This window comes from Rutilus rutilus (genome assembly GCF_951802725.1).
Source record: "Rutilus rutilus genome assembly, chromosome: 16".
NCBI classification, from domain to species: domain Eukaryota; kingdom Metazoa; phylum Chordata; class Actinopteri; order Cypriniformes; family Leuciscidae; genus Rutilus; species Rutilus rutilus.
This window is the reverse complement of record NC_140224.1, coordinates 18,292,240-18,364,328: the sequence shown is the minus strand read 5'-3', so window position 1 is coordinate 18,364,328 and position 72,089 is coordinate 18,292,240. Positions and strand designations below refer to the sequence as shown.

The 72,089-nt window shown below is 40.5% G+C and overlaps 1 long non-coding RNA gene across 1 annotated transcript; it reads right to left on the bottom strand.

Annotated features, from left to right (window-relative positions):
• Nucleotides 1-30,260: 30,260 nt before the first annotated feature.
• LOC311306549 lies at nt 30,261-32,453 on the bottom strand. Its single transcript, XR_014630179.1, has 3 exons — nt 32,321-32,453; nt 32,146-32,239; nt 30,261-31,849 (listed from the first exon to the last, which is right to left on the bottom strand). It is a non-coding gene; the product is annotated as an uncharacterized lncRNA (long non-coding RNA).
• Nucleotides 32,454-72,089: the final 39,636 nt, after the last annotated feature.

The following is a 72,089-nucleotide window of genomic DNA, read 5'->3' as shown; positions in this document are numbered from 1 at the left end:
ATACGGACGTCCAGTAGGAATGAACTAAAAAACATTCACTCTGTTCTGCTCGTTCCTTGCTGTAGACGCTTTATTGCCCGTGCAGCCGTGAGCATTTTAGTTTCATTAAAATAATAGTAACATTATTTATAACATAACCTAATACTAACATTACAAAATACATTTGATTGTCTTTTTTAATCAATGGAGAATGTGTGACTTAAAAATAAACATATTTGTGCTCGGTTTGAGGACAAGAAATGAAAACCAATGCAATATGATGAATGTCCAAAAGATGGCACCGACAGACTGTTTTTAAATGGGGTTGGATAAATATTTTTTTTTCTTTTAAACTGTGTGTGTGTGTGTGTGTGTGTGTGTGTGTGTGTGTGTGTGAGAGAGATTTTGGTTGGGTGGAAGTTGTAGGTTACAGTTTGACAAGAGTTTATAGTTTGACAAAGCACAATGTTGTTTTATTGCGAGTGTACTCAAATATAAGGAAACACTTTGCAGTTTGAATGATATCCTGTATGAACAAAATGACGGAGTATGTTTTTATGTCTCCATTGTTCGACTGAGCCACACACACACACACACACACACACACACACACACACACACACACACACACACACACACACACACACACACACACACACACACACAACAACAACAACATATTGTGCATTCCAGCATTGCAATCTTGACATCACAGCCTGTTCATTATAGCCTTAATAAAATATAATAATAAAATAGTCAACCTAACATATAAAAATGACACTTGCAATTTTTTTTAAGTGACAAGGCAGAGAATATTACTTGTCCGATGTATGTATATGTATATGTATATGTATATATATATATATATATATATATATATATATATATATATATATATATATATATATATATATATATATAAATAAATATAGCTGCGAGCAGCGATGGAGGGCCCAAGCCGGTGACACCGCCACCCCGGTGCCTTTAGTGTAACTAAAGAGACCAGGGTGGCGGTGCCACCGGCTTGGGCCCGTAATCGCTGCTCGCAGCTATATTTAGGGCCCGAGCACCGATGGTGTGAGGACCCTCTTGGAATTGCTCTGTTTATTATTATTAGGGCCCAAGCCCTGAAAGGGCGAAGGCCCTATTGTTTCCGGTAGGATTATTTATTATTATTATTATTATTATTATTAGGGCCCAAGCCCTGAAAGGGCGAAGGCCCTATTGTTTTCGTTAGGATTATTATTATTATTATTAGGGCCCAAGCCCTGAAAGGGCGCAGAGCCCTATTGTTTTCGTTAGGATTATTATTATTATTATTATTATTATTATTATTATTATTATTGTTGTTCAAGGGTTCGGGGGCTTTTGGGGCCTTTAACGTGCTCAAAAACTCATGAAACTTTGCACACAGGTCAGAACCTGCGGCCATTAGGGCCGGGCTGAAGCTGGTACCCGGGCGTGGCAGGGGGGCTCAACAGCGCCCCCTGGAACGGAATCCGAACACTTGTCCATAAATCAAACACACTTGCATATAATAATATGAAACTCGGAACAGATATAGATGTCATCGGGCCGAACAACTTTCGTGCTCTAAGTTTTACGCCAGCCCAACAGGAAGTCGGCTATTATGGGTTGTTTGGAAACGCATGCTGTGGAATTTAATGTACTCCTCCTAGGGAATTCATCCAATCGGCTCCAAACTCGGTCAGCATGAAGTCAAGACATTGAGGATGCTAAATTGCGGACGGATTTTTGATATCTCGAACGGTTTGGCCGTGGCGAGGAAACGAATTTATGGCGAATAATGGAAACAGGAAGTGTGTTATAACTTCTGCACACATTAACTGATCTTGATTAAACTTCAGCAGTGTGTTCGTTGTAAGAGGCCGATCACATGGATGTGACTATTGTGAGTCAAAGTTATAGCGCCACCAACTGGCAGCAGGAAGTGTGTCCTTTTCAAAATGCTTTGAAATCACCCTCTTATTTTTACCCGATTTGCTTCAAACTTTATGTGTATAATGTAAACACACGGCAGATGTAGACCTGTGAAAGGATTTTTGATATCTTTAATACTGTTGCCATGGCAACGCTTCAAACTTTAATATTCTTTTTTGATGCTTTTGAGACTCTTAACATACTTGAAATTGGATGAAACTCGACAGACACATCACATTTATTAGCCCGTAGACATGTGCAAAGTTTCAGAAACGGGCGTGGTGAGGGGCTCAGTAGCGCCACCTTTAGTCATAAGTGGGGGGGTTAGTTTTATCAACAGCAACAAAACTTGGTATGTGTATTGTTCTCATCAAGACGGACAACTTTCTAATTTACATGAACTTTCTCCAACCAACAGGAAGAGAGATATTTTGGTTTGAATGTGGATTTTCTGAAGAATTTTCTCTCCCTCTCTCTGTGTCTCTGTGTGTGTGAGGGGAGGGGGGGATTTGTTTATTGCTTTTATTGAGTTTTTCAAGGTTTCAGGGGCTTTTGGGGTCCTTAACGTGCTCAAAAACTCTTGAAACTTTGCACACAGGTCAGAACCTGCGGCCATCAGGGCCGGGCTGAAGCTGGTACCCGGGCGTGGCAGGGGGGGTCAACAGCGCCCCCTTGAATTGGGTCCGAAAACTTGGTCCATAGATCAAACACGCTTGCATGAATTAATATGAAACTCGGTACACATATAGATCTCATCGGGCCGAACAACCCTCCCCTGGTCAAGTTTTACGCCAGCCCAACAGGAAGTCGGCTATTATGGGTTGTTTGGAAAACGCTTGCTGTGGAATGCGAAGTACTCCTCCTAGAGAATTCATCCAATCCCCACCAAACTCGGTGTGCCTGAAGTCAAGACATTGAGGATTCTAAATTGCGGACGGATTTTTGATATCTCGAACGGTTTGGCCGTGGCGAGGAAACGAATTTATGGCGAGAAAAGAGAAACACGAAGTGGAATAACTTCTGCATACATTAACTGATCTTGATGAAACTTCATCAGTGTGTTCGTGGTAAGAGGCCGATCAGATGGATGTAACTATTGTGAGTCAAAGTTATAGCGCCACCAACTGGCAGCAGGAAGTGTGTCACTTTCAAAATGCTTTTGACAAAAGTGGGGGGGTTAGTTTTACCCACAGTTACAAAAATCAGTACGTACATTGGTCTCATCGAGCCGGACAACTTTCTAATATACAGTTATTAGCTTCGACCAATAGGAAGTCAGATATTTTGGTTTGAATGTGGATTTATTAGCAAATTCAGCCTCTGCTTTTTACCCACTCCTGCTAAGTGTTTTTTTTTTTATTCACACCAAACTTTTTTAACACGATGAAAATACATTAAAGATGCTAAATTGTGAACGGATATTAAATATTTCAAACGGTTTTGACATGGCGAGGGATTAAAATAATGTCAAAAAAGGAATCAGAAAACATCTCATATCTTCTTAAAATTTAATTATACACCATTTATTTTTATATAAAATTATACAAATATCAGAACTAAACCGAAACAGAACTAGTTTTGGGTTTATTCAGTTTTTTTCAATTCAAGAATTATGTACAAGTTTAAAATCAGCCAGAATGCGCTATTTAGTAAAAAAAAAAGTCATACATAGGGCTATACTGCCCTCTTGTGTTCAAAATCAGGTAGGCCCATTGTATATTGTATTTATATATAAATATAATAGCGATGTGACTGAGAATTTTTTCCCACTGGTTAATCGATGTGTGACACCGCGGCGGGGGCTTTTAAATCGCTAACTTAAAGGGATACTCCACTTTAAATTGAAAATTCTGTCATCAAATACTCACCCTCATGTTGTTTCAATCCTTTATTAATTTCTTTCTTCTGCTGAACAGAAAGGAAGATATTTAGAAGAATGTCAGTAACCAGACAGTTTCTGGTCTCATTGACTTCCATAGTATACATTTTTTTCCTACTATGGAAGTCAATGGGATCAGAAACTGTCTGGTTACTGACATTCTCCTAAATATCTTCCTTTCTGTTCAGCAGAAGAAAGAAATTCATAAAGGATTAAAACAACATGAGGGTGAGTATATGATGACAGAATTTTCATTTTAAAGTGGAGTATCCCTTTAAAAGCAAAAGTGAAATACGGACGTCCAGTAGGAATGAACTAAAAAACATTCACTCTGTTCTGCTCGTTCCTCGCTGTAGACGCGTTATTGCCCATGCAGCCGTGAGCATTTTAGTTTCATTAAAAAATAGCGCCATTTCGGGGGTGGGATTGCTTGAATGTTTTTTTTACAAAAGCACAATGTTGTGTTTTATTGCGAGTGTACATAAATATAAGTAAACACAGTGCAGTTTAAATGATGTCCTGTATGAACAAACCGACGGAGTAGCCTATGTTTTTATGTTTCCACTGTTCGATCGCGCCCATGCCTCACACACACACACACACTGTGCATTTCAGCATTGCAATCTTGACATCGCAGCCGGTTCATTACAGCCGTAATAAAATATAATAATAAATATAAATAGTCAACCTATTTGCAGCAAATGATAGTAGATTTTAGATCAATATATTTGTTTTCCTTACAATTTTAATTAACACTAACTTTATTCTCATCTGAGTTATAAATTATTTATTTCTGTATAAAATAATACTACCATTAAAAAATACATTTGATTGTCTTACATTTACATTTATTCATTTTAGCTGACGCTTTTATCCAAAGCGACTTACAATTGCTATATATGTCAGAGGTCGCACGCCTCTGGAGCAACTAGGGGTTAAGTGTCTTGCTCAGGGACACATTGGTGTCTCACAGTGGATTCGAACCCAGGTCTCTCACACCAAAGGCATGTGTCTTATCCATTGCGCCACACCACCCCTTTTTTAATCAATGGAGAATGTGTGACTTAAAAATAAACAGATTAGTGCTCGGTTTGAGGACAAGAAATGAAAACCAATGCAATATGATGAATGTCCAAAAACGTTCGCTCTTCTCTGCCCGTTCCTCGCCTCGCCATATATATATATATATATATATATATATATACATATACATATACATATATATATATATATATATATATATATATATACATATACATATATATATATACATATACATATATATATATATATATATATATATATAAATAAATATAGCTGCGAGCAGCGATGGAGGGCCCAAGGCGGTGACACCGCCACCCCGGTGGCTTTAGTGTAACTAAAGGCACCAGGGTGGCGGTGCCACCGGCTTGGGCCCGCAATCGCTGCTCGCAGCTATATTTATTATTATTATTATTATTGTTGTTCAAGGGTTCGGGGGCTTTTGGGGCCTTTAACGTGCTCAAAAACTCATGAAACTTTGCATACAGGTCAGAAGCTGCGGCCATTAGGGCCGGGCTGAAGATGGTACCTGGGCGTGGCAGGGGGGCTCGACAGCGCCCCCTTGAATGGGGTCCGAGTGCGGTCCGAAAACTTGGTCCATATACCAAACACTCTTGCATGAATTAATATGAAACTCGGTACACATATAGATCTTATTGGGCTGAACAACTTTCGTGCTCTAAGTTTTACGCCAGCCCAACAGGAAGTCGGCTATTATGGGTTGTTTGGAAAACGCATGCTGTGGAGTTTGATGTACTCCTCCTAGGAAATTCATCCATTCGCCTCAAAACTCGGTGTGCATGAAGTCAAGACATTGAGGATGATAAATTGCGGACGGATTTTTGATATCTCGAACGGTTTGGCCAAGGCGAGGAAACGAATTTATGGCGAATAATGGGACACAGGAAGTGTATTATAACTTCTGCATACATTGACTGATCTTGATAAAACTTCAGCAGTGTGTTCGTGGTCAGAGGCCGATCACATTGATGTGACTATTGTGAGTCAAAGTTATAGCGCCACCAACTGGCAGCAGGAAGTGTGTCACTTTCAAAATGCTTTGAAATCACCCTCTTATTTTTACCCGATTTGCTTCAAACTTTATGTGTATAATGTAAACACTGGGCAGATGTAGACCTGTGAAAGGATTTTTGATATCTTTAATACTGTTGCCATGGCAAAGCTTCAAACTTTAATATTCTTTTTTGATGCTTTTGAGACTCTTAACATACTTGAAATTGGATGAAACTCGACAGACACATCACATTTATTAGCCCGTAGACATGTGCAAAGTTTCAGAAACGGGCGTGGTGAGGGGCTCAGTAGCGCCACCTTTAGTCATAAATGGGGCGGTTAGTTTTATCAACAGCAACAAAACTTGGTATGTGTATTGTTCTCATCAAGACGGACAACTTTCTAATTGACATTAACCATCTCCGACCAACAGGAAGAGAGATATTTTGGTTTGAATGTGGATTTTCTGAAGAATTTTCTCTCCCTCTCTCTGTGTCTGTGTGTGTGTGAGGGGAGGGGGGATTTGACTATTGCTTTTATATTGTTAATCAAGGTTTCAGGGGCTTTTGGGGTCCTTAACGTGCTCAAAAACTCTTGAAACTTTGCACACAGGTCAGAACCCACGGCCATCAGGGCCGGGCTGAAGCTGGTACCCGGGCGTGGCTGGGGGGCTCAACAGCGCCCCCTTGAACGGGGTTCTAAAACTTGATCCATATATCAAACACGCTCGCATGAATTAATATGAAACTCGGTACACATATAGATCTCATCGGGCCGAACAACTTTACCCCGGTCAAGTTTTACGCCAGCCCAACAGGAAGTCGGCTATTATGGGTTGTTTGGAAAACGCTTGCTGTGGAATGTGAAATACTCCTCCTAGAACATTCACCGTGTCCCCTTCAAACTCGGTGTGCATGTAGTCAAGACTTTGAGGATGCTAAATTGCGGACGGATTTTTGATATCTCGAACGGTTTGGCTGTGGCGAGGAATCGAATTTATGGCGAGAAAAGAGAAACACGGAAGTGGAATAACTTCTGCATACATTAACTGATCTTGATGAAACTTCAGCAGTGTGTTCGTGGTAAGAGGCCGATCAGATGGATGTAGCTATTGTGAGTCAAAGTTATAGCGCCACCAACTGGCAGCAGGAAGTGTGTCACTTTCAACATGCTTTTGACAAAAGTGGGGGGGTTACTTTTAACTACAGTAAAGAAAAAATTGTTTCTATATTGTTCTCATCAAGCCGGACAACTTTCTAATTTACATTCAATAGCTCTGGCCATCAGGAAGTCAGATATTTTGGTCTGAATGTGAATTTTTTTGCAAAATCAGCCTCTGAATTTTTAGCCACTCCTCTTAAACTATTTATTTTATTCGTACCAAACTTTTTCAACATGATGAAACTACATTAAATATGCTAAATTGTGAATGGATAATAAATATCTCAAACGGTTTTGCTATGGCGAGGGATTAAAGTAAAAATCTTCTAAAAATGTAATTATATACCATTTATTTCTATATAAAAGTATACAAATATCACAACTAAACCCATTTTATTCTGTTTTTGCAATTCAAGAAGAATGAAAAAGTTAAAAACAGGCTATTTAGTGCTATTTGGTTCAACAAAAAAGCAAACATAGGGCTATACTGCCCTCTTGTGTCCAAAAGGACATCAAAATAGTATATAAAACTTTTTACCAGGTAGGCCAATATTGTATTTAAATATACATTTATTAAGTATGTGTCTGAGGATATTTTCCCACCGGTTAATCGATGTGTGACACGAGTGGGTGCTTTTAAATCGCTAATATAATAGTGAAAGAAAAATAATGATAATGTTGCACACACAAATCACACACATGTGGGAAAGAATGATGCTTTTAAACAACACTAAACCGCCATTAGGTGTCGCCAGGCATCCATCTTAATAAGCGAGTCATTGATTCATTCGTTCAAACGATTCGTTCGAATGAGTCGATCATGATTAAGACAGATGTTTATGGATTGATCATTCAATCTTTGAGTCAACCGATTCGTTAAAAATGCTGAATCGTTCAGTTATGAGAAAACACGTGATGCGTGATGGTTCTGCCGTGATCTTTGTTTAACTATTTTCGCTGCTGAAACAGAACAAAAACAGTCAACATTGCATCTAAAATGTAAGTGACTTAATTGTAACTGTTTATTAACCTGTTGTATGAAATCTAGGGGTGGGAGAAAAAATTGATTCTTAGATGCATCGCGATGCGGACGTGGACGATTCTGAATCGATTCACAAATGTCAAAAAATCGATTCTCTAAAAAAATATTTTTCTAATAACGTAATATTGACGGAAGGCAAAAGGCGGAACTCTAAGCGGACGTGCGTGCAGTCTGTGGCGCGCACATAACAGAGAAGTTTCTTCTGCTCACCAAGGCTGCATTTATTTGATTAAAAATACAAACAAAAACAGTAATATTGTAAAATAGTATTCCAATTTAAAACAGCTGCTTTCTATTTTAATATATTTTAAACTGTTATTTATTCCTGTGATCAAAGCTGAGTTTTCAGCATCATTACTCCAGTCGTCACTGTCACATGATCCTTCAGAAATTATTCTAATATGATGATTGATACTCAAGAAACATTCATTATTATTTTAAATGTCGAAAACAGTTGTGTACAGTCTTTGATGAATAGAAAGTTCAAAAGAACAGCATTTATCTGAAATCTAAATCTTTTGTAACGTTAAACACTACCGCTCAAAAGTTTGTGGTTAGTAATAATTAAAATTTTATTTTTGGGGGAAAGAAATAAAATAAATCAGTACTTTTATTTATGAAGGATGAGTTAAACTGATCAACAGTTACAGTAAAGACATTTATAATGTTAAAAATATATATATTTGAAATATATGCTGTTCTTTTGAACTTTACATTCATCAAAGCATTTTGAAAAAAAAAAATCTGTACACAACTGTTTTCAACATTGAAAATAATAATGAATATTTATTGAGCATCAATCATCATATTAGTATGATTTCTGAAGGATCATGTGACACTGAAGACTGGAGTAATGATGCTGAAAACTCAACTTTGATCACAGAAATGAATTACTATGTAAAAAAAAATTAAAATTGAAAACAGCTGTTTTAAATTGGAATAATATTTCACAATATTACTGTTTTTGTTTGTATTTTTAATCAATAAATGCAGCCTTGGTGAGCAGAAGAGACTTCTCCTAAAAACATTAAAAATCTTACTGACCCCAAACTTTTGAACAATAATATATATATATATATATATACATATATATGTATGTGTGTGTATGTATGTATGTATGTATATATATATATATATATATATATATAAATATAGCTGCGAGCAGCGATGGAGGGCCAAAGCCGGCGGTACCGCCACCCCGGTGCCTTTAGGTAACTAAAGGCACCGGGGTTGCGGTGCCACCGGCTTTGGCCCTCCATCGCTGCTCGCAGCTATATTTATTATTATTATTATTATTTTGTCAACCTTTCGGGCACTTTTGGGGCTCTTAACATGCTCGAAAACTCTTGAAATTTTGCACACACGTCAGAACCCGCGGCCATCAGGGCCGGACTGAAGCTGGTACCCGGGCGTGGCAGGGGGGCTCGACAGCGCCCCCTGGAACGGGATCCGAACACGTGTCCATAAATCAAACACGCTTGCATGTAATAATATGAAACTCGGTACACATATAGATCTCATCCGGCCGAACAACTTTCGTGCTCTAAGTTTTACGCCAGCCAAACAGGAAGTTGCCTATTTAGCGTTGTTTGGAAACGCATGCTGTGGAATTTAATGTACTCCTCCTAGGGAATTCATCGATTCGCCTCCAAACTCGGTGTGCATGAAGTCAAGACATTGAGGATGCTAAATTGCGGACGGATTTTTGATATCTCGAACGGTTTGGCCGTGGCGAGGAAACAAATTTATGGCGAAAAAATGAAACAGGAAGTGTGTTATAACTTCTGCATACATTAACTGATCTTGATGAAACTTCAGCAGTGTGTTCGTTGTAAGAGGCCGATCGCACAGATGTGACTATTGTGAGTCAAAGTTATAGCGCCACCAACAGGCAGCAGGAAGTACATCACTTTCAAAATGCTTTGAAGTCAGTGTCTTATTTTTACCCGATTTGCTTCAAACTTTATGTGTACAATGTAGACACACGGCAGATGTAAACCTGTGAAAGGATTATTGATATCTTAGATACTGTTGCCGTGGCAACGCATCAAACTTTAATATTCTTTTTTGATGCTTTTGAGACTCTTAACATACTTGAAATTGCATGAAACTCAACAGACACATCACATTTATTAGCCAGTAGACATGTGCAAAGTTTCAGAAACGGGGGTGGTGGAATGGCTCAGTAGCGCCACCTTTAGTCAAAAATGGGGGTTTAGTTTTTCCTAGAATCACAAAACTTGGTATGTGTATTGTTCTCATCAAGACGGACAACTTTCTAATTTACATGAACCATCTCCGACCAACAGGAAGAGAGATATTTTGGTTTGAATGTGGATTTTCTGAAGAATTTTCTCTCCCTCTCTCTGTGTCTGTGTGTGTGTGAGGGGAGGGGGGGATTTGACTATTGCTTTTATATTGTTAATCAAGGTTTCAGGGGCTTTTGGGGTCCTTAACGTGCTCAAAAACTCTTGAAACTTTGCACACAGGTCAGAACCCACGGCCATCAGGGCCGGGCTGAAGCTGGTACCCGGGCGTGGCTGGGGGGCTCAACAGCGCCCCCTTGAATGGGGTTCTAAAACTTGATCCATATATCAAACACGCTCGCATGAATTAATATGAAACTCGGTACACATATAGATCTCATCGGGCCGAACAACTTTACCCCGGTCAAGTTTTACGCCAGCCCAACAGGAAGTCGGCTATTATGGGTTGTTTGGAAAACGCTTGCGGTGGAATGTGAAATACTCCTCCTAGAAAATTCACCGTGTCCCCTTCAAACTCGGTGTGCATGTAGTCAAGACTTTGAGGATGCTAAATTGCGGACGGATTTTTGATATCTCGAACGGTTTGGCTGTGGCGAGGAATCGAATTTATGGCGAGAAATGAGAAACACGGAAGTGGAATAACTTCTGCATACATTAACTGATCTTGATGAAACTTCAGCAGTGTGTTCGTGGTAAGAGGCCGATCAGATGGATGTAGCTATTGTGAGTCAAAGTTATAGCGCCACCAACTGGCTGCAGGAAGTGTGTCACTTTCAACATGCTTTTGACAAAAGTGGGGGGGTTACTTTTAACTACAGTAAAGAAAAAATAGTTTCTATATTGATCTCATCAAGCCGGACAACTTTCTAATTTACATTCAATAGCTCTGGCCATCAGGAAGTCAGATATTTTGGTCTGAATGTGAATTTTTTTGCAAAATCAGCCTCTGAATTTTTAGCCACTCCTCTTAAACTATTTATTTTATTCGTACCAAACTTTTTCAACATGATGAAACTACATTAAATATGCTAAATTGTGAATGGATAATAAATATCTCAAACGGTTTTGCTATGGCGAGGGATTAAAGTAAAAATCTTCTAAAAATGTAATTATATACCATTTATTTCTATATAAAAGTATACAAATATCACAACTAAACCCATTTTATTCTGTTTTTGCAATTCAAGAAGAATGAAAAAGTTAAAAACAGGCTATTTAGTGCTATTTGGTTCAACAAAAAAGCAAACATAGGGCTATACTGCCCTCTTGTGTCCAAAAGGACATCAAAATAGTATATAAAACTTTTTACCAGGTAGGCCAATATTGTATTTAAATATACATTTATTAGGTATGTGTCTGAGGATATTTTCCCACCGGTTAATCGACGTGTGACACGAGTGGGTGCTTTTAAATCGCTAATATAATAGTGAAAGAAAAATAATGATAATGTTGCACACACAAATCACACACATGTGGGAAAGAATGATGCTTTTAAACAACACTAAACCGCCATTAGGTGTCGCCAGGCATCCATCTTAATAAGCGAGTCATTGATTTATTCGTTCAAATGATTCGTTCGAATGAGTCGATCATGATTAAGACAGATGTTTATGGATTGATCATTCAATCTTTGAGTCAACCGATTCGTTAAAAATGCTGAATCGTTCAGTTATGAGAAAACACGTGATGTGTGATGGTTCTGCCGTGATCTTTGTTTAACTATTTTCGCTGCTGAAACAGAACAAAAACAGTCAACATTGCATCTAAAATGTAAGTGACTTAATTGTAACTGTTTAGTAACCTGTTGTATGAAATCTAGGGGTGGGAGAAAAAATTTATTCTTAGATGCATCGCGATGCGGACGTGGACGATTCTGAATCGATTCACAAATGTCAAAAAATCGATTCTCTAAAAAAATATTTTTCTAATAACGTAATATTGACGGAAGGCAAAAGGCGGAACTCTAAGCGGACGTGCGTGCAGTCTGTGGCGCGCACATAACAGAGAAGTTTCTTCTGCTCACCAAGGCTGCATTTATTTGATTAAAAATACAAACAAAAACAGTAATATTGTAAAATAGTATTCCAATTTAAAACAGCTGCTTTCTATTTTAATATATTTTAAACTGTTATTTATTCCTGTGATCAAAGCTGAGTTTTCAGCATCATTACTCCAGTCGTCACTGTCACATGATCCTTTAGAAATTATTCTAATATGATGATTGATACTCAAGAAACATTCATTATTATTTTAAATGTCGAAAACAGTTGTGTACAGTCTTTGATGAATAGAAAGTTCAAAAGAACAGCATTTATCTGAAATCTAAAGCTTTTGTAACGTTAAACACTACCGCTCAAAAGTTTGTGGTTAGTAATAATTAAAATTTTATTTTTGGGGGAAAGAAATAAAATAAATCAGTACTTTTATTTATGAAGGATGAGTTAAACTGATCAACAGTTACAGTAAAGACATTTATAATGTTAAAAATATATATATTTGAAATATATGCTGTTCTTTTGAACTTTACATTCATCAAAGCATTTTGAAAAAAAAAAATCTGTACACAACTGTTTTCAACATTGAAAATAATAATGAATATTTATTGAGCATCAATCATCATATTAGTATGATTTCTGAAGGATCATGTGACACTGAAGACTGGAGTAATGATGCTGAAAACTCAACTTTGATCACAGAAATGAATTACTATGTAAAATATTTTAAAATTGATAACAGCTGTTTTAAATTGGAATAATAATTCACAATATTACTGTTTTTGTTTGTATTTTTAATCAATAAATGCAGCCTTGGTGAGCAGAAGAGACTTCTCCTAAAAACATTAAAAATCTTACTGACCCCAAACTTTTGAACATTAATATATATATATATATATATACATATATATGTATGTGTGTGTATGTATGTATGTATGTATGTATGTATGTATGTATATATATATATATATATATATATATATATATAAATATAGCTGCGAGCAGCGATGGAGGGCCAAAGCCGGCGGTACCGCCACCCCGGTGCCTTTAGGTAACTAAAGGCACCGGGGTTGCGGTGCCACCGGCTTGGGCCCGTAATCGCTGCTCGCAGCTATATTTATTATTATTATTATTATTCTCCGCATTGAATTGCATGTTTGAGGGCCTAAACATGCTCGAAAACTCACGAAACTTTGCACACGCGTCAGAACTGGCGAAAATTTACATCTGATATAGGTTTCAGAATTGGGCGGGGCAAAATGGCTCGATAGCACCACCTATAAAAGTTCAACGGAGTGCGCCTCCCGCAACGTTCCACGTACGTGCACGAAATTCGGTACATACATGTAATGACCTAATACCTACAAAAAAGTCTCTTGGAGCATAGCCCAGCCAGCCATTTTGAACTTCCTCTCAGATTTTTGTGCAGTTTTTGCCATTTTCAGGCCTCGTACTTTAACAAACTCCTCCTACAGTTTTAATTTGATCATCTTCAAATTTGGTGAGTGTAATCTTAAGGCCTTTGTGACGTTAAATTGCGAAGATCTTGAGTTTTCGTCAAAGGGCGGGTCCTCGGCGGCCTGACAAATTTCGATGTTTCGCCATGAAACAGGAAGTTGCTGTAACTCAGGCATGGAATGTCCAATCTGCCCCAAACTTCACACGTTTGATAAGAGTTCTGTCCTGAACACATGACCATGCTCATATTCAGTTACAGTCATAGCGCCACCTGCTGGCAACAGGAAGTGACGTTTAACACTGTTCTTGACTCCTAATAACATATGAAAAAATGCCAGTAGGTGCTAAACATCCTACCAACATACTAGAGACATGCTAAAACATGCTAGCAAACTATTAGCTAAGTGCTAAAGCATGCTATTATTGCAATTAAATAGGAATTTGCTGTAACCCAGGCATGGAATGTCCAATCTGCCCCAAACTTCACACTTTTGATAAGAGTCATGGCCTGAATACATCTACATGAGAATGTTCATTTATAGTAATAGCGCCACCTACTGGCAACAGGAAGTGACATGTTTAACACGTTGATGCCGTTTTAGCAACATGTTAAAAATCCCATTGAGTTCTAAACATGCTAGAAACATGTTAAAACATGCTAACAATGCTTAGCTAAGTGCTAAAGAATGCTAATTCAATGAAACAGGATGTTGTTGTTACTCAAGAAGGCAATGTCCAATCTGCGCCAAACTTCACACTTTTGATAAGCGTTCTGTCCTGAACACATGACCATGCTCATATTCAGTTACAGTCATAGTGCCACCTGCTGGCAACAGGAAGTGACATGTTAAAAACTGTTGTGGACATATAAAAACATATAAAAAAAAGTGCCAGCAAGTGCTAAACATGCTAACAACATACTAGAAACATGCTAAAACATGCTAGCAAACACTTAGCTAAGTGCTAAAGCATGCTATTGCTGCAATTAAATTGGAATTTGCTGTAACACAGGAATGGAATGTCCAATCTGCCCCAAACTTCACACGTTTGATAAGAGTCATGGCCTGAACACATCTACATGAGAATATTCAGTTATAGTAATAGCGCCACCTGCTGGCAACAGGAAGTGACATGTTTAACACGTTGATGCCTTTCTAGACGTTCAATGGTTAAAAATGCCATTGAGTTCTAAACATGCTAGAAACATGTTAAAACATGCTAACAATGCTTAGCTAAGTGCTAAAGAATGCTAATTCAATGAAACATGACTTTGTTGTTACTCAAGAAGGCAATTTCCAATTTGCACCAAACTTCACACGTTTGATAAGAGTTCTGTCCTGAACACACATCCATGCTCATATTCAGTTATAGTCATAACGCCACCTACTGGCAACAGAAACTGACATGGTTAACACAGTAATGAAGTACTAACCACATAATTATTGTGTACTAAGCATGCTAGAAACAGACTAAACATGCTAGCAACACTTAGCTGAGTCATGAAGCATGCTATTATCACCATTATACAAAACATTTTGTAACTGACTTTGACATACTCTTACTATATATACCTCCTTAAATGTACATTTCCCAACCATGCTCTGTCTTCCTAAAGCCACCGAGTGTTGATGGCACGGGTGCGAGGGCCCTTTCATCGCTGCTTGCAGCTTTAATTCTTCTTCTTCTTCTTCTCCAAAGTGAATCGCTTTTTAGAGGGTCTAAACATGCTCGAAAACTCATGAAACTTTGCACACGCTTTAGAAGTGGTGAAAATTTACGTGTGATATGGTTTTCAAAATTGGGTGGGGCAAATTCGGTAAATTATTGCCCCCACATTTTGCCCCGGCTCTACGTTTCACGTACAGGTATGAAATTTGGTACATACATGTAATGACCCAATACCTACAAAAAAGTATCTTGGAGCATAGCCCTAAACACAACAGGAAGTCAGCCATTTTGAACTTCCTCCTAGATTTTGTGCATTTTTCGTAATTTCCTGATGTTGTACTTTAACGAACTCCTCCTACAGTTTTGATCTGATCCTCTTCAAATTTGGTGAGTGTAATCTTAAGGCCTTTGCGACGTTAAATTGTGAAGATCTAGAGTTTTCGTCGAAGGGTGTGCCCTCGGCGGCCTGACAAATGTTCACCCAATTTCGGCCTTTTGGTGATATATGCATGATCAGATAATTTCAATATTAATGTTGCTTGCAGTTCCGATGTTGCTAGGCAACCACAGACAGCGTGCAGTAACTCAGGCATACAATTTCTAATCTGCCCCAAACTTCACATGTTTGATAAGAGTCCTGTCCTGTACACATGACCATGCTCATTATGGTTATAGCAATAGCGCCACCTGCTGGTAGCAGGAAGTGTGGCAAATTTTCATTTCATTTCTTATTTTTATTGCTCCATGGTAAAACACAAAACATTTCATTTTCTTCTTTAGATAATTAAATTCCCATGTGCAAAAGGGAACAGAAAGAAGATAAAATCTTATAATATCTGTCCCCTATTCCAACAAACAAAATAACCTTTCTTAAGCAGCTTACATCCAAAATTACATTGACAACAAACAATGTTGATTTAAATATCAGCATTCATGCAGTATAATAAATCAGGCAATGCCCAGACAACAAAACAACAGGTAATCCAATACATATAAAGGAAAACAAAACAAAACAACATGGACCTCACCATATTAATACTAACCGAATTTACTCTGTTTATATCTATACTTATACTGACCAATATTACTAAACCCAATATATATAAAAAATAAATAAAAAAACACAAAAAAAAACAAAACAAAACCAAACAAAACAAAACAACATAGACCTCACCATATTAATACTGACTGAATATACTCTGTTTATACTTATACTTAAACTGACCAATATTACTACAACTTTTAAGATTATCATGCAGTGAGTTCCACAATTTTACTCCCATAACTGAGGGGCACATTTGTTTTATTGTTGTACGTGCAAATTGATGTTTAAAATTATACCTTCTCCTACTGAACTCTTTTTCTAACTGATAAAGGAGTTGTATTTTCTCTGGTAAGATTTTATGTTTTGCTTTAAACAAAATTATTAGTGTTTGAAACTTAACCAAATCTTCTAACTTTAATATTCTGGATTTAGCAAATAATTTACTTGTATGTTCTCGATAGTTAACTTTATGAATAATTCTTATAGCTCTCTTCTGTAGAATAGATAAAGGTTTTATATTTGTCTGATATGTGTTCCCCCAGACTTCTATGCAATAAATAAAATATGGTACGATGAGTGAACTATAAAGTATTTTCATTGTTTCCCTATTTAATACCTCCTTCACTTTGTTTAAAACAAAAATATTTTGGGAGATTTTTCTTTTAATGTGTGCTATATGAGGTTTCCATGATAGCTTATCATCCATAATTACACCAAGAAAACGAAACTCAAACACTCTCTCAATAGCAACTCCATCGATGGATAAGGCAACAGATTCATTTATTTTCCTATTTCCAAAGACCATAAATGTTGTCTTTTTTAAATTCAATGACAACTTATTTACATCAAACCATTTCTTCAGTTTTGTCATTTCATATTCAATCGATTCTGCTAGTTTCTGTATATTATTTCCAGAGCTGAAGAAATTAGTATCATCTGCAAATAAAACAAACTGTAATAATTTGGAAACATCACAAATGTCATTAATATATAAAAGAAAAAGTTTAGGTCCCAAAATAGAACCCTGTGGTACCCCACATTTAATTTCCATAAGATCAGATTTGACATCAGTTAACTGTACATATTGTTTCCTGTTATGCAGATAACTTCTCAACCAATTAAGGGCCATTCCTCTCATTCCATACGAACTTAATTTAGAAAGTAAAATATCATGATTCAAAGTATCAAATGCCTTTTTCAAATCAATAAACACTCCTACTGTAAATTTCTTTTCATCTGTTGCAGTTGTTATTTCTTCAACAATATTCATTAAGGCAGTCGCTGTGGACCTTTTTTGCCTAAAGCCATACTGGCTTTCACTCAGCAGGTGATGCTTTTCTAAAAAACTGTCCAACTTATAAACAAAAAGTTTTTCCAGTACTTTTGAAAATTGTGAAAGTAATGAAACCGGTCTATAGTTATTGAAGCTTTGCTTATTTCCTGCTTTAAATAGTGGAATAACTTTTGCCCTCTTCATTCTATCTGGAAAAATACCCCTTCCAAAGGAAAGATTACAAATATAACAAAGGGGTTTGACAACACAGTCAATTGTCTTTTTTAATATAACCATATCTATTCCATCACAGTCAATGGAAGTCTTACTCTTTGACTTAGAAACAATAGATATAATTTCTGATTCACTGACATCCCCTAAAAACATTGACTGCAGTACTCTACTATCTCCTCTCCACCCTCTTTGCAATGACGTGTCATGTATCTTGATACTATCTGCCAGATTTGGCCCCACATTTACAAAAAAAGAATTAAATTCATTAGCCACCTCATTCAAATCATGCAGTGTCTTATTATTATAAATAAAATGATCAGGGAGGGCTGTGTGTGCTGTTTTGTTACCCATTACTTTATTCAGAATGTTCCATGTACCTTTTATGTTATTTTTATTATCATCCAACAGTTTATTATAATAATCCTTCTTAGCCTGTCTCATAATTAATACTAGTTTATTTTTATACACCTTATATTTCATTTCAGCAGTATTTGTTCTATATTTTATAAAATTTCTATAAAGTTTATTTTTCTTTTTGCATGCCTTCATCAATCCTTTTGATACCCATGGCTTTCTATTTTCATTTACTTTTTGTTTGTGTACCACTATTGGACAATGTTTATCATAATATGTTATATACATTTTCAAAAAAGCACTGTAGGCAGCATCAACATCCTCCACATACACCCCTTCCCATTCTTCATTTAGGAGATCATTCCGAAGCCTATTTATAGCATCATCATTTCTTACTCTTACAAGTCTACACCCTATCTTCTCTTTACTTCTTTTTAATTGCCAAGTAAAAGTAACAAAAATTGGCAAGTGATCACTTACATCATTTATAACTAATCCACATTTAATGTTTTCTTTAAAGCAATTTATAAAGATATTATCGATTAAGGTTGCTGATTGCTCTGTAATTCTACTGGGTTTATCAATCAACGGATATAACCCTCTTCCATACATTAACTCAAGAAAGTCAGCGGATGACTTCTGCTTGGTAACCTTTAATAAATCAATATTGAAATCTCCACAAACTAAAAAAGTTTTGTTTTCGTTTATCTTACTCAATAACTCATCCATCTTTTCTATAAATGTTTCCATCAGAGACCCAGGTCGTCTGTATATACACGTAACAATTATATTACTCATCTTTTTCAACTCAATTTCCACCGATATGCATTCCATTATATCATCAATTGCCATCGTCATACACTGAATTTGTTTACATTTTAAATCTTCATTCACAAACAAAGCAACACCTCCTGATCTCTTATTTGTTCTATTAATGTGATACAATTCATATCCATCAATATGAAATACAACACCTCGTTCTTCTTGCATCCATGTTTCTGATAAAGCTATCAGCATAAATCGTCCCTTGAGAGTATGCAAATAATCATTTATCTTATCAAAGTTTTTATAGAGGCTCCTGCAGTTGAAATGAATTAACGAAAACGTGGAATCAATAACTATTTGTTCGGCAAATTGTTCTTCAGAATAATAACGACAAGTGGAATTGCTAGAATTAAACACATGTCTTCCTGGGTCAACGTCACATTCAAAATCATGCACTTTATGATCACTTAAAAGTAAAAATTCATCTTTTGATTCTGACATTTTTCATACACAATTCCTGTCTCCTTTTACTTTTGAGTACCTTTTGATCTTTCATAAAAAAGTTCATCAAACCTTTTTTGTCGACTCTTCGTACATTCCTTATATGGACCTTCAGCCCATCACAGCACAGGCCTATTAACATAGCATCCAGGTCCTCAGGAGTCATTATCTTAATCTTGTAGCAGTATATTTTTACACACGTTGATCCATTATCCATCCAGTTTACTAAAAAGCCCACCTTATCCATAAGAGCATAGAAACCACGTCCAGCCGATTGAACCTTGATCCAGTCTATAAACATCCCTTGACCACTGTTCATATTCACGCCAGCATATTCCATGTGATCTCTCGAGATAAAAGTCATTCTCTATACTTGTCCAGTTCTTTAATATCTTTAATTTCCATTACTTTGGATTCTTCCGGTGTTCCGTTAAGCTTTATCATTATTTTACAGTTCCTTATCCAAGTTGCTTGTATCTTTTGGGCTTTTTTCAGCATGCGAGCTTGCCAAGCGATGTCTGCGTTCTTTTTTGTTAGATGGTCATTAATATACACTCCAGTGCCTTTTAGTAAATATCCCTGTTTCATTAACTCCATCTTATATTTGCGATTTGCAAATCTCATTACAATTACTGGTGTGGCCGGTTTGGGAAGTTTCTTTGAGATAGCCTTTCTTGAAATTACATGACAAGCCGCTATGCTATCGCTACGAATAGACATTCCCCGACTCTCAAAAAACTCCACCACTTGCCGTTCCAATGTTTGCAGTTCCTCCGGAGGGTCCAGCTGGCCTCCGACGCTTCCAGACACCTTTCTGCCACCTCTTCCTCCCTCCTGGGCCACAGCTCGTGCATAACTCCTGTGTTTCGTTGCCAGTCCAGTAATAATTACATCCTCCACGCGAGTGTATTGTTCCAAATCCTCCACTCTTCTTTCTAATTCATTGATTCTATTGTCTTTCGCTTTGATAATTTCTTCCAGAGTGTTATTTTTCGCCTTAATTTCCTCCTTCAACTCGTTGATCTCGCTGGTCAGGTTCATTAGTGTTTCTTTCAGCGTAGCCTTGATTTCCTCCAACTCTCTTTTTACTTTCTCCATATTTGTTTTTATTGTTACCGCTTTTTCTCTCTCCTTTACTTTACAAATAAGCAAATAACATAAATTCTGTTAATTTATCACCAAACATTTTCTGGAGCATCCCCAAAGTTGGCTGATGCTCCTCCCGGCCGCCATTTTGAATTGTGCTAAATACAAAATGTGCTCGAAAAATCATGAAACTTTGCACACTAGAGATGCACCGATTGATCGGCTGGTGACCGGAATTGGCCGATTTTCACGTGATCGGCCATGACCGGCGACCGGCCGGTCAGTCTGACATATGCCGATTTTATGCCGGTCAAATGCACTCGGGCGCCGCATGATTAACCTTTTGAGCGGTACGGTCTCATATATGGGATTTTTTATTTCTGTGCCCCTGAGAGTAACGTTACGGCGTAACGGCGCCACATTTATAATGTTCAGTGTCGTCGCATAACTGCCAGATTCAAACTGTGCTTTCGCGCGTTGGCTGGCGCTGAGCCAGAGTCGGACGCGTTCAGCGCTGTCATAGATCACAACTAAGCAGTGTTTTCAACCTCATAATGTTTATTTTAGGTTTCAGGTATTTAAATACACATAAGCACGAGTAAAACAATACATTTGGAGTTTGTAAAATACACACTGATGTCTGTGGAAGCAGCAATAACAATCTATTAAAATATAATTTGCCGACATGTGTTATTCATATCAGACAAACATAACGTTAGTGGAAGTAACTATAAAGTTTAACGTTACTCTATTCTTCTCAGTTCACCGGCCACTTTCTTGCATTTATTTCGGGAGAAACTGATGAATTCACGTGCTGTAAATCCAATTGACAGGACAACATTGCGGCGCCCATCTCATGTTATAACAGTTAGATCAAGATTATTTATAAAGGTTTTTAAACGACCAAACACACTCACTTACACGTATTTGAGAATCGGAATATCAGATAGGCTAGTTGATGACATGGTAAGCAAGTTTGTGAATATTTTGAATAAAAAAGGAAAAGCGAAATAAAAGCGACACATCTGTCATACAGTATTATTGTGGCTGCGGTGTATCGCGTGACGTGTCGCCATGGAAACATTAAAGGGAACGTTCGCCTTGAAAAAAACTCACTCTGGGGGTGGGGGTGTCAGTTAGAGTATTTTAAACTTGCGCGTGAAAGGGTTAAAGAAAAGATCGAAAATAAATATTTGTGTGTGCTGTAAAGTGGTTAGAAAAAAATTAAATCGGAATCGGCTAAAATCGGTATCGGCAGGTCAAACTCAATGAAAAATCGGAAATCGGAATCGGCCTAGAAAATTGTAATCGGTGCATCTCTATTGCACACGCTTCAGAAGTGGTGAAAATTTACGTGTGATGTGGTTTTCAAAATTGGGTGGGGCAAAATGGCTTAATAATTGCCCCTACATTTTGCCCCGGCTCTATGTTTCACGTACAGGTATGAAATTTGGTACATACATGTAATGACCCAATACCTACAAAAAAGTATCTTGGAGCATAGCCCTAAACACAACAGGAAGTCAGCTATTTTGAACTTCCTCTCAGATTTTGGGCAGTTTTTGCCATTTCCTGATGTTGTACTTTAACGAACTCCTCCTACAGTTTTGATCTGATCCTCTTCAAATTTGGTGAGTGTAATCTTAAGGCCTTTGCGACGTTAAATTGCGAAGATCTTGAGTTTTCGTCGAAGCGCGGGTCCTCGGCGGCCTGACAAATTTTGATGTTTCGCCATGAAACAGGAAGTTGCTGTAACTCAGGCATGGAATGTCCAATCTGCCCCAAACTTCACACGTTTGATAAGCGTTCTGTCCTGGACACATGACCATGCTCATATTCAGTTACAGTCATAGCGCCACCTGCTGGCAACAGGAAGTGACATGTTTAACACTGTTGTGAACTCCTGATAACATATAAAAAAGTGCCAGCAAGTGCTAAACATGCAAACAACATACTAGACACATGCTAAAACATGCTATTACTGCAATTAAATAGGAATTTGCTGTAACTCAGGCACGGAATGTCCAATCTGCCCCAAACTTCACACGTTTGATAAGAGTCATGGCCTGAACACATCTACATGAGAATATTCAGTTATAGTAATAGCGCCACCTACCGGTAACAGGAAGTGTCATGTTTAACACGTTGATGCCGTTCTAGCAACATGTTAAAAATGCCGTTGACTTCTAAACATGCTAGAAACATGTTAAAACATGCTAGCAATACTAAGCTAAGTGCTAAAGCATGCTAATTCAATGAAACATGACGTTGTTGTTACTCAAGAAGGCAATGTCCAATTTGCGCCAAACTTCACACGTTTGATAAGAGTTCTGTCATGAACACACATCCATGCTCATATTCAGTTATAGTCATAACGCCACCTGCTGGCAACAGGAAGTGACGTTTAACACTGTTGTGGTCTCCTAATAACATATAAAAAAGTGCCAGCAGGTGCTAAACAGGCTAGCAACATACTAAAAACATGCTAAAACATGCTATTAATCACTTAGCTAAGTGCTAAATCATGCTATTACTGCAATTAAATGGGAATTTGTTGTAACACAGGCATGGGATGTTCAATCTGCCCCAAACTTAATATGTAACATGCAAGAAACATGCTAGCAACACTTAGCTAAGTTCTAAAGCATGCTATAAAAGCTCAAGGAAGTTGTTGTAACTTAACCATAAAATGTCCAATCTACCCCAAACTTCACACGTTTGATAAGAGTTATCTCTTGAACACATGTCCATGCTCATATTCAGTTATAGTCATAGCGCCGTCTGCTGGCAACAGGAAGTGACGTTTAACACTGTTCTGGACTCCAAATAACATATATAAAAATGCCAGTAGGTGTTAAACATCCTACCAACATACTAGAGAAATGCTAAAACATACTAGCAAACACTTAGCTAAGTGCTAAAGCATGATATTACTGCAATTAAATATGAATTTGCTGTAACTCAGGCATGCAATGTCCAATCTACCCCAAAATTAATATGTAAAATGCTAGAAACATCATAAAACATGCTAGAAATGCTAAAGGAAGTTGTTGTAACTCAAGCATACAATGTCCAATCTGCCCCAAACTTCACATGTTTGATAAAAGTCCTGCACTGAACACATCTACATAGCGATATTCAGATATAGACATAGCCCCACCTACTGGCAACAGAAACTGACATGGTTAACACAGTAATGCAGTACTAACCACATAATTATTGTGTACTAAGCATGCTAGAAACATACTAAACATGCAAGCAACACTTAGCTGAGTCATGAAGCATGCTATTATCACCATTATACAAAACATTTTGTAACTGACTTTGACATACTCTTACTATATATACCTCCTTAAATGTACATTGCCCAACCATGCTCTGTCTTCCTAAAACCACCGAGTGTTGATGGCATGGGTGCGAGGGCCCTTTCATCACTTCTTGCAGCTTTAATTACTTTTGTTTTGTGTAACAAGTGCCCTCAACGTAGGTTGGAGCAATGGACCAGTTTCTAGGTCAGTGGAGAACAGAATAAATACTGGCAGTAAATAAGTCACACAACCAGGTAGGTAAGATACTCGGAAAAATATATTTTGTGATTGAACAGTCACGTAAACAACATGAATCAGGTTTGAAAATAAAACAATATAAAAACAATAAAATGTATACAAAATAAAATGAGTTCTCTGTGTTGTCTTTGGGTTTCTTGTCTTATTCTCTTAAGATTTTACTTTCCTTCTCCTTTTACAATTTAATCTATATTATCTACTTTATCTCTGATTAGATATGGATTATAGCACAACTCTTATTTGATTTAGCTGTATTTTGGACAGCTCTTAAAGTTCACTGATCTTCAATTTAGAGTTTAGGGTTTTTATTTTATTTAGCTTTTAGTGTTTAGTATACCCTAAAATTAGTGTTTAGTTATGTTTAGACAACCGAATAATTTCTTAAACAAGGTACAATGTCATGTAACCACAATTAACCCAACTGAAACTTATATCAAACTGAAAGTGTAAAAGGAAATTCAATATTTACATGTGACTCACATTCGATAACATTCAATGAACAAAACCCTTGTTTTGAACTCTTTGTCTGAAATGTCTCTTGAATATCGTCCAGACAGTTCCTTAAGAGGTCCAGTGGGAAAATGCACAATCAGTTCACAATCGAAGAAATGATCCAAACAGAAAAGAATGTCCTCCTAATTGAAGAAGTTGATGTCTCTAGCGCAACGAAAACCTTGTGGTACAGCAAAAGTGTCTTTTCCCAGGTTCAGATGTCAGCATTCAGATTTTGGGTGGCTCGCCATCTCAAATCCATGAGAGAAATTTCCAACTCAAGCAATAAACCTGACCTGTTTTACCAAAACAGTGTCATTAACATTCAACATTATTTCTTTATAACTTCTTACTCTTTAAACTGAGTGTTTAAACATCCATCTCAACTTTCATGACCAACATATATTATCTTGACATATTGAGGATATGCAAATTAATATTCATCCATGGCTAAGCAGAATATATCACTTAACATTTCAAAATAAATCATATAAACATTCAGAAAATATGCAACGAATCTTTACAACATACATAAAATGCATAGTAACATAAAATACATCTTTCAAAGCAAATCAAATTCAGATAAACTCACCAAATCCCGAGTTTAACAGTTTTGTTAAACATTCACTTCAGATTCAGAGCATCACAATCGGCCAACATCCGCGATTAAATCAGCAAACATCATTCTAAAATGATTAATCATCATTAACTATAAAGTATTATAAAGTTGATTATTACAATTTTAAATGAATTTTAACAATATAAACCTTTTTAATCCCGTCTGTATCACTCTCATCTCGTGTTCAGCGCGTCTCTCGCACTTCCGTGAGTCATAAGCTTACGTCACACGCAACTCGTGTACGTGTAATACGTCACATGTTCTGTGCTGAATTATCATACTTATTATTTTTATTTATGGATAATTAATTCACAATGTTTATTAATAGATCGTTTCAACTTTTTAATGAAAACTATAACTATTAGAATATACAATTATATTATTATATATTTATTCTTAAGCACCACATTTAACATGGGTTACACCCTCCCCTCTTTAAATCAATGCAAGTCCCTTTGCATTGTGATTATGCCTGCTAATCAGTGTTAGGGCCTACATCTTAGGGCGTTTAACCGATCTGGGTTGCTCTGCTAATGTTTCAGTAAAAGCTGTGTTCAAACCCTGAAGCAAAGATTGAATTATGGATATCATTGGGTTTCCCAACTCAGGGTAAGTCAATCTTTTTGACCTCTGCTTCACTCTTTTGGACTTCCTAAGATGACTTTCACCCTCACTTTCAATGTGATCTGTTTCTTCCTCAGATTCATCAGTTTCAGCTGATTCCAGCCTGCTTCTCTGCATTGGAACATCAGGTACAGTTTCCTCAATTTGCACTGCATGCATTTCATTGTCTTTACCCTTTCTGTTCCCACCAGCTACATCCAGTGTCTGCTGTTCTACTTGAGGTGAGTGGTTTCTTTCATTCAGGATTTCCTTTACAGATTCTGCAGGACAGGATGAAGATTCAGCTTCAGGTAAGTACGGTGTATCAGTTGAGTTTTCGGTACCCGGTAAGTATTCTGCTTCAGACGGAATCATTATCTCTGAATCATCATTTGCGACTGATGGCATGTCAGGTGAGATTTTGTTTGCAGGATTAGAGTTGAGAGGAACTTCTACAGGCTTCCTTATGATATTATATTCCCGGATGAACTTTTCTGAGGTAATAGCTGGCACTTCAGAGATCTGGGGTACATAGTCACCCTCATCAGAACTTTGGTAGTTCTCAGGACATTCCTCAGCTTCCTCATCTCTGCTTTGTCTAGTTGCTCGTTTTTTCTGAGGTTTTGCCACAACCACCTCATCCTCAGCCAGTGAAGACAAAAACCCACAAGGTAGCAATAAATCTCTATGAAGTGTTCGTAAGGGACCGTCTTGCCTCTCAGGTCTCACTGTGTATACAGGTAGTTCGCCAGCACGTCCCACTACAACGTGTACCACAGGATCCCACCTGTCGGCCAGTTTATGTTTCCCACGTAACCTCACATTCCTGACCAGCACACGATCACCTTCCTCAAGAGATGACTCAGTCACTCTACGGTCGAAACGGACTTTGTTTCTTTCTGCCGTTTTTGCTGCATTCTTCTGAGCTAGCTTGTAGCTTTCCTGAAGGTGAGTTTTCAATGATTGCACATACTCTGAATGAAACTTGGGACTGTCACGATTCACTGAGGTGTTATAAATCAAGTCTACTGGCAACCTTGGTTGTCGTCCGAACATAAGTTCATAAGGTGTAAATCCTGTAGTCTCATGTTTTGTACAATTTGAATATTTGTATTTTGTATTTTAAGGGACCTGTTCAGAAGATATTTACTACCACTGTTCTCCTGGCTGGCTCGCCAAGATTTATGTAACAAGTTAGATTAGATTAGATTAGATTCAACTTTATTGTCATTACACAAGTACAGGTACAAGGCAACGAAATGCAGTTTAGGTCTAACCAGAAGTGCAATAGCAGCAAGTGCAGGATATACAGTGGTTCCATAAGTGCAGAACATGGATATGTACTGAATAAATATAGAGTTGAATACTATTATAAACAAAAATTTACAGATAGATTGTCCTATGAATATAATATACAGATAACTATTACTGTGAACAGAGTTTACAGCTAGATATGTACTGAATATAATAATATACAGATGGCTATTACTATAAACAGAATGTTTACAGATAGATATGTACTGAACATAATATACAGATGGCTGTTACTATAAACAGAATTTTACAGATAGATATGTACTATGAATATATATACAGATGGCTGTTACTATAAACAGAATGTGAGCATAATATACAGATGGCTATTACTATAAACAGAATTTAACAAATAGATATATGTATAAGTTAGGCTAATGAGCAGTATAACAATGGATTTAAAGTAGTGCAAATAAAGTTTGGACAGAAGCTATCCGAGTGAAAGTGCAGTGGAAGTAATTGCATATTACAGTTAAGGTACGATATTGCAATGTATATATAACAGTCGGTACTGTAAATAAACAGTCGGCAGTGCAAATTGAGCATATTCCAGTCAAGGTAGTAGTGCAAGATGCATATGTAAACAGTTGTTACTGTAATAACAGTCAGCAGTGCTAATGAACATTATAGTATTGCAAATAACAAAATGGAGGCAGGTGTGAGGAGGGAGAGGAGAGTCAATCAGTATATGAGGGGAGTGGGATCAATGAGGGTTAGAGTTTAATAAAGAGACAGCTCTGGGGAAAAAACTGTTCTTTAGTCTGCTGGTCCTGGTCCGGAGGCACCTGAAACGCCTGCCGGAGGGCAGGAGAGAAAACAGTCTGTGGGCTGGGTGAGAGGAGTCCTTAAGGATGCTGCGAGCTCGATGCAGACAGCGTTTCCTCTGGATGTGCTCGATGGCAGGTAGTGGAGTCCCAGTGATGCGCTGGGCGGTTTTCACCACCCGCTGCAGTGCCTTGCGCTCTGCAACAGAACAGCTCCCATACCACACTGTAGCACAGTTGGTCAGGATGCTTTCTATTGCACAGCGATAGAAGTTCACCAGGATAGTGGAGGAAAGCTGATTCTTCCTCAGTGTCCTCAGGAAGAAAAGGCGCTGGTGAGCCTTCTTGACCAGGCTGGAGGTGTTGGTTGTCCAGGTCATGTCCGCCGAGATGTGGATCCCCAGGAACTTGAAACTGGAGACACGCTCAACAGCCATTCCATTGATGTGGATGGTGTCGTGTGTGCCTCTTGACACTTTCCTGAAGTCCACGATGAGCTCCTTCGTTTTGGTGGTGTTGAGGAGCTGGTTATTTTCGGTGCACCATGTGGCCAGGTGCTTGATCTCCTCCCTATAGGCAGTCTCATCGTTGTTGCTGATGAGACCAATCACCGTAGTGTCGTCCGCAAACTTGACGATGGAATTAGATCCGTACACAGGCTTGCAGTCGGAGGTGAAGAGGGAGTAGAGGAACGGGCTTAGCACACAGCCCTGTGGTACACCAGTGTTGAGTGTGATGGATGTGGAGCAGTTGGAGCCTGATCGAACATTCTGGGGTCTGTTGGTCAAGAAGTCCAAAATCCAGTTGCACATGGAGGTGTTGAAGCCCAGGTCTCCAAGTTTGGCTATTAACTTAGTTGGGATGACAGTGTTGAATGCTGAGCTGAAGTCAACAAACAGCATGCGTGCATAAGTGTTCTTATTGTCCAGATGTGTGAGCACAGAGTGCAGTGCCATGGAGACTGCATCCTCTGTGCTCCTATTGCTACGGTAGGCAAACTGGTGTGAGTCCAATGTGGATGGTAGAGAGTCTTTTAGGTGTGCCAGGACCAGCCGCTCAAAGCACTTCATTACGATGGGTGTGAGTGCTACAGGGCGGTAGTCATTAAGGCACTTCGGGCTGGAGTGTTTTGGCACTGGCACAATGGAAGTGCATTTAAAGCATGTTGGTACAGCTGCTTGGGCAAGAGACAGGTTGAAAATGTCTGTAAAAACCCCAGCGAGCTGCTCCGCACATGCCCTGAGTACGCGTCCAGGGATGTTGTCTGGTCCAGCAGCCTTGTGCGCGCTGATCCTGCTCAGTGCATTGCAGACATCTGTGGAGGAGAGTGTGATCGGTGGGTGGTCAGCTGAGGATTTGAGCTTGGTGGCAGTTTCTCTGTTGTCTCTTTCAAAGCGAGCATAAAAGTCATTTAGCTCGTTCAGGAAGTTGACATCAGTGGCTGCGGGGGTGGAGTGAGAGGGTTTGTAGTCACTGATGGCCTGAATGCCCTGCCACATGCGCCGAGGGTCAGCGTTGGAAAAGTGTCCCTCTATCTTAAGCTTGTAGCAGTGCTTGGCCTCTTTGATGCCCCTTTTCAGATTTGCTCTGGATGTGCTATAGGCTTGTGCATCTCCTGATCTGAAGGCAGTATTGCGTGTCTTCAATAGGAGTCGCACTTCCCTGTTCATCCATGGCTTCTGATTTGGGTATGTGGTGATCTGCTTCTGGGTTGTAACACTGTCAATGGTGGTATTAATATAATCCAGTACAGAGGAGGTGTAGCAGTCAATGTCCGTGTGAGAGCCACTGGTGGCTTGAGAAGCAAACATACTCCAGTCTGTGTGTAGAAACCTTTCCTGGAGTGAGAAATTTGCCCCCGCAGGCCACACCTTGATGGTCTTCAATGATGGCTTCACGCGATTGATCAGAGGTGCATATTTGGGGGTGAGGAACAAAGAAAGGTGATCTGACTGTCCCAAGTGGGGGAGGGGTGTCGCGACGTAAGCTTCAGCCATGTTTGTGTAAACATGGTCTAAGGTTTTGTTTCCTCTGGTGTGACAGGAAACATGCTGGTGAAATTTCGGTAGCACTGACTTTAAGTTTGAATGATTAAAATCACCCGCAACAATAAACGCAGCTTCCGGGTGAACGGTCTGTTGTTTACTGATGGCTGCGTGAAGTTCTTTCATAGCAAACTTGGCATCAGCATCCGGGGGAATATAGGCTGCAGTTATAATAGTGGAAGTGAACTCCCGCGGTAGATAAAACGGTCTACATTTAACCATGAGAAACTCAAGGTTAGCTGAACAATGTCTCCCAACAATAGCAGAGTTTGTGCACCAAGCTTTGTTAATGTAAATGCACAATCCACCACCTCTGGTCTTACCGGAGCCATCTAATGTTCTATCCGCCCGGAATGTATGGCGTCCCGCTAGCTCAATAGCGTTGTCCGGTATTCCGCTGTTTAACCATGTTTCCGTGAAAATTAGAACATTACAGTTCAAAAGTCTCTTGCTGTATGTGATGTTGAGTCGAATCTCCTCCATTTTGTTCAACAGCGACCGTACATTGGCAAGGAAAATGCTGGGTAAAGAGAGCCGGTGTGGTGTTAGCTTTAGCTTAGCTCTTAGTCCTCCGCGCTTCCCCCGCCTTTGTTTACGATCTCGCCGGCGCCTGCGAGCACTTCCGCCCGGCCGGGCAGAGTGCATAGCCTCGGGTGATCTGGCGATCTCAGGAAGGAGTCGAAGGTTGTCCATAAAACTGTCGGAAATTCGCAAACCAATATCCAAAAGCTCACCTTGGGTGTACGATGTTAAGGCACAACTGTTCTGGACGAACAGACCCGAAATGAGCAAGAAAAATACTGCTAAATTACAGAATCTGGAGAGACCGCGAGCCTCGCGATGTACTCGCGCCGCCATCTTGGAAGTGCCCTCAACGTAGGTTGGAGCAATGGACCAGTTTCTAGGTCAGTGGAGAACAGAATAAATACTGGCAGTAAATAAGTCACACAACCAGGTAAGATACTCGGAAAAATATATTTTGTGATTGAACAGTCACGTAAACAACATGAATCAGGTTTGAAAATAAAACAATATAAAAACAATAAAATGTATACAAAATAAAATGAGTTCTCTGTGTTGTCTTTGGGTTTCTTGTCTTATTCCCTTAAGATTTTATTTTCCTTCTCCTTTTACAATTTAATCTATATTATCTACTTTATCTCTGTTTAGATATGGATTATAGCACAACTCTTATTTGATTTAGCTGTATTTTGGACAGCTCTTAAAGTTCACTGATCTTCAATTTAGAGTTTAGGGTTTTTATTTTATTTAGCTTTTAGTATACCCTAAAATTAGTGTTTAGTTATGTTTAGACAACCGAATAATTTCTTAAACAAGGTACAATGTCATGTAACCACAATTAACCCAACTGAAACTTATATCAAACTGAAAGTGTAAAAGGAAATTCAATATTTACATGTGACTCACATTCGATAACATTCAATGAACAAAACCCTTGTTTTGAACTCTTTGTCTGAAATGTCTCTTGAATATTGTCCAGACAGTTCCTTAAGAGGTCCAGTGGGAAAATGCACAATCAGTTCAATCCTACCAGTTCGAAGAAATGATCCAAACAGAAAAGAATGTCCTCCTAAATGAAGAAGTTGATGTCTCTAGCGCAACGAAAACCTTGTGGTACAGCAAAAGTGTCTTTTCCCAGGTTCAGATGTCAGCATTCAGATTTTGGGTGGCTCGCCATCTCAAATCCATGAGAGAAATTTCCAACTCAAGCAATAAACCTGACCTGTTTTACCAAAACAGTGTCATTAACATTCAACATTATTTCTTTATAACTTCTTACTCTTTAAACTGAGTGTTTAAACATCCATCTCAACTTTCATGACCAACATATATTATCTTGACATATTGAGGATATGCAAATTAATATTCATCCATGGCTAAGCAGAATATATCACTTAACATTTCAAAATAAATCATATAAACATTCAGAAAATATGCAACGAATCTTTACAACATACATAAAATGCATAGTAACATAAAATACATCTTTCAAAGCAAATCAAATTCAGATAAACTCACCAAATCCCGAGTTTAACAGTTTTGTTAAACATTCACTTCAGATTCAGAGCATCACAATCGGCCAACATCCGCGATTAAATCAGCAAACATCATTCTAAAATGATTAATCATCATTAACTATAAAGTATTATAAAGTTGATTATTACAATTTTAAATGAATTTTAACAATATAAACCTTTTTAATCCCGTCTGTATCACTCTCATCTCGTGTTCAGCGCGTCTCTCGCACTTCCGTGAGTCATAAGCTTACGTCACACGCAACTCGTGTACGTGTAATACGTCACATGTTCTGTGCTGAATTATCATACTTATTATTTTTATTTATGGATAATTAATTCACAATGTTTATAAATAGATCGTTTCAACTTTTTAATGAAAACTATAACTATTAGAATATACAATTATATTATTATATATTTATTCTTAAGCACCACATTTAACATGGGTTACATTTGCATTAAAGTTATGTTACAGTTTGCGTTGCATGCTGAGGTGAAGGAGTACCTGGAGCGTGGAGTTTACCAAGGGAACGCCGACACCGGACGGAAGAGAATTGTCAGGCGCTCTGCTCAGAAGTTCATTGTGCAGGGGAAGTAGAAAAAATATCATTGCCTTTTAATGTGTTATGTATTCTGTGATTTACAGTATCCGCTACGTTTGCTTATGATAAAACAACTAATTTTACATAATATTTTCTTCAATAAATAACATGATGTGTGTTGCATCCCTCACATTACCTCTTTATGTCTCTAACACAGGTGGACATCTTTATTACAAGACTGCAGACGGATCAAACCGTCTAGTTGTCATGGATGAGAAACAGAAGGAACGAGTCCTTCGGGACTGCCATGACAGCCCAGCTACAGGTGGGCATCAGGGGAGAACAAGGACTTGCAATAAGATTGCAAGCGCATACTATTGGCAAGGCATCTTTTCAGACGTCACGAAGTGGGTAAGATAATTGTAGACTCAAATTCCCGAACCACAAGATGGTTTCATACAGCCCCTCAAGTGTAAATAATTAACTCATTGGTATGTTATGTAGAGGCCACGACATATTATATTGAGGTCACAAGATCATATTATATTAAATACTTAATGGTGTTAAGTCGTGTCCTCAAGATCCTATGTTGAGTTTGAGACCCCTGCATGTAGTTGTACAAAGTAATGTGTTTCTGTTGTTTGTAATGTTACAAACACCTACAATTTTTTTATAGATTGCCCAATGTCCACAGTGTCAGCGTAATGATACTATTAAAACAGTGGCTCCAGTGTTGCACCCTATCAAGGTCACCTTTGGGCTTGCATATCAAAGTAAAAACAGTGAGTGACGTTCCATAGCACCAAAGACTGCAAATGTACAGTTGCACATGACGTGTTGCAGCATGTTTGAGTGTTTTTACAGAGTTCCCTCAAGCCAGTCCATGACACCCAGGTTCAACGAGCTAACTACGTTCTGCTGCGTTGCACCTTTGGGCTTGCATATCAAAGTAAAAAAAGTGAGTGACGTTCCACAGCACTAAAGACTGTGCAAATGTACAGTTGCACATGACGTGTTGCAGCATGCTTGTGTGTTTTTACAGAGTTCCCTCAAGCCAGTCCATGACACCTAGTCCAGCCTCCTCGCCTACAGGTCACGACCCCACCATCTAAAGGGGAAATTGACTGTCTGCATCATCTAGGCCTTAGGATGGTTCCACAAAGAATTGACTGCATATACAACATGAATTTACTTCAAACTAAAGATTTGACTTTTCATACAGCAAAAGACACTGCATCTATTTGTGTCTCATTAGTTCTCAAAAAAACTTTAACCTTATAGTTCATTAAATATTTTAACACAGCTAACTCAACATTAATTGTTTTTAAATCTTCACAGTGTATAGCCAGAGAACTATCACAAAAGTATTTAGGAAAGTAAAGACATACAAAAGTATGTCTGTTTAAAGTTGCTTTGTATTGTTGTGCATTTTTAAAAGCTCTATAAATGTCCTAAAACGATGTGCATTTTGCTTGTAGTTTTGTGTTAATAAAAATGTAATATATTACATCTCATAATTCAGTTGAATTCATTATGTATTGTATTGTGTAATTTAATTAAATTTTTATACAAGTTTTGGTTCACTAATTTTATTACATTAAATGTTATTGTGTTGTATGATGTTCTGTATCAAGAATTAATTATGCCATAAATCATATGCATTAGTACACATATGACATGCTTGTAATAAAAAAAGCATATTATGCCCTATACATACTTAAAAATGGTAGCCTATTTCTTTAAAATAAAAGATTATTATATGAATTAAGTAGTTTGATTACATTAAGATTTGTGATTCTATCATTTTATTATACTGTTCTTTAGTCAAGGCTTGACAACCAATTAATATATATACCCACAAAACATAGCTAGCATTCTGTAATTTATTTAAATGAAAAATAGTAATATACACAAACATTATGTTATGGCTATTTTAATAAATAAAATTGTACTTGTAACATATTGCGCTAAAAAATAATGACATAATTATAATTGCACTACGAATTGCTGTGAATACGGTAAGGCAGTATCAGTGCAGTATAAGCTCAGGTAAAGCTCATAGCACGATTATCGGATAACGTTAGCTGTATGCTATGCTACTATCTAAGCTAACTAAAAAACACACTAACAACGAGAAATGTTTAATTTCACAATCTATAGCTTCGGTTAAATACTAGTATATGAAACGTATAATTTAAAATACATTAAATACATTAATGACTCGTTATAACGTAGTACACATAGATATATACACTAGATGTCGCCTTGTATACGGCACTTCATTGGAACGAATGCGTCAATAGAGCCGCAATCTTGGAACAGGGGAGCCCCTCCTCTTTAATGCATCAGGGTCAATGTAGGCAAAGGTCTAAAGGAAATAAAATCACCATAAATCGTTATGAATGCGATTTTCTATTTTTTTTGGTTCGTTCCAACGGTCAGACATGTATTTATCATCGAGTCCAGAGAAAATTGAAGGTTTTGATATTAAGATAATCTACTTCTTTTTCAAAATATAATGCATAGTGCTATAGGCCTAAGTTTATTAGTCACATTCTTTCACTTGAGTAAACTTAGAATGAACTATCGCTACTTATATATATATATATAAATTAGCAAAACTTTGCCTGGCCACTAAATATTTAATATTCAATTATTTTAATGATCACAATTAAAGTTTTAATTTTATTAAATTGAACAAGCGCAACATTTAGCATTCAACCAAATATTCTAAAAGATGTATTATTAATAATAATGTTATTTCAACATAATTTCTCTATATTTCGACATAATATGGGTGCGTGCAACAAGCAAGATGTGCATTTGTAAATCCGGTGACACGCGTGCATTGATTTTTTATTAAAAGTTTTATTATTAGTGTTTTCTACAGTGTCGACTCGGCTGCAAAGATGAAGTTTACGATAGCCATATAGTGAACGCGCCTATAGAGAGAAATGCACATAATGGATTACATAATCAGAGAGTAGCCTTTTTCTTTTCGTTTTGAATTATTTCGTTTAAAGACATTTCAAGCTTTGTGTATTTGATGTATTTCTCATGTCTGTGTGAGGCATACACTGAGTTTCGTTAAGTTAGGACGAGATGCGCTCCAGTTCACGTGCAATGTAAGTGACCGCGCGGGCGCCTCCATGATTATATTGTCTGTTCGTTATATTTGCTTCGTATTAATTAGGCCTAAATCCAGGCAATTGTTTGATGAAAAAATTATTAAAATCAAGATACAATTTATACAAAACTAAATTCACTTTAAAGAAAGGCTTTAAACAGTTGACATTTTCACAAATTCCAGTGTCCTTCCACACCTCCATCCCCAGGAAGAAACAAGCCCTTGAGCCCACTGTATCCTTGTGCAAAACGTACACATACATAGGATTTGTGGAATTCTATGTATAAGAATGGATGTACTGTTTGAAGATTGACAGGAAGAGGACAAGCATACTATTAGGACTGTACTTACAGGTTACAAGCGCAACACTGTTTTTTTTTTCCATTAAAGGCTTGAGTACAATCGGTAAAAAAAAAATCAAAAGTTAGGAAAAACACAGCACAACACAGCCAAAAGTGGGTATTGAGGATCAACTCCTGCATATTGTACATTTTAAATACAAGGGTTATTTCAAATAATATCTAAAGTGTAGCCTACAGCACATTCACAATACATTTTCTGTGCGAGAATCACAGTTCATTTTCTTCCTCCAAGCAGAGAATGTACACTTAACTTATAAAAAAACAACTTGACTACTACCATCCACAGAGTAAATGTAATCCCTTGCTGTCTGGTTTAGATTTCGTTCGTGTGAACATCCATACGCAGCACAAAAGTCCGGCATCATCCATGAATTCGAAGTACAGGCGGAGAAAGCACCGTTACCTAGCTACTTCCTATGACAAGACCCCTGTCCCAAGATGGCGGCGGTTTTGACGCATGCTTAGAACCCCCAGGCGACATCTAGTGTATATATCTATGCGTAGTACAAACGTCTTGTATAATAAAGTGATTTTGTATGATTTGTAACCAGGCACTAAAGCGATTACCCATAAAACGTGCTTTGAACCAATCGAATTGCTTGGGTCCTACGCCCGGACTATTCACACCGAAGTGACCGGATAATTCACCACACCGCGGCAACACTGAATCAGCGAACTGAAATAGTGAAGCTCTCTAACCAACCGTCAAACACACAAACAAATAGAAATTTGATGCTGTTAAAACAGCAGTTGAGAGCTTGAGAAATGAGAAGCTTGCGATCACCGCTGCACTCACGCTGTAAAAACACCAACACTGGGAGGTCTTCCCGCAAGAACACTGACACACTCGCTTGTTGTGTAAACAATAGTACTCTTCAGAGACATCGGAGGGTTGTTCCATAAAAGACTCTTAGAAAAGCGGGGATTAAACTCCAAAACCGGACTTGAATGAGCCTAACAAATAAGTTGGGGCTAAAGTGGTTCCATAAAAGGTAATTGAAGTTCATGCAATCTCACTAATTTGATCCAGGTTTATCTAGTCTAGATAATTGCGTGTGCACGCGTTTCTGAAGCAGCCCTAGAGGTCGATCGTGGATCAAATCGATCCACCATCAAACAGCGTATATTTTGTGCTGTTTTATGCGTTTGTGACATGTTTTTTTTTTTTTTTTTTAGTGCAAAACTTACATTTTACAGTTATATTCTCCATCTGTAAATGTTAGAAAGTCATGCAAATATATCCATTTTGCTGCTAATCTTCATATTGAACGAGCGCTGATGCGCGCATGCGCGCCATATAGGAGCGCAATAATTCGGACTAAAATATACATTTTGCTTGGAAAATTAATATGCGATATTTTATAACACCAGAAATATCTTCTAATTATAATAATTTATCTTTAGGATGTTGGATAAGTTGCGGTGAACTTCTAGCTCATTACACTCATATATTTTATACCTCTAATAAAAAAAATTGAACAGAAGTAGCCTAATTCAGGGAAGATTCTTTTAAGAAACTAAATATATAAAGATACAAAATATAGTTTTGGGTATAGGACCTAAGCTACTTAATAAAGATGGCATATACTTATTTAGAATGCTGAGAATTACAGCTTTTAATGCAATAATTTTTTGGACAAAGCAAGAATCCCCCGTTTTAAATGAGTGGTTAGATTTAGTTTCTAAAGTACACTATGGAGAGGATAACAAGAAATTAAGAGCAAATGTATACATTTTGAAAAGATATGTGCAACTCTAAAATCAAAGAATATTCCATAAAATAAAGGAATATATATTATATTAGCCTACATTAACTACATTTTTATATAACCCTCCCTCCCTTTTATTTCTAGTTATTTGTTATTTTATTTATTGACTTTTGACTTTATTGAATATTTGATATTTAAATAATATTACTTGTATATAAATATGTGAATGTTACATTTTTATTAATATTTATTTATTGGTTTTTGTCTTTTTCCCCTTAAATCATATGTAAAAGTGTCTAACTATGTACTCTTTGGTTATTGTTCTAATCATGTGTTTTTTAGGCTATGTGTTGGTGGGTATTATCACAAAAGAAAAAAAGTAGAAGGAAAAATAAGGAATATTTATTGGGGGAAAATATGATGTCTTTAAAGGAACTGTCCATTTGTATAATTGTGTTAAATGTGTTTGAATTGAAAGACATAAGTACATAATATATATTTATTTGTTATTTGGACATTAGAGGTGCCTTATTTAGAATTTTAAACCTACAAGTGTATTTGTATGATAGCAATAACTGTAAAGGGACTATTGTAATGGGGTAAATCAAATGTAGGCTAATATACTGTCAATGACTAAGCTCAGATTCATCTTACCAGTTAAAATGTAGTCTGTGCTTTTGTAATTATTTATTTTTAATTTTGTGATTTTAACTTCTGCTTTAATAAGCTTTTTTTTAGATTGTGTTCTAATCTTCTAATAATCATAAACATGTACTACAGCTGCCAAACAAATGTATTCATAAATCTTTAAAACAATCTAATTAAATCTTGGGCACAAAACATTCAGCCAGTAAAAAAAGAAAACCTGTAGTATTATATTGTATTGTATTTATCTATCTATATATCTATATCTATATATATACACAGTATATATACAGTATATACAGTGTATATATATATACAGTGCAATGCATAAGTTAATACACCCATGCTAAAGTTGACTAAAAAGAGGAATAAAAAATCATATTTTGGAAATTGAACTTAATGCCTTAATTTAAAAAATTAGGAAAAATCCAACCTTTAAGGACACCAATTTTCTTTGTGAATGAATAATGTATCGTAAATAAATAAATGTTCTTCCTTAAAATACATTGAGAGCAATGCAAATCAAACTAGCTTTTAGGCTAACTGAAATAAAACCATGCCAATCTCTAGGTATGGTGAATGCTATGTGATGATGTGGGGCTATTTTAATTCCAAAGGCCAAGGGAACTTTATCAGGATGCATAGTATCCTGGATCCATGAAGTAACTGGCCTTTAAAAATAAAAATCTGCCTGCCTCTATGGGAATTTAACATAGGGGTGTACTAACTTATGCACCATGTATTTTAAGGAAGAACATTTATTTATTTACGATACATTATTCATTCACAAAGAAAATTGGTGTCCTTAAAGGTTGGATTTTTCCTAATTTTTTTAAATTAAGGCATTAAGTTCAATTTCCAAAATATGATTTTTTATTCCTCTTTTTAGTCAACTTTAGCATGGGTGTATTAACTTATGCATTGCACTGTATATATATGTGTGTGTGTGTGTGTGTGTATAGTCTAATGTATCATTGTAGCCTTATTTAAGTTGATTTTCTGTATACTGTATATTTATTTTTGGACTAATAGTGGTTAATAAAGTCCAATAATGGTATGAGAGAGTGTCAGTGGTAATATCATTGTGTTCTTGTCAGTCAGTGTTAGAGGATCTGTGTAACAGCTGAGGCTTAGCCTGACAGTTAGCCTGTCCTGGACCAGGCTAGTTTCCCAGCGTAAGTTGCCAGGGTAACTGAGTTTGAACTATTTTAAGTTTGCTTTATGAAACAGAATCCACCGACAATAAGTCTGACTAACCAAAATAAGCCTGGCTTGTATTCTAATCTTGTTTTATGGAACAACCCTCCGATCAGCTCCGAAGCGAAAGGCAACTGGTGCGTGCGTCCACTTCCGTGTTTTCCGTACGTGTAATCACGCACGCCAATGTTGAATTGGCTTGATTAAAATAGTAGTACGAAGAAGACAGGCTCCCTAAGCGTGATCCCCATTCAGTCGACGTCAACTACGTCTGACGTTCTCGACTGATAGGGAACCGATAATCAGTATCCAGACCATTACAGACTTCTTATACTGTCTATGTTACAGACCTTTTTAGGATCAGGTATTGGTACTGTGCATTATGGTTGTTACTGTTAATCTAAAAAAAATGTGTATAAAACTAGGCTATTATAAAAGCACCATAACTATGTTCCATGTCATTTGATAGCTTTATTTGAGGAACAGACAGTATATTAGGTTGTTAAAGTTCACAGAATATCTTCCCTCCTCTACAGTCATTTCATTCTCCATTCAGCATTCGAAGAGCATTTCACATTTGGTTACATGGTAAAACTGTCTTCAAGATGTTCCAATGTTACCATTAGTATGCATAATATGAACATTAAGTTATGTACTTTTGATTGTATTTTGTTGGAGTTTATTGGTGATTCTGAATGGTGTGTTACTCGCTATCGGGAGTCTGTTATGCCACCCACACACTACATGATTTTAGCCCTGACTTTACACTCACAGGCAGTTAATGGAGACCATTGCAAAAGCCCAAAATCTGAGGCAAATGAGTGCTCATTCACATGAGTGACAATCACTGTGTTTGAATTCTCAAGGACGCAAGCTGAGCGAAATTCTGATGCATCGCGAGAGATATTCAACAGGTTAAAATATCTAGACCTGTCTGCAATCCAAGTCCTGTAGTGTGAAATGTGTTTTGACTGGAACTGACAACGTCAACAACTGACAGTTCGTGAAAAGAACAGCATTCCAACAACTTTGAAATTTGTATGGTATTTTATGGGCAGCATTATGAGATCACCGGAGTGGCATTGAATTAATCTCGTCATTCACATGCATAATAACTAGAATTTAAAAACCTGATGATGAAAACTCAGTAAACCATTGAATAATTTCAGTGACTAGGTCACTCAAAAATATATGTTGCTTTAAAGCACATCATCATGTGCCCAGAATGTGCATGATCACTTTTGTGCCGCTCTGCACCGGAGCCTTTCATACTGTTTTTCACAATCAAAGATAATTATTGTTTAGCCTATACATTTGTTAGCCAATAGTTCCCTTTCGTCCTGGGAACTCCGACCTGTCGTCGGGGGAGTTCCCTGACGAATTGGGATCACGCTAGGGAGACCAATTGCCTACGAGTGAATTAAAACGAGCCAATGAAAATTGGCATGCAGGACTTGCATTCCGCAGCCCGCCTACCAGCGCGGGTATAAAGGCGGAAGCAACGCATGCGTGCTTTTAGCTTCGGAGCCGACCGATTGTGTCCTCTCTGAGTGAATGAGCTTTAAGATTGTATCTATCTTACGCTCTACGAGTCTGCTGTTTCGGGAAGGGATCTCTCTGTGTTGGCGTGACGGCGTTTCAGCGACCGCGCGATTTCCTGTCTGCCGGCTGCGTCTACACACTGTTAATTCAAAAGCTGTTTTCACAGCTGGTAAACGGTTGAGTGCGCAAAGCGGGCTTGCAGTTTCCCCGCTGTGTTGCCGCGTTGGGTCCCTGTGTGCTTCAGCACAATAAAGAGAGTACTTTCTTCCTGAAAGAGCAACACGAGTGAAGATCGCGTCCTTTTCAGGATGACGTTTCACTCGTGTGTTTCTGGATGCGATCGTTTCCTGTCCTCATTTGACGGCCACGTTCATTGTTTCACATGCCTAATCAGTGTGTGAGACTACGTTCGTGGGTGGTTCATGTTCTCTCAGGAGTATGACCACGTCGGCACGTTGTTCGTCTCCCCTTTTTAAAGGCTCGAGCCGCTCAGCGTGCCGTGTGCCGTCGAGCGCCGGTTGACAGCGCGGGTTGTCACGGCAACCCGGCGCGCGTCATTCGGCGCTCAAGATGCGCGGTCAAGATCAAGACTCGCGTGCCTCTATGAGGTGAGTCCCTTTGCTTATTTCCCGATCTAGTTTCTCTTCTGGTGCACCGGAAGAGGGCTACTTTGGCAAATAACATTGGTGATCTGAGGGTTATAGTGAGCACAAACCACTCACTCCTCTAGCACATCGCAAACATGCTGAGACTGTGTTCGTGGGTGGTTTGTGCTCTCTACATGAAAGCATGACCACGTCGGCACGTTGTTCGTCCTGCCTGAGGGCTTGAACGCTCAGCGTGCCGTGTGTCATCGAGGCGATGGCCACGTTCACTGTCTTGCATGCCTGGTTGACGGCCATGATCGCTGTTTCACATGCTTAATCAGTGTGTTGAGACTGCGTTCATGGGTGGTTCATGTTCTCTCATGAGTGCATGACCACGTCGGCACGTTGTTCGTCTCCCCTTTCTCGTAAAGGCTTGAGCCGCTCAGCGTGCTGCGTGCCGTCGAGGCTTTGAATGGGATTTTGGTCCATCGGAGAGAGGGCTGTTATACTCTGAAAATGATGCTGAGTTCCTACTGTAATGGTGGGTTCTCGTGCTGAAGATTCAGACTTGACAGCCACACTTCCTGGGTCTAAAGTGCCTGGATGCGTGTGAAAATTTTTGGCAGTATGGAAGCATTTTGGTGCCAATATGGCAAGCCAAACATGCCTAAATCTGCAGAAGTTTTTCCTCTCTCACTACCCCTGCACATTCAGTGCACGTGGGTAGTTCTGATTCGGGGTGGAGCTGCGCTTAGTGACTGACCGTGATTAGTCACAGCGCTGGCCCTCGGTCAGACGATGTCCACACTAGTGGTCCAGAAGCGCCTCAAAACCAGCCCGCTCGGAGTTCGTTTCCCCCCAGCAAACGGAAGGGAAACGACCCTGAGAGGAGCGACCCGGAGTATGTGATGTCTGCTCTTCAGGAGTGCGTGTCATCACCACTCCTTCCCCCGGGGGAGGGCCGGGTGGAGAATTTCATTTCTGTTCCGCCGCTGGTCATCCAGTCAGTGGTACCCAAAATTTGAGCAGTCCACTTCCTCTGAGTCACTCACGGGCCCCAGTGCTCAGATGACAGTGAGGGCTACGGCCTTGTCACTCTCGTCTCTCACTGGGTGAGGAGGCGGAAACCAGGACTCGACGCCCCCGGGCCTCGCTCCTCGTTTCCCCTCACGGTCGAGTCTGGCAGACCAGTAAGACCAGTCTCCTCCGTCCGAGAGGGTCAGAATGGCAGTGCGCGCCGCCCCTGAACGGCGCCACTCCCGTTCCCCTCTCCCCAGCTCGCGGATAGCAGTGACGCAGCCTCGGCTGCGTTGCTCCTGTCTGCAGCTGGGCCCGGAGGCGCAGAGACCAGGTCACGAGGAGTCAGGGCCTCGTTCCTCGTCTCTCCCCCTCCCCTCGCCACCGGGCAGCCCGCAGCAGAATGCCCACGGGCCTTCTCTGCCGTCTGCCCACAGGTGGAAGCAGGTTGGTGTCAAGTTAAAACGCCCAGACCCCGCTCTCGGTCGCTACAATGCCACCAGAGCCGGGTCCCTGTCTTCCACCTCGCTGCCCCTCCGCGGGTACGCGGTGGTTCGGGTGGGTTTGTTGAGACGGTATCTGGAAGCCTGGCTAGCGCTTCCGGGTCCGTCCCGATGGCTCATCCGCACCATCCGGTTCGGCTATGCAATTCAGTTTGCACGCCGGCCTCCCAAGTTCAGGGGCGTCCACTTCACCCGTGTGCGGTCAGTGGGGGCCCCTGTCTTGTGGGAAGAGATCGATGTCCTGCTGGCGAAGGACACGATCGAGCCGGTCCCTTCTGCCGAGATGAGGTTTGGGTTTTACAGCCCCTACTTCATTGTACCCAAGAAAGGCGGTGGGTTACAGCCAATCCTGGACCTGCGAGTTTTGAATCGGGCCCTGCACAAACTCCCGTTCAAAATGCTCACGCAGAAGCGCATTTTCGAATGCATCCGTCTCCAGGATTGGTTTGCAGCGATTGACCTGAAGGACGCATACTTTCACGTCTCGATTTTTCCTCGACACAGACCGTTTCTACGGTTTGCGTTCGAGGGTCGAGCATGTCAGTACAAAGTCCTACCCTTCCGGCTGGCCCTGTCGCCCCGTGTCTTCACGAAAGTCACGGAGGCGGCCATTGTTCCCATGAGAGAACAAGGCGTTCGCATTCTCAACTATCTCGTCGCGAGGTGTTGTGCGATCACAGGGACATGGTGCTTCGGCACCTCAGCCGGTTGGGGCTTCAGGTCAGCTGGGATAAGAGCAAACTCTGCCCCGTGCAGAGGATCTCTTATCTCGGTATGGAACTGGACTTGGTCGCCTGGACTGCGCGCCTCAAGGAGGAGCGCATCCAGTCAGTGCTCACCTGCCTCAGGTCCTTTCGAGGCAGGACAGCGGTTCCACTGAAACAATTTCAGAGGCTCCTGGGGCATATGGCAGCCGCAGCCACAGTGACGCCGCTCGGCCTGTTACATATGAGACCGCTTCAGCGCTAGCTTCACGATCGAGTCCCGAGGTGGGCGTGGCAGAGCGGCACGCTCCGGGTCAAAGTTACCCCGCGCTGTCGCCAAACCTTCTTCCCATGGTCGGATCCTGTGTTTCTACGGGCCGGAGTGCCCTTAGTCCAGGTTTCCAGGCATGCTGTGGTTTTCACGGATGCCTCTGCCATGGGTTGGGGGGCCACGTACAACGGGCATGCAGTCTCGGGTCTGTGGACGGGGCCCCAGCTGCATTGGCACATCAACTGCCTAGAGTTGCAAGCAGTACGTCTAGCTTTGTGTCGCCTCAAGGGGTTTCTCAGATACAAGCACGTACTGGTCCGTACGGACAACACTGCGACCGTTGCGTACATCAACCATCAAGGTGGTCTACGCTCCCGTCGCATGTCGCGACTCGCCTCCCACCTCCTCCTATGGAGTCGGAAGCATCTGAGGTCGCTTTGTGCCGTTCATGTTCCAGGGGGAGCTCAACCGTGTGGCAGACGAGCTCTCACAGTTGCCTCCCCTGCCAGGAGAATGGCGACTCCATCCCCAGACGGTCCAGCTGATTTGGAGTGTCTTCGGAGTCGCACAGGTAAACCTGTTTGCCTCTCCAGACACGAATTGCCAGTGGTTTTACTCCCTGACCGAGGGGACCCTCGGCACGGACGCCCTGGCTCACAGCTGGCCTCGGGACCTACGCAAGTATGCGTTTCCCCCAGTGAGCCTTCTTGCACAGACCCTGTGCAAGGTCAGGGAGGACGAGGAGCAGGTCCTTCTAGTAGTGCCACCAGGACTTGGTTCACGGAACTCATGCTCCTCGCGACAGCCCCTCCTTGGCCGATTCCTCTGAGGAAGGATCTCCTTTCTCAGAGACGGGGCACTCTATGGCACCCGCGTCCAGACCTCTGGAAACTCCATGTCTGGTCCCTGGACGGGACGCGGAGGTTCTAGATGGCCTGCCACAGGCAGTGGTAGACACCATCACTTCCGTTAGAGCCACCTCTACAAGGCGCCTCTATGCGTTGAAGTGGAACCTGTTCGTCGAATGGTGTTCCTCCCGTCAGGAGGGCCCCCGAACTTGCCCGATCAGAGTCGTGCTTTCCTTTCTGCAAGGTGGGTTGGAGCGAAGGCTGTCTCCCTCCACCCTCAAAGTGTATGTCGCTGCAATAGCAGCGCATCACGATGCAGTAGAAGATAAGTCTTTGAGGAAGCACGACCTGATCATCAGATTCCTTAAGGGTGCTAGGAGGTTAAATTCACCTTGTGCTTTGCACTCTGTACCCTCTTGGGACCTAGCTCTGGTTCTTAGAGCTCTTCCCCTTTGAGCCCTTGTCAACAGTTGAGTTGAATATCCTGTCCATTAAGACAGCGCTCCTGTTGGCATTGGCTTCTTTCAAGAGGGTCGGGGATCTGCAGGCTTTTTCGGTCGACGAATCGTGCCTAGAGTTCGGGCCGGGCCTTTCTAATGCTGTATTGAGACCCCGGCTTGGATATGTGCCCAAGGTTCCTACCACTCCCTTCGCGGATCAGGTAGTGAACCTGCAAGTGCTGCCCCAGGAGGAGACAGACCCAGCCCTAGCTTTTCTCTGTCCCGTCCGCGCCCTGCGGGTTTATATTGACAGAACGCAAAGCTTCAGAACCTCAGATCAGCTCTTTGTCTGTTTTGGAGGCCAGCAGAAGGGGAAGGCTATCTCCAAGTAGAGGTTAGCCCACTGGTTAGTGGATGCTATCACCCGAACGTATGAGTCTCTGGGTGAGCCTTGTCCTCCCAGGTTGCGCGCTCACTCTACTAGAGGTGTTGCCGCTTCCTGGACTTTGGCTCAAGGCGCCTCGCTGACAGACATCTGTAGAGCTGCGGGCTGGGCGACACCTAACACGTTCGCTAGGTTTTATAGCCTACGTGTAGAACCCGTTTCCTCCCGAGTACTCACTACGGCCAGTGGTGCGAGGGAATAGGTTGTGTCGGCTTGCTACGCCACTCCGCGCCTCGGCCGGATACATGCGTCTTTTGCTCCGTTGGCGCCCTACGTCGGTGAGCCTCGTGAGTTCCTCCATCACCCCTCCGGTGCCAGGCGTGGCGGACCGCCTGGCGCCAGGTCTGCTACCTCTTGTAGGAGTTGCTAGTAGACTGGGTGTTTTTTCCAGTGGTCTCTACGGTGACCCATGATGCCACGTGCAGTTCAGCCGTGTCTTCCCCTTGACAGACTCGTTCTGTCGTCCCTGTTGAGTACGCTCCCACTTCCCTCGGTTTGGGACTACCTCAGGGACTGCCATATGTTTTACTACCCCAATGGGTTAGTACATATGTGTATTCCAGGCCTTCCTCAGGCAGGCTGGGCTTCCGCAGCGTCCCCCCCCCCCCCCTTTTTTGGAACCAAAAAGTAAATGGATATATGGATATTGTTACGGCTTACAATGTTTTTACACCAGGTGGCGTTGTTCTGTGTTCTAGAATGAGTTTCAGGAAAGAGGTGTGGTGAGTTACCGGTGATTGCGCTTGTGTCAAGAGACAGTGAGTACAAAAAGAATGACGGAGTTGGACTGAGGCCGTTCATTTTTCCTCTTCAGTTCCAGATTGTTTTCCCTTCTTTTTTCTTTATTTCTTGAGTTGTTGTATTATTGATTTGACTTATTTTGCTATTAAATGTTTATTTGTTGTTACGTCCTATGAGTGTCTAGGTGTCATGATTCCTGTCTTGTGTTCCCCTTGTCTTGTGTGCACTTTTGTTATTTCCTGTTCTGTGCCATGTTTTAGAATTAGAATTAGAATTAGAATTCCTTTATTGTCATTGTTCACAAGATACAACGAAATTGCAGAGCTTCTGCATAAGGTGCATGGTACATAAAAATAAATAAATAAAAATATACATAATACGAAGTGATGTACAATTAAAATATTTAAGCTTAAGACAAAGAATAAAGAAAACGAACATAGAAAGAGTTGCTTGTAAATATATAAGAGTAATAATAATAATAAGCCACAGTTTGTCAAAATGATTTGTAGTCCTTTGTAGTTTTTCTTGTTTATTAGTCTCCCCAGGTGTTTCTGATTAACCACACCCCCTTGTTATCTTGTTTAGCTTGTTTGCCTGTGTATTTAAACCTCTGTGCTTCAGTTGTTGTTTGTCTGTCGTTGTAGCTGTTTCCTATTTCATGTTCCTGTCCTGAGGGTTGTTCCATAAAACAAGATTAGAATACAAGCCAGGCTTATTTTGGTTAGTCAGACTTATTGTCGGTTGATTCTGTTTCATAAAGCAAACTTAAAATAGTTCAAACTCAGTTACTCTGGCAACTTATGCTGGGAAACTAGCTTGGTCCAGGGCAGGCTAACTGTCAGGCTAAGCCTCAGCTGTTACACAGATCCTCTAACACTGACCAATAGGACCACAATGACTGACACTCTCTCATACCATTATTTGACTTTATTAACCATTATCAGTCCAAAAATAAATATACAGTAAAGAAAATCAACTTAAATAAGGCTACAATGATAAATGAGACAATATAGACCTACAAACGTGTTAAATTGTATATGAAATGTTTGTTAACGTTGTTTTATATATATATATATATATATATATTTATTATTATTATTATTATTATTATTATTATTATTTATTATATATTTTTTTTTTTACATAAACAATTGATAGTATATAATATAATTGAACACGTTTGTAGGTCTATAGTGTCTCATTTATCATTGTAGCCTATATATATTTACATACAATATATATTATCCAGGTTTTATTTACTGGCTGAATGTTTTGTGCCCAAGATTTAATTAGATAGTTTTAAAGATTTATGAATACATTTCTCACTGGTTTTATTTGGCAGCTGTAGTACATTTTTATGGTTATTAGAAGAACATTAGAACATTACAATCAAAAAAAAAAAAAAAAAAAAAAAAGCTTATTAAAACAGAAGTTAAAATCACAAAATTTACAAAAAATAATTACAAAAGCACAGACTACATTTTAACTGGTAAGATGAATCTGAGCTTAGTAATTGGCTATATTAGCCTACACTTGATTTACCCCATTACAATAGTCCCTTTACAGTTATTTCTATCATAAAAATACATTTGTAGGTTTAAAATTCTAAATAAGGCACATCTAATGTCCAACAACAAATATTTTAGCATATATATATATATATATATATATATATATATATATATATATATATATATATATATATATATATTGTACTTTATTATGTCTTTCAATTCAAACACATTTAACACAATTATACAAATAGTTATTAATGTAGGCTAATATGTATCCTTTATGGAATATTCTTTAATTTAAGAGTTGCACATATCTTTTTTAAAATTTATACTTTTGCTCTGAATTTCACGTTATCCTCTCCATAATGTACTGTATAAACTAAATCTAACCAAACATTCTTGCTTTCTCCAAAAAAACAATTATTGCTTTAAAAGCTGTAATTCTCAGCATTCTAAATAAGCATAAGTCATCTTTGTTAAGTAGCTTAGGTCCTAAACCCAAAACTATATTTTGTATCTTTATTATATTTGGTTTCTTAAAAAAATATTCCCTGAATTACTTCTGTTCAATTTTTATTATTATTTTAAGTATAAAATATATGAGTGTAATGAGCTATAAGTTCACTGCAACTTATCCAACATCCTAAAGATAAATTATTATAATTAGAAGATATTTCTGGTGTTATAAAATGTCGCATAGCCTATTAATTTTCCAAGCAAAATGTATATATTGGTCAGAATTATTGCGCTCCTATTTGGCGCGCATGCGCGCAGCAGCGCTCGTTCAATGTGAAGTTTAGCAGCAAAATGGAAATATTTGCACGACTTTCTAAGATTTAAAGATGGAGAATATTACTGTGAAATGTAAGTTTTGTAAACACCATGTCTCAAACGCATAAAACAGCACAAAGTATACGCTGTTTGATGGTGGATCGATTTCATCTATGATCGACGTCTAGGGCTGCTTAAGAAACGCGTGCACACGCAGTTATCTAGACTAGATAAACCTGGATCAAATTAGTGGGATTGCGTGGACTTGAATGACCTTTTATGAAACCGCTTTAGCCCCAACTTATTTGTTAGGTTTATTCAAGTCGGGTTTTGGAGTTTAATCCCCGCTTTTCTTAGCATCTTTTATGGAACAACCCTCTGAGTTCTGTTGTTTGCCCTGTATTACATGTTTGTTTTATTAAAGTAGTTCTTGCATGTGGATTCTCTCTCTGCTTCGTTCCTGCCTCATCGTTACACTAGGGTTCTTTTAACAGAACGTAACATATTTTAAGATTTTAAAGAGCATTTGTCTGGGCCCTGCCACAGCACCATAACAAGATTCTTTGTAACTCTTTTATTCGAAGGCTCTTAACATATAACAATTTACTCAGAAAGTAAAGCTTAGGGAGGAAACAAAGGCTTCGGAAGGGGGCAATGCCAAAATAATAAACAAAAGTCAGATCTACCTGAGGGTTGTTCCATAAAACAAGATTATAATACAAGCCAGGCTTATTTTGGTAAGTCAGACTTATTGTCGGTGGATTCTGTTTAATGCTGCGTTCACACCAAACGCGAATCTGCGTCAAAATTCGCGCCTGCCGCGTCTAGTTATACGCGTGACCACTTTGTGTGCATTCGCGCGTCAAGAGTGAAATTTACGCGCGTCAAAGGCGAAGTCAGGGGGCGAAAGTTTCTAAGCTGTTGGCGGCCATCTTTTTTAGATGTTTATCGAGCATTAGCAATAGCATTAATCGAGAGAGTCACCGCTCTTATATGATCTGAAGAGCAGAAACAGCTGCGTAGGGGACATCGTCGCTGTACTCGGGTCCACCAAAACCTCCGGAGGGTTTCAGGAGTTTCACAATTTGCTCCAGGAGGTAGGTTTGGTGGACCTAACGGTGAGGACGCTGACGAGGACAGCATAGGCCGTATAAAGCCTCGGCCTCGAGTGGTCGCTGCCTGACGAGCCCGCGCTGTAAAGCCCGGCGCGAGGTTCACCCTCTCCCGCACCTAATCTGTCATTTATTTTTGTTTTGATAATAAATGGAGGCAGCCTCCAAAAGTGAAACCTGTCCTGTTATTTTTTTGAAAAGTTTTTATACACTTAATTGTGTTTGGTGTCTTTACATTAGATTAATAAAGTTTCATATAGGCTAATCTAGAATAGATATGGAATAAATAGCATTCAATACAAATGAGTAGGCTATCTCTCATATTGAAATCAAGTTTTTATGTGAAAGATTTGCTTTGTTGTGCATTTTAGTCATATTACAAAATAATTTATTGAGGCCAAACATAAACTAACATTAAACTGTCAGTTCACCACGTGACAGCAGCAAGCAGGCAAGCTCCTGATTGGTTAACGCGGCGCGAATTGACGCAGAAGTTCAGATTTTTCAACTCGGGCGGCAGACGCGAATTCGCGTCAAACGCGTGATGCACAAAAAGCACAATTCGCGCTTAACGCGCGAAACGCGCCAGACGCTCAATTCGCGCGAATGAGGCGAATTCGCGTCTACCGCGCCGCGCTAAACGCCTCATTCGCGCCGCAAGACCTCCAGACGCGCGTAAACGCGTCTTACCATTGACTTAACATTGAAATCACTCGCGCCAGACGCATATTCGCGTTTGGTGTGAACGCACCATAATAAAGCAAACTTAAAATAGTTCAAACTCAGTTACCCTGGCAACTTATGCTGGGAAACTAGCCTGGTCCAGGGCAGGCTAACTGTCAGGCTAAGCCTCAGCTGTTACACAGATCCTCTAACACTGACCGACAAGAACACTATGATATTACCACTGACACTCTCATACCATTATTGGACTTTATTAACCACTATTAGTCCAAAAATAAATACACAGTATACAGAAAATCAACTTAAATAAGGCTACAATGATAAATTAGACTATATATATATATATATATATATATATATATATATATACACTGTATATAGATATAGATAGATAGATATATAGATAGATAAGTACAATATATATACTACAGGTTTTCTTTTTTTACTGGCTGAATGTTTTGTGCCCAAGATTTAAATAGATTGTTTTAAAGATTTATGAATACATTTCTCTCTGGTTTTGTTTGGCAGCTGTAGTACATGTTTATGATTATTAGAAGAACATTAGAACACAATCTAAAAAAAAGCTTTTTAAAGCAGAAGTTAAAAATCACAAAATTAAAAAATAAATAATTACAAAAGCACAGTATAAATTTTAACTGGTAAGATGAATCTGAGCCTAGTAATTGACAGTATATTAGCCTACATTTGATTTACCCCATTACAATAGTCCCTTTACAGTTATTGCTATCATAAAAATACACTTGTAGGTTTACAATTCTAAATAAGGCACATCTAATGTCCAAATATTTTAGCATATATATATTATGTACTTTATTATGTCTTTCAATTCAAACACATTTAACACAATTATACAAATGGACAGTTCATCAATACATCATATTTTCTCCCAATAAATATTCCTTATTTTTCCTTCTACTTTTTTTCTTTTGTGATAATGCCCACCAACACATAGCCTTAAAAAACACATAATTAGAACAATAACCAAAAAGTACATAGTTAGACACTTTTACATATGATTTAAGGGGAAAAAGACAAAAAACAATAAATAAATATTAATAAAAATGTAAAATTCACATATTTATATCAAACTCTTATAATGACACATAATTCCTAATTATTCAAGTAATATTATTTAAATATCAAATATCCAATATTAAATAAGTCAATAAATAAAATAACAAATAACTAGAAATAAAAGGGAGGGAGGGTTATATAAAAATGTAGTTAATGTAGGCTAATATATATTCCTTTATTTTATGGAATATTCTTTGATTTTAGAGTTGCACATATCTGTTCAAAATGTATACATTTGCTCTTAATTTCATGTTATCCTCTCCATAGTGTACTTTAGAAACTAAATCTAACCACTCATTTAAAACTGGGGATTCTTGCTTTCTCCAAAAAATTATTGCATTAAAAGCTGTAATTCTCAGCATTCTATGTCATAGGTCTTATACCCAAAACTATATTTTGTATCTTTATATATTTAGTTTCTTAAAAAAAAAATCTTCCCTGAATTAGGCTACTTCTGTTCAAGTATAAAATATATGAGTGTAATGAGCTAGAAGTTCACCGCAACTTATCCAACATCCTAAAGATAAATTATTATAATTAGAAGATATTTCTGGTGTTATAAAATATCGCATATTAATTTTCCAAGCAAAATGTATATTTTAGTCCGAATTATTGCGCTCCTATATGGCGCGCATGCGCGCAGCAGCGCTCGTTCAATATGAAGATTAGCAGCAAAATGGATATATTTGCATGACTTTCTAACATTTACAGATGGAGAATATAACTGTAAAATGTAAGTTTTGCACTGAGAGTAAAAAAAAAAAAAACGTCACAAACGCATAAAACAGCACAAAATATACGCTGTTTGATGGTGGATCGATTTGATCCACGATCGACCTCTAGGGCTGCTTCAGAAACTCGTGCACACGCAATTATCTAGACTAGATAAACCTGGATCAAATTAGTGAGATTGCGTGACCTTCAATTACCTTTTATGGAACCACTTTAGCCCCAACTTATTTGTTAGGCTCATTCAAGTCCGGTTTTGGAGTTTAATCCCTGCTTTTCTAAGCGTCTTTTATGGAACAACCCTCTGGTAGTTAAATTCTTAATAAGCCTCACAAAGAATATAACAAATAAATAACAGAAATCTACGCTCATTCCCTACCTAGCCACAAAACAGGAGAAATAAAATGGCGCCCACCTCCCTACAGTTCCCAAGTAACAAAACAAAAAAAGGTAACAACGAACAATCAGGAGAATAACAACTTTAAAAGGAAAAGCAAATCACAAGGTGGCTTTACAATTTAAAGGGTCTAGAGCATCTCACAATGAAGCAGCAGACCCTTCAGCAACAGCATTCAACAATGAGCAAGCTACAGCACAGATCCACAACAACTCCAAACAACAGGACCGGGCAGGGCACAGACCATGCTCTGGAGAAGAGTTTTCAACGATTGAGAGTTCTGCTGGATTTTATGCTGCTTCCCTCCTGGATGGTAAGCAGGTTCAGCTGGGGGATCAGCTACCTGCCAGAGGGAAAGAGTGGGAGGAGCCAAAGGATAGCAAGAGACACAAAAACAACAACAACAAAAAAGACACATACCACAGTACCATGTAGCTCACAAAAATATACGTCTTTGGACGTAACATTGTTAAATTGAGTTCCATGTGTGGCCTCCCCATTATTATGTTGCTTCACCTTGAGCCAGGTGGACGTAACAATACCGTGCCAGTGAGTGTGCTTGCGGAGTTTGAGGGGATGGAATGGAGCCCCGCCCACACTCCCGTCAATGAGGGTGAGCTGCAGCTGGCCTCTGCAAACTAGGATTTGGTCTCCGCTGGTCCCAACCAGCTCCAAATCTCCTGTGTATCTGCTGGTTCCGCCCAGCTCCAATTCTCCTGCGTCTCCTTTGATCCCACCCAACCTCCCTCTCCCACCTCAACTACAAAAGCAAGCCAGCCCTCCAGCCCCACCTCCGCTGGTTCAGTCCCTTGGCTCCTCCACAGTTGGCTCCAACCAATTACTTGAATCTGCCTCGGGTTTTCTGGTCTCCAGCTTGGCAAGGGGATCCCCTGGCTCTGCCTCCTGCTGCTGAACAATTCACTCCACCTCGGCTCATCGACAAGTCAGCCAAACCTTGGCTCCTCCCTCCCTCAGCTCCACCTGAGTCCTTATGGCTCAGACAGGCTCCCTCGTCCCTCCAGCTCTGCCTTGGTCAGACGTTGCTCTGCCTGCGCCATGAACTTCCGGGCCTTAACCTGCGCTTCGTCCCTCCACCACTTCGGACTTTATTAGAGTCCACCATCCCTCCAGCTCTGCCTTGGTCCTCAGTCCCACCGGCTCCGCCTCAGTCTCCAGATCCATCAGTGTCAATTGAGCTCATTGACTTTTCAGCACCACCGGGGGTCTCCACCTCCATTGAATCCATCTAAGTCTGTCGTCCCCCTGGGTCTACCCACCAAGTCGCCACCATGGCTTCTCCATCTCTCTACTCCACCTTAGGCCTTTGTCCTGGTCCTGGCTGTTTTCTGGGTCCCCACCTGACTCCTCCAGTGCTCATCTCCTTCCTGGCTGTTCCCACCATCATCACTGCCCTGGTTTTCTATCATCTCCTATAGTTTAGGAGGGGGAGCTACTGTAACTGTCTTGTTCTGTTTTGGTTTCATTTCATTCTGTTCCCTGTTCTGCTTCCCTGTTCATTGTTCCGTTCTGTCAATGTTAAATGTGGTTGTGTTATATATGTCCTGAATTTTTCCGCCTGTTAAATTTGTTATTAAAGACTAAGTATTGAATCCTCCCTCATTGTGTGCTTCATCACAGCCACTCTGTGGCAGATTAATAATTTGATACAATGCACTTATTGTGCACTTATTGTGTACATACATGTTTTACATTGTATTTTTAGTTGAATTTTACAGATACAATCATATCTATAATGTGATCTAATTTTTGTATTTACACAATGTAATTCTGTAATTCATTCTCTGTTGTTCCTACCCCTTAATCCAGCCTTTAGACAAACCATACCACAAAATCTTTCCCTAACCTTAAACCATATCCCTCCTCAATAGCAACAAAATTGTTTTGCAAAGCACTTCCTGAACAAATCAGTGTTCTAAAACACGCACTCTTTTTGCTACTGTAGAGAGACTGACAAACCCCCCAAGCCAGATTCCCAGTGAAATGCTCTCAGACAACAAGTGCAGTGAGTTTGCTTCTTTCTTCTCTGAGAAAATCAATAATATCAGAAAGGTGATCAGCACATCCTTGAGTTGCCCTGGGGTCAGACAGATCAAACCACCTGAGAAAGTAGTTACTATGTCTGACTTCAAAGAAATTAATGGCAACATTTTGGAAGAAACCGTACAGCACCTTAAAACATCAACCTGCGCTCTCGACACACTTCCCACATCGTTTTTCAAAAGTGTGTTAAACAGTTTAGAAGCAGATCTTCTAGAAGTGGTAAATGCCTCACTTCTCTCTGGGAGTTTTCCAAACTCCCTGAAAACTGCAGTTGTCAAGCCCCTCCTGAAAAAGAGCAATCTAGATAAGACCATATTAAGCAACTATAGACCGATCTCAAATCTTCCTTTCATAGGCAAGATCATTGAAAAAGTTGTCTTCAATCAGCTGAACAAATTCTTGAGCTTGAATGGATCCTTTGACCATTTTCAATCTGGTTTCCGACCACACCACAGCACAGAGACAGCGCTCATAAAGATAATAAACGATATTCGCTTAAATACGGATTCAGGCAAATTATCAGTGCTGGTGCTACTCGACCTCAGTGCTGCATTTGACACTGTCGATCATAACATACTTCTTGACAGACTGGAAAACTGGGTGGGGATTTCTGGGATAGTTCTAAAATGGTTCAGGTCATACTTAGATGGGAGAGGTTATTATGTGAGTATAGGAGACCATAAGTCTGAGTGGACATCCATGACATGCGGAGTCCCTCAAGGCTCAATTCTTGCACCACTCCTGTTCAACCTGTATATGCTCCCAATGAGCCAAATAATGAGAAAGAACCAAATCTCCTACCACAGCTATGCAGACGACACACAGCTCTACTTAGCCCTATCGCCTAACGATTACAGCCCCATTGACTCCCTGTGCCAATGCATTGATGAAGTCAACAGTTGGATGTGTCAAAACTTTCTTCAGTTAAACAAAGACAAAACTGAAGTCATTGCGTTTGGAAACAAAGATGAAGTTCTCAAGGTGAATGCATACCTTCACTCTAGGGGTCAAACAACTAAACATCAAGTCAGGAATCTTGGTGTGACACTAGAGTCAGACCTTAGTTTCAGTAGTCATATCAAAGCGATAACAAAATCAGCATACTATCATCTAAAAAATATTGCAAGAATTAGATGCTTTGTTTCCAGACAAGACTTAGAGAAACTTGTTCATGCTTTCATCACCAGCAGGGTGGATTACTGTAATGGACTCCTCACTGGCCTTCCCAAAAAGACCATAAGACAGTTGCAGCTCATACAGAACGCTGCCGCCAGGATTCTGAGCAGAACCAGAAAATATGAACATATCACACCAGTCCTCAGGTCTTTACACTGGCTCCCAGTTAGATTTAGGATTGATTTTAAAGTATTATTACTGGTATATAAATCATTCAATGGCCTAGGACCTCAATACATTGCAGATATTCTCACTGAATATAAACCCAACAGATCACTCAGATCATTAGGATCATATCAGCTAGAAATACCAAGGGTTCACTCTAAGCATGGCGAGTCCGCTTTTAGCTATTATGCCAGCCGCAGCTGGAACCAGCTTCCGGAAGAGATCAGATGTGCTCCTACAGTAATCACATTCAAATCCAGACTCAAAACACATCTGTTTAGCTATGCATTTAATGAATGACCACTGTGCCAATGTTCGTCCGACTGTTTGAACTGTACTGTATTTTATTTTTATCTGTATAAACTGTTTTAATTATTCTTATTCTTTTTATTATTTTAATTTCTTCTGTAAAGCACTTTGAATTGCCACTGTGTATGAAATGTGCTATATAAATAAACTTGCCTTGCCTTGCCTAAAAGAAGTAGTTGAATGAACGATTTAATTACTTGCTCATAAAAACCTGCCACTTGTCGTCACCTACTGGCGTTATGATGTAGCCTGCAGAAAGAGTGGCTGTAAAATCCCTTCCACTAATATACAGACTGAAAATAAAATGAAAGGAATGTAACTGTTATAATTATAATTGTTAATTACATTAGCATTTAGCTTGTGATTGTCAACTGAATATGCATGACCTGACTTAAACTGCTGATTAGCATCCTAGCATTGAAATGTCTTCACAATAGATATGACATGTCATAAACTGTGCTCATTACAGATTCATTAATGAGAACTGTGAGTAAAAAAACAAACACTGATTTGAATATTGAATCGTTTTCTGATGATCATTTAGCCATGATCCTTTTGGCCAGTAGTGTATGAAATCTTAAAACCAATCAGTTACATGAGAAACCTTGCGAGACCTCATAGAGGCACAAGCTGGTGGTCCATCTCAGTGAACTAATAATACATGTTTTCAGAACATTTTATCTAATACTGAGTGGGAGGAGGTTAATGAAAGTGAACTGTTTTTTAGAGCTGTTATGAATCAGCTAAATGGCCATTTATCATGTAGTCCCATGTGATCATGTGTTCATGCATCTAAGCATATGGGCCAGTTCTGCTTCATTTGTTTTGTTTACGGCTGACATGCTGCATTGTTATGGCTTAATTGTGGCCCAAATCTGGCAAACAGGAGCGGACCGCCCAAGTGCCATCATTCCACGCGGTATGTGGGCCAGATGAAAGTGTCAAGTGTGGGCCAGATCTGGGCCACACCAATTTTGCTATCTGGGATGTTAGTAAATTAAGAGCAGACAGGAAGGTTTCAAATTAAATCTATATTTTTTATCTACATCTACATTTATCTTATCTACAATCTACATCAAGCACTTTTTTTTCTGCTATTTACAATACAGTATGCTGATAATGCCATTACATTATATAGATTCTACATTCTAGAACATGGACTGTATTTGTAGCAAAAAAAATCCTCAGTCCTGCAGATTGGGGCTCTACAATATCAGAAAAAAATAGACTTTGCTTTAGTTGTAGCATTCTTTTGATAAAAAGCATTTATAATTTAAACTGTGTCATGCCCAACATTCTAACTCTGAGAGAAACTAAACTCAAATCTCAACCTCTGTGAGTGCTCATCTCTGACCCAGTCCTAATTAAGAAGCCCTGACCTGGGTTGTCTTTCACTCCATCAACGTTTTTATGAGGCTCAAATGAAAGAGCACAGAACTCTTGTTCCTGTTCGTGGTCACTACGAGTTACGTCGTGACGACGAATGGGGTTTCGCTTAGAAAGCCTCTCATCTTCGAGAATACAAAACGAGCCAATGGCAAGAAAATGCCATGGGTCTGCGGAATTTGCATTGCGTAACTCCACCCCACCTCATGGATATATAAGGAAGTACGCTGGCAACATGCAGTTATGTTTTCGCTTCGGAGCCAAGAGCATTCTTCACTCCACAAGCCATTCTGATATCTTTTCTCTTCACTCTTCGAGACGAGCTACTCTCCAGGTGTTGGTGTGACGGCGATCTCCAGTGAGTTCACGTTGCCTGCTGATCTGTGCAGTGATCTGCCAGTCGTGTGTTCTTCCTGGTCGCTTCAACACTCTGTTTTCCCCTCTCACAAAAGAGCTTGCGCGTGGCACGTCTTTTTAAAGATGTCTCGACCGTGCACTTCTAGTTGCGGTTGGACTGTTTCTCAGTTTGATGGGCACAATCGCTGCCTTGCGTGTTTGGGCTTAGATCACGCTAAGGCAGTCTTTGTGGATGACTCATGTTCTCACTGCGGGTGGATGATTCATGTTCTCATTGCGGTCGAGACTCAATGACCTCACTAGAGCGAGAGTCCCCTCATCCACACCCCGATCTACCCTTAAAGGTGGTACTTTGGCTGGTGGACAGGGTGACCTGAGGGTGACGGTGTGGAACAAAGCGCCGACGATACTTCCTCTTTGCATGCCATGGCCATCCTGCAGGTTTATCAGGCACAGATGCTCATGGAAATGCACGAGGGCAGGACTGACCCAGGGCTCTTTGATGAGCTGTGTGACACCACCGACCTCGCTCTCCGAGCGACGAAGGTGACCGCACGCTCCCTGGGTCAGGTGATGTCCACTAACATGGTCCAAGAGAGACACCTGTGGCTCAACCTGGCCGATATGAGAGATGCCGAGCGAACTCGTTTCCTTGACACTCCGATATCCTAGGCTGGCCTCTTCAGCGGCGCGGTCGAGGACTTCGCCCAACAGTTCTCGACCGCCCAGAAGCAGACTGAGGCTATTAAACACATTCTGCCCCGACGGCCTGCTGCTGCCACCACCCAGTCGTCGGCACAGAATCCTCAACCTGCTTGCTGCCGAGGGCGCCCTACTGCCCCTCCCGCCCCTCCCGCCCCTCCCGCCCAGCCCCAGCACCAGCCTTCACCCGAGCCGCGCTGGGAGGTGGTCGCAGGAAGGTGCCCCAGCCCGCTCCGGCCCTGCGCCCCGCTAAACACCAGGCTAAGCGGCGCCCCTGAGACGGGCTGCTCAGATATGACGATCAGTTCTTCACAGGAGATGGTAGCAGGGCCACTCCTTCCCCCGGTGGAGGGCCGGGGGAGAATCTTTTGTTCTCCACCCCCCTGCTGCTCGCCCCTCCCGCGCTGCAGCACCTTAATGTGGTTAAAGAAAGAACAGACACACCCATCTCTGAGCCACCAGAGGTCTCGGATGACAATGCGCGCCACTCACAAGCTTCGTCACTCTCATCCCCCTCTGTCGCCAGACCCCTGGCAGAGCAGGCCCCCGTGGAACGCTGGTCCTTCCCTGGCCTTCTCTGTCAGGACGCGGCAAATGACCGTGCCCCCACACCGGGACATTACGCCTCTCACGTCTGGGCCAGTCATTCCGCCTCGCTGCCCCATCGAGGGTATGTCTGTAGTTCGCATGACCCCGCTGGTACAGTTCTTGGGAGCTTGGTTAGACCTTTGCGAACACAGGGACCTAGTGCTCCGGCACCTAGCCCGTCTGGGCCTTCGGGTTAACTGGGAAAAAAAAAAACTCTCCCCCGTGCAAAGGATCTATTTTATCGGTATGGAAATCGACTCGGTTGCCTTGTGCACGCAGCTTGCGAGCACGCGCAGTCACTGCTGACTTGCCTGAGACAGTTCGAGGGCAAGAGTGCGGTTCCACTGAAGTTATTTCAGAGGCTCCTGGGGCATATGGCAAAGATTGTCTCACTGGATAGTGGATGCCATTGCTTTGGCATACCAGCAGCAAGGTCGACCATGTGAAAGATTCCACCCTGCGGGCTAGATACCCCAGTGGTCTTCAATATGCAGCCCGCTCGCGGGTCATATGTGTATTCTGTAAGTCCTCCCTTCGGGCAGGCATTGTGTTGCATATTTCCACTGAGATATGCTTCCCAGTGTACATTGGTATTACTGTGTTAAGTAGGAGTCCTTCATCCGTGCTAGTCTCACGACAGGGAGCTCAGACTTACGCAGGGCACTGGAAGACAGCCGAGGTGGCGTGATTAGACTGGGAACCCCATTCGTCGTCATGACGTAACTCGTTGTGACCACGAAAGGGAACGTCTCGGTTACGTATGTCACTGCCACTTCTCCCTGCCACTTCCGCTGGAACGCCTGAGTTCAGTCTCGGCTCCTCAGCGAGAAAACATAACTGCATGTTGCCAGCGTACTTTCTTATATACTCACGAGGTGGGGCGGAGTTACGCTATGCAAATTCCGCAGACCCATGGCATTTTCTTGCCATTGGCTCGTTTGGTATTCTCGAAGGTGAGAGGCTTTCTAAGCGAAACCCCATTCGTCGTCACGATGTAACGTCTCCGTTCCCTACTCGGGGAACGAGGGTTACATACGTAACCGAGACGTTCTCTAATGAAAAGCAAGCATAGCAACTGGTGACAAAGGCAAACACCATCTGCTCAGGGTCAGCCTAAATGAATAAAGATCATACAGAACATTAGCAACTCATATAAGCCATTTCAAAACAGGATGTCAGTTCAGTCTTTTTTGTTGTTGTTTCCTATTAGTATTCAATAAATAGCAGTGTTATATATTCCACTCAGCTCAACACACTCCTGGTATTGTTAAAAGACATCTCGAAAGAAAAAAAAAAAAAACAAAAAAAAAACACACTTTTAAATCTGACGTGTAATTTGCAACTGTTCAGAATACTGAGCAGTTTTGATAGTGCCAGAGACACTGGTAAAATAAATATATATATATAAATATATAAAAATATGTGATTGACAAAAACATTGTGTAAATTCCTGGGGCTCGTTCTTCGTACGTTGCTTAAAACATCCGAGATCAAATGAGACATCCAAGATGATATCATCGTGCTAATCATGATCCGGCTAATTAGGTTCTTCGAACACACTTGCCGGATATGATTAGTATAGCTGGATTGAGTTATCTGAGATAATTGCGCGTTCATGCGTTGGTTAAAAGGGGATATGTATCGATAGTAGAAACATTGATCAGCAACACTGCTATTGGCTGTTCAGCGTGGCCAAAGGGCGGGCTCAGTTTTTCTCCTCAGCAGAGCAAGAACTAATAATAGTCGTTTATTATAAAGTTTATTCGGAATTTTAATGTTTAATCAAAACGCCAGGGAACACCTCAAAGTCTGCAAAAGCCAGGAGAGAGGGCTGGCAAAAAGTAGCAGACAATTTAAATCCGTTAGAAGTGGCCATGTTAGATGTTTTTATCACTTATTAGCCTATATATTTGTATTTTTATAATTGCATAATTACTTTGTTCATTGTAATGTCAGAGTCACTATACTAGAACATGGGAACTAATAAAAGTGAAGTACAAAAATATTCTACATAATGGTAATTTTTAGTTATATTATAGTCTCTTTTATAAAAGGCACTGTTAAATAAATGGTTGTCTGTTTATAAAAGCAACCAAGAAAAAGGCTGAGAAAAAAATAGAAAAGATCTTAGTAGCCTACACCGTAAAATAATTTTTCTGCATTAAATTAAGGCCGTATAGTCATTTCAACTGTTAAATCTTAAGTAATGATGAATTGCTTTGACTTGTGAAAGTGAAAACTGATAAACTTATGTTAATTGTAAAAATATTTTGCCATGAGTTATTGATCTAATTTTTCCCGAGTGTAGTTCATTGTAATGACATTGTGTTTTCCTCTTTTGTGCACTTTTACATAATACACCAACACTTGTATCTGTTCCCAAGAAAGTGGTGGCTGAAATATGTGCAGTAAGTGGAAATTTTCTAACTTTCCAAAGGAAAGAAAGTACAAGACTTTGTAATGTCCATTTGTTTCCATTGCACTGGACAGTGAATAAACCCTCTCAGATAACTGTCATATGGAGGAACTAGCCTACCTGCAAGTGCATAAATAACTTTACTTAATTTATACTTGTATGCTTTATGGCTGCAATATAAGTTGCAGGATTCCACATCTACAGAAAGGCCTACAGAAGAGTCTGCACAGACAGAGGAGACATAGGCCTACAGGTGGGCAGTGTATAGCCAACTTTTCCTTTTTATTTGTTGCATGAGGCATGTGTCTATATCTCTTGTTGCAGGCACTTGACCACTGGCTTTTCTTTACAAAGAACAACTGAAATAAAACTCAAGGAACTAAGCATATTTGTCTTTTATTAAACATTTTGGCAATGTTGTGTAATATGGCACATGCAACAATGTCCCAGGCCCTGTCAGGTGTGCAACCCTCAGACTTTTCAGACACTGAAATCTTCCCTTTAGTTAGCCAAAGTTAATTTCATTGTGTGCCCTTGTCCTGGCTAGAGCTGCATTTTTACTGGTTTGGGTCAGGGAATGGGGCCATAAAACACCTGTCTGCAGGCAGGAACATGTCATAATCACCTATGAAAAAATGCAGTTCTGTTAGGATCAGCATAAGTGTATGTAATACAGTGAGCTTGATATTTAATTGTGGAACTTTCCTTACCACTTTCAAATAATGTGCATAAATGTGAATCTCTGAAAATGCTTAAGTCATGCACAGATCCTGGCCATTTTCCTTTCACTTTTGTGATATGGAAGATTTTAGTCAACTGCCTTTTCTTATTTGATATAATATTACTAATCTGGAATATTAAGAATCAAGAATAACTGGGCAGCACATTTACATTGTGAACCCCCTTTCTGTTCACATAATCCCCTTCACTGAGGCCTTGATGGCAGTCTATGGTTTAGCCTATAGTCTACCAATCACGTTAGTGAAGCCTGAGTGACATATACTGTAATCGGCATGGTCATGATTGCATGATCTTCATAAAAAATTATGATAGCCTAAAAAAAACTGCTTTACAACATTGGGTCTTAAGTGGCTTGGAAATGCCACACAAAAAAAAAAAACTAAAACTGTATTTTAAACCTAAAAGCGCCAGGTAACCTCCGAATGACACGACAGACAGCACTTTCCATCAAGTTCTCCGCATCTCCAATAGTGTAAAGGAAAGAGCCACTCGCAAATAATCATAGGGCAATGCAAACAGTTTGTGCAGTAGTTAAAGCCCGACTCCGACAAGTCGAAAATAAATGTGCGTTTCCAACAAATTAATAATGTAAACGATTATCTCACAAGTCACGAGAAAAAATATATATCTCAGAAAGTGCACTATCGCGCTGCGCTGGACTTCCCGTATCAGCTCCGCTTATGAGCCGCAGTCTAATCCTGTTTACATGAAATAAGCCTGCTCCCGAGCAGGTTTAAGCTTACGCACCTGTTGCTATGACAACAAGTCTAGGATGAGCTTCGAAGAACCAAACAATCCAAGATCATGCCAAATCGTCAACAATCAAATCCAGCTAACTGAGTTAGCGACGTACGAAGAACGGGCCCCTGAAGTCCAAAGCCATCAGTGTATTTGTATATGTATATATATATATATATATATACAAACATAGAGATAATTGAATGCATAAGTAAGTTGTTGTTGTTTTTTAATTGTCTTCATCAGTATGCATGTAAGATTATATTTTGGAACAGTACAAAATAAGGCCAACTGTGATCCACTGCAATCTGAAATTGGACTGTGATAGAATCTTAAGCTCTGAGAACCGTCTCAATGCTGAATCATTATTCTACAACCGTTTGCTCCCGATTGTTCCCATTCTCCTCCTGTTAGCCTCTGGACAAAATGGCACTAGGGAGCATGAATGATCAAATCAGTGCTAATGACTCTTTCTGCTCAAGTGGCATTAGACCAGTCGGAGCAGAGAGGGAACTCTGACGAGACAGAAATGTCATGCAGGAAATTCAATGGGACATAGAGGACAAATGCATAAAGTAATTAATTTGGCCTGGAAAATATGACCGTTGGAAAAACTGACGTAAAACTACTGAATGTGAAATGACAACAAATGGCCCACCTCTGTGTTTTATTTTGTAGTTTTTATGTAGTGTTCAGCATAATGCCATGATTGGTTTATTGTAGTAATTCTTAAATTAATTTCTATCTCTAACATGTGCCGCACCGATTAAAGTCTACATTATAATGAATTATTATTCAAAACAGAACTGGGTTGCGTTCAGCCCCAACAAAACATTGCACAACGTTTTTTAAACAGAAACGGTGATGCGTTGAACACACTGTTCTGATGACGCAAGAGTTGCAACTATGGCAGCTGAGAAGGCCATTCTTTGTGTTCTTTGTGAAGAATTTTCGGAGCCTGATGAAGTCGGTATAAATATGTGTTTAATACTACAAAATATGCCCGATGTTACAGTTACTGCAACAAAAGAGAACATCCCAATCGAGTGAAGGGATTGCTGAAACTGAAATGGAAGCACACATCTTACCTAATTCAGACTAAAACACATCTATTTAGCCTCACATACTGACTTTATTTGTAGTTCATACTGTTTTAATACCCTGTATTTTCTTTCTCATTTTTAGGAATGTTTATTTATATACCAAATGTCATACACTTGCAATGAAGCTAAAAATATAAACAACTACATCATTATGTTGATATCCTATAGTTTTACAATAAAACGACAAACATGTCTTCTAATATCCTCAGTTGTTGCTTATACCTTGCTGCATCGAACACATTTGTAAATTACTTTCCTTGAACCCATTGTGCGAGTTCACTTTAAACGGCGTGCTTTATATACATGTTGCTGCTGACTGGACTGCAGTTCTGACACACCCACCAAACAAGAGAAAACGTATCTCAAACCATAGATATCATATAAAGGCTAGATGTCTTAAGGCGGAGTCACTTCCGGCATCACCGGCGGCCATCTTAGGACAGGACTCTGTGAATTAAGGTGAGTGAGCAGCACGCACACAAATCCTCTTATCTCGCTGAAATCTGGACGGATTTACAAACGGTTTGGTTTCTTACAAACGTTATTAACGTGGCTATAATTCTGAATGCTTAAACATTTTGAACATAATTATTCATATGTATGCAGTATAATAGCTACATCTCTGACGTTTATAACAAACCAAACCGTTTGAAAATCGGTATAAAATTGAGCAAGTTATGGTTATTTAAAAGTACATGCACCATGTTATGAGTGAACGAGCATCCTGTCTTAAGATGGCCGCCGTGTGCGGATGTCGAGCTCCATTGGCCAGCAGCGCGGACGAGACATCTAGCCTTTATATGATATCTATGTCTCAAACCCCGTTGCACACCGGTGCACGCCGTTTCCAGGAAACATGACGTTCAACCCGGAAACCGTAGCAAAACGTTGCGCACCGTTTTGAACTTGAACGTGCCCCTGATGTCTGTCTCATTATGTCTTTATCTCTAAACTCATTTAAACTTATAAACTCTAAACTCAAAAACTTGTACACTTATAAACTCATCAATTTATACACTTATAAACTCTAAATTCATAAACTCTGAGTGTGTGTGTGTGTGTGTGTCTGAGTGAGTTAGTGAACGTGTCTGTGTGTGTGTGTGTGTGTGTGTGTGTGTGTGTGAAAGTTTGTGTGAGTGCGTGTGGGCTTGTGTGAGTGTATGTGCGTGTGTGTGTGAGATAGTGTGTGTGAGTTAGTGAGCGCATCTGTGTGTGTGAGATTGTGTGTGTGTGAGTTAGTGAGCGTGTCTGTGTGTGAGAGAGTTAATGTGTGTGTGTGTGTGTGTGTGTGTGTGTGTGTGTGTGTGTGTGTGTGTGTGTGTGAGAGAATGTGTGTGTGAGAGAGTGTGTGTGAGTTAGTGAGCGTGTCTGCTTGTGTGTGTGTTTAAACTTATAAACTCTAAACTCTGAGTGTGCATGTGTCTGAGTGAGTGAGTGTGTGAGCGAGTTAGTGTGTGTGTGTTTATCTATCAATTATATTAATTTCAACTTATAAACTCTAAACGCATATAAACTCTGAGTGTGTAAGTGTATGTGAGTTAGTGTGTGTGTGTGTGTGTGTGTGTGTGTGTGTGTGTGTGTGTAACCGCCTAGAACACCATAGCAACTAACTTCAGATCAGTTTGAGTGTCTGAGCCGAGTTTGGAGTATGTAGAGTTAAAGCTCTAGGACGAGTTTGAGTCAACAGTTTTTCACAGAAGAATAATAATATTAACTAGATACGAAAGTTCGTCGAGACAAACTTTAAGTTGGCTTGAGAAAGTTTGGACCAGAACGTTTTTTGCTAGGCGGTTGCTAGGATGTTATGGGTGGTTGCTATGGTGTTGCTAGGGTATTTTGGGCGGTTGCTAGGGTGTTCTGGGTGGTTGCTAGGTGGTTGCTAGGGTGTCCTGGGTGGTTGCTAAGGTCTTTTGGGTGGTTGCTAGGGTATTTTGGGTGGTTGCTAGGGTGTTCTAGGTGGTTTCTAGGGTATTCTGGGTGGTTGCTAGGCGGTTGCTAGGGTTTTCTGGGTGGTTGCTAGGCTGTTTTGGGTGGTTGCTAGGGTATTCTGGGTGGTTGCTAGGCGGTTGCTAGGATATTTCTGATGGTTGCTAGGGTCTTTTGGGTGGTTGCTAGGCGGTTGCTAGGATATTTTGGGTGGTTGCTAGGCGGTTGCTAGGATATTTTCGGCGGTTGCTAGGGTCTTTTGGGTGGTTGCTAGGCGGTTGCTAGGGTATTTTGGGTGGTTACTAGGGTGTTCTGGGTGGTTGCTAGGCGGTTGCTAGGCGGTTGCTAGGGTCTTTTGGGTGGTTGCTAGGCGGTTGCTAGGGTATTTTAGGTGGTTGCTAGGGTGTTCTGGGTGGTTGTTAGGCTGTTTTGGGTGGTTGCTAGGGTATTCTGGGTGGTTGCTAGGCGGTTGCTAGGATATTTTGGGTGGTTGCTAGGGTGTTCTGGGTGGTGTTAGGCGGTTGCTAGGGTGTTCTGGGTGGTTGTTAGGCAGTTGCTAGGGTGTTCTGAGTGGTTGCTATGGTGTTGCTAGGGTGTTCTGGCTGGTTGTTAGGCAGTTGCTAGGGTGTTCTGAGTGGTTGCTATGGTGTTGCTAGGGTGTCCTAAGGTATTTTGGGTGGTTGCTAGGGTGTTCTGGGTGGTTGCTATGGTGTTCTAAGGTATTTTGGGAGGTTGCTAGGGTATTCTGGGTGGTTGCTAGGTGGTTGCTAGGATATTTTGGCCGGTTGCTAGGGTCTTTTGGGTGGTTGCTAGGCTGTTTTGGGTGGTTGCTAGGGTATTCTGGGTGGTTGCTAGGGTATTTTGGGTGGTTACTAGGGTGTTCTGGGTGGTTGCTAGGGTATTTTGGGTGGTTACTAGGGTGTTCTGGGTGGTTGCTAGGGTGTTCTGGGTGGTTGCTATGGTGTTGCTAGGCGGTTGCTAGGGTGTTCTAGGTGGTTGCTATGTTGTTGCTAGGTGGTTGCTAGAATATTCTGGGTGGTTGCTTGGCGGTTGCTAGGGTGTTCTGAGTGGTTGCTAGGCAGATGCTAGGTGGTTGCTAAGGTATTCTGGGTGGTTGCTAGGGTGTTGCTAGGCAGTTGCTAGGCTGTTGCTGTTCTGGGTGGTTGCTAGGCGGTTGCTATGGTGTTGCTACGCGGTTGCTAGGGTATTCTGGGTGGTTGCTAGGGTGTTGCTAGGGTGTTCTAGGTGGTTGCTATGTTGTTGCTAGAGTATTCTGGGTGGTTGCTAGGCGGTTGCTAGGGTGTTCTGAGTGGTTGCTAGGCAGTTGCTAAGGTATTCTGGGTGGTTGCTAGGGTGTTGCTAGGCAGTTGCTAGGCTGTTCTGGGTGGTTGCTAGGCGGTTGCTATGGTGTTGCTAGGCGGTTGCTAGGATGTTATGGGTGGTTGCTATGGTGTTGCTAGGGTATTTTGGGCGGTTGCTAGGGTGTCCTGGGTGGTTGCTAGGGTCTTTTGGGTGGTTGCTAGGCGGTTGCTAGGCTGTTTTGGGTGGTTGCTAGGGTATTCTGGGTGGTTGCTAGGCGGTTGCTAGGATATTTTTGGTGGTTGCTATGGTCTTTTGGGTGGTTGCTAGGCGGTTGCTATGGTATTTTGGGTGGTTGCTAGGGTCTTTTGGGTGGTTGCTAGGGTATGTTGGGTGGTTGCTAGGGTGTTCTGGGTGGTTGCTAGGCGGTTGCTAGGATATTTTTGGTGGTTGCTAGGGTGTTGCTAGGCAGTTGCTAGGCTGTTCTGGGTGGTTGCTAGGCGGTTGCTATGGTGTTGCTACGCGGTTGCTAGGGTATTCTGGGTGGTTGCTAGGGTGTTGCTAGGGTGTTCTAGGTGGTTGCTATGTTGTTGCTAGAGTATTCTGGGTGGTTGCTAGGCGGTTGCTAGGGTGTTCTGAGTGGTTGCTAGGCAGTTGCTAAGGTATTCTGGGTGGTTGCTAGGGTGTTGCTAGGCAGTTGCTAGGCTGTTCTGGGTGGTTGCTAGGCGGTTGCTATGGTGTTGCTAGGCGGTTGCTAGGATGTTATGGGTGGTTGCTATGGTGTTGCTAGGGTATTTTGGGCGGTTGCTAGGGTGTCCTGGGTGGTTGCTAGGGTCTTTTGGGTGGTTGCTAGGCGGTTGCTAGGCTGTTTTGGGTGGTTGCTAGGGTATTCTGGGTGGTTGCTAGGCGGTTGCTAGGATATTTTTGGTGGTTGTAATGGTCTTTTGGGTGGTTGCTAGGCGGTTGCTATGGTATTTTGGGTGGTTGCTAGGGTCTTTTGGGTGGTTGCTAGGGTATGTTGGGTGGTTGCTAGGGTGTTCTGGGTGGTTGCTAGGGTGTTCTGGGTGGTTGCTAGGCTGTTTTGGGTGGTTACTAGGCGGTTGCTAGGATATTTTTGGTGGTTGCTAGGGTCTTTTGGGTGGTTGCTAGGCGGTTGCTAGGGTATTTTGGGTGGTTGCTAGGTTGTTTTGGGTGGTTGCTAAGATATTTTGGGTGGTTGCTAGGGTATGTTGGGTGGTTGCTAGGGTGTTCTGGGTGGTTGCTAGGCTGTTTTGGGTGGTTGCTAGGGTCTTTTGGGTGGTTGCTAGGCAGTTGCTAGGATATTTTTGGTGGTTGCTAGGGTCTTTTGGGTGGTTGCTAGGCGGTTGCTAGGATATTTTGGGTGGTTGCTGGGGTCTTTTGGGTGGTTGCTAGGTGGTTGCTAGGCGGTTGCTAGGGTATTTTGGGTGGTTGCTAAGATATTTTGGGTGGTTGCTAGGCGGTTGCTAGGGTATTTTGGGTGGTTGCTAGGGTGTTCTGGGTGGTTGCTAGGCGGTTGCTAGGGTGTCCTGGGTGGTTGCTATGAAGATTTTAGGCCATTACTTATTGGCTGCTTGATAATATAAATCCTCTGAGGGAGAGAGAGAGGGAGAGAAACGCAGGGGTGTCAGGCCCTTTGCATCTGTGTGTGTGAAAACGTCGGTTTGGATTTGAATTTTTTTAGAATGCCCAATGTTAAGTCAATGGGAGTTTTTCCGGGTTTTGATCGTAATTTGTAGGAAAACCGTAAGTCTGATCAGTCTGAAAAGATAAAGCAACTCGAGTCAGAACAGTTTGAAGGTCTGAGCCGAGTTTGGAGTATGTAGAGTTAAAGCTCTAGGAGGAGTTTGAGTTGTCACAGATGGTTACTATGGAGTTTTTATAGAGTTCTTAGCATGATCTTGGCATGATTTAACACTTAACTAATTGCTATTAGCATGTAGCTATTCACTGCTAGCATGTGTAGCATGTTGGAAGTGTTGTTTGCTAGCATGAGTCAAAAGAGCCAAAACTCATCTCTATACGATGTTCTGATACAGAGATATAGGTCTTGCAAAACGGTTGCTAGGGTACTCAAGTTTGGTTGCTATGGAGTTGCTTGGGAGCTGGAAGCTTTAAACTTAAGAAGTTTAAAGTGGTTTGAAGTTTAAAGTAGTTTATGAGTTTTAGAGTTTTGAGTTTATAAGTTTATAAGTTTAAATGAGTTTAGAGTTTAAGTTTAAAGGGATAATTCACTTTGAAATTAATTTTTGATATGTTTTAGCTTACCTCAAGGGCATCCAAGATGTAGGTGTCTTTGTTTCCGCAGTAGTTTCAATTTTTATATTTTTAGGTCAAACCGTTCTTGTCTGTCAGTCATATAATGCAGGTCGATGGTCACTGTCTCAAAACCCAAGCACAGAGTCCAAATTAAAACAATTCCCCATCGTCCAAATTAAACAATTCCCCATCGTAAGTACACATTGATGGCCTAAGACACGAAACGAGCGGTTTGTGTGAGAAAACGAACAGTATTTATATCGTTGTTATCTCTTGAACACAGCACACGTCCAAATGATCTGACGGCGCGGGCGGGTATAGATATATAAATAGATGTCGCCTTGGCTACGGTTTCGTTCCAATGAACTGCAGTAGCGAAGGCGAAGGCGACATCTAGTGTATATATCTATTTATATATCTATACCCGCCCGCGCCGTCAGATCATTTGGACGTGTGCTGTTTGGAGCAGACAGTTTTTTGCTAGGCGGTTGCTAAGATGTTATGGGTGGTTGCTATGGTGTTGCTAGTGTATTTTGGGCGGTTGCTAGGGTGTTCTGGGTGGTTGCTAGGGTATTTTGGGTGGTTGCAAAGGTTTTCTAGGTGGTTGCTAGGGTATTCTGGGTGGTTGCTAGGCGGTTGCTAGGGTATTTTGGGCGGTTGCTAGGGTGTTCTGGGTGGTTGTTAGGCAGTTGCTAGGGTGTCCTAAGGTATTTTGGGTGGTTGCTAGGGTGTTACTAGGGTTTTCTAAGGTATTTTGGGTGGTTACTAGGGTGTTCTGAGTGGTTGCTATGGTGTTGCTAGGGTGTCCTAAGGTATTTTGGGTGGTTGCTAGGGTGTTCTGAGTGGTTGCTATGGTGTTCTGAGTGGTTGCTATGGTGTTGTTAGGGTGTCCTAAGGTATTTTGGGTGGTTGCTAGGGTGTTCTGAGTGGTTGCTATGGTGTTACTAGGGTTTTCTAAGGTATTTTGGGTGGTTGCTAGGGTGTTCTGAGTGGTTGCTATGGTGTTACTAGGGTTTTCTAAGGTATTTTGGGTGGTTGCTAGGGTGTTCTGGGTGGTTGCTATGGTGTTGCTAGGGTGTTCTAAGGTATTTTGGGTGGTTGCTAGGGTGTTCTGGGTGGTTGTTAGGCAGTTGCTAGGGTGTTCTGAGTGGTTGCTATGGTGTTGCTAGGGTGTCCTAAGGTATTTTGGGTGGTTGCTATGGTGTTGCTATGGTGTTCTAAGGTATTTTGGGTGGTTGCTAGGGTGTTCTGGGTGGTTGCTATGGTGTTGCTAGGGTATTCTAAGGTATTTTGGGTGGTTGCTAGGGTGTTCTGGGTGGTTGTTAGGCAGTTGCTAGGGTGTTCTGAGTGATTGCTATGGTGTTGCTAGGGTGTTCTAAGGTATTTTGGGTTGTTGTTAAGGTTTTCTGGGTGGTTGTTAGGCAGTTGCTAGGGTGTTTTGAGTGGTTGCTACGGTATTCTGGGTGGTTGCTAGGGTGTTCTGGGTGGTTGCTAGGTAGTTGCTAGGGTCTTTTGGGTGGTTGCTAGGCGGTTGCTAGGGTCTTTTGGGTGGTTGCTAGGCGGTTGCTAGGGTGTTTTGGGTGGTTGCTAGGATATCTTGGGTGGTTGCTAGGCGGTTGCTAGGATATTTTTGGTGGTTGCTAGGGTCTTTTGGGTGGTTGCTAGGCGGTTGCTAGGGTATTTTGGGTGGTTGCTAGGATATTTTTGGTGGTTGCTAGG